The following is a 72,089-nucleotide window of genomic DNA, read 5'->3' as shown; positions in this document are numbered from 1 at the left end:
GAAATGGCTGCCCTGTGACTCTGGGCTGGAGGTGGGGGGTAGTGCTGGGGGTTGGGGAAGTGACCAAGCCTAAAGGGCCACATGGAACCACTTCTTCATGGTCTAATCTGGGAACCAGAATGCTCTGAGCTTGGAATAAAGTCATGGTTCTGGTTAGAGGATTGATTCTCTGGGGCGAGCATGGCTTCTGGCAGAGCCTGGGCCCCATTTGTCCTTCTCCTGGCCTGGTCTCCTTCTGGCGGCCTCATCCCCAGGTCTGGCAGAACCCCCAGAACAGATCATTCTCCTGGCCCCCAGCAAAGCTGTTCACTGACTTTCAAACATGTGTGACTAGTTTGGCCATCTGGGCCTGAGGCCTCTCTGCAAGGTGGGCCTTGTGGAGATGGGTCTTCCTTTCCCCTACATACTTGTCATGGCCTCCAGCTGAGTGTACTTACCTGGTTCCCCTCCAAAACCTCCACCTCCAGGGCTCTTTCTAGCACTAAGGGGACACAGCAAAGAGAGCTTATTTAAGAATGGATGCTGTGACTGTTTTCAACGTTGCTATGGATCTGCTGCCTTCTATAGGTCCTCCTGCTGGCAGACCCATAATGGCCCTCAGAGCTAGAATGACCAGGTTTGAATCTTGGCGTGGCCACTTGTGAGCCACGTAACCTTGGACAGATACTCTAATCTATTTGGACCTCAGTTTCTTCTTCTGTATATTGGGGATAATTAACTTCAAACCATCACACATTCATTGAGGATGTTTTTCTACATGCCTGGCGTTGGTGACACAAAGATAAACTGTAACTTGTCCCTGTCTCAAGGAGATGATATTCTGAATGTGAAATTGCCAAGCCCATGGCTAGGGACCCAGAACCCAGCGAGGTGTAAATAACTGAGGCTTTAAAATCAGACCCTCTGCCTGAATATTCCAGCTCTGATACTGAACTGCTGTGTGATCTCGGGCAAGATCTTTGTGCTTTCTGGTCCTCAGCTCCCTCATCTACTTAGGAGGCTGAGACATGAGAATTGCCTGAACCCGGGAGGTGGAGGTTGCAGTGAGCTGAGATCACACCACTGCACTCCAGCTTGGGTGATAGTGCAAGACTCTGTCTCAAAAAAAAAAAAAAAAATCAAAAGGGAAAATAAGTTAGTTGAATTGGTCACTTGAAATCATGTAATGAAGCCAAATGGGTGCCGTGGCACTTACAGTTCTATCCTGGGTATACTATATTGAAGATATTTCGAAGAGTTGTGTGTTTTCCTGGGGAAAGGGTCCGAGCTTGACATCTAACAGACTTGTAATCTAATCCCAGCTGTGTCATTTACTGGCTGATTGACTTTGAGCCAGACGCTCAGTGTCTCTGAGCTTCCTTGGCCCATCATAAAATTTAGAGAAAAACATGCACTTTGCAGTGTGGTGAGAATGAGAGAGTGCTTAGGTGAAGTCCTGGCTTAGTCATCCGTCACCACTTGGTTCTGTGACCCAGCCGACTGTGAGTCCGTTGGGAGCAGGCTCTGCATCTGGCTTCTTGTTTTCTGTGAAGCCCAGCACAGGATCCGGCAGAGAGCAGATTCTCAGTGAGCATTTATTGAATGAATGAATGAATGAATGAGCAGGTTTCAGCATGATGCGCTGTAACCTGGGCCCCAAAAGGGGCAGTATAATTTCCTTTGTTGTAGGTGGTGTTTAGTGGGGAAATGCAAAGAACTTTGGACCCAGATATAGGCTGGACATATGACTTGTATAGCATAGACCCTGCTCGTTAATAACTGTAAGTCTCTGGGCAAGTTGTGGCACATCTTGGAGCCTTGACACCTCAACTTTGTCATATGCAAATTGTCTTGCCTAATTTGCTGGGTTCCAAGGAAGTCTAAAGAATTTCCAGCTGCGAAACTACTCTGTAAACTCTAAAGTGCCATCCTCACGTGAAGGGTTGTTGTTGCTGACAGCATTTGTGAAAGGCCACAAAGCTGTTGACATCTGCTGCTTGGCACTGGCTGGGAAAAAGGTCAGAGGGTCCCATACTCATGCATGTGAACTTCTGGGATTTCTCATTCTGGGAACATTATCAAGAGGCACCAGTTGACTCCCTTTGTCCCCAAGGGAGCAAATATGCTTGGCTCACTGTCCCTGCGGACATTAATGAAGCATTTGTGACAGCACAGCAAAGTTTCCAGAATATCCTAAAGCATCTTTGTCCAGTGTTTCATAGTTGGCACATCATCAGTACACCTGTTATTTCATTTATTTGATCTTCCTAGTGACTTTGGAGGTCACTGTGGATCGAGGCATTATTTTTATTTTATAGGTAAGAAAGAAAAAGCTTGGAAAAGCTAGAAATGTGCAAAAGGACACAGAGGTAGTTAGGGGCAAAGCAACCCATGCTTGCTGACTCTAGTTCTGACACCCTTTCCATTCCTTTCTGTGAGATAAAGCATCTTGATATTACCCAGAAAATAGAACTTCCATGTCTGATTTGTCTTGCTATTCCCCATGGCACTTTGTCTTTGCTGGGAACATAGTAGGTATTCAATAAATATTAGAATCATAGACTCAATGAGTGTAGGTTTTGGACACTCAATCAATGAGTGTAGGTTTTGGATACAGACGGATCTGTATTCAAATCCTGATCAGCTAGAGACTAACTGTGTGACCTCAGACAAAGCATGGTACTTCAATGCTTTGATCTTCCAATTCTTCCTTTGTCTAGGGGTGAAGGGTGTACATCCTGCCTGGGGCTGCAGTGAGCATCAGTGGAGAGAGCATCCCTAAGGCATCAAGTGCTCAACCTGGAACATATTAGGCACCTAATAAACATTGGGATTTCTAGCTCACAAAAGCTCTAAAAACTGGCCTTTAAACCCTTTCATTTGAGTGAAATGAATGGAGGGTGATGGTGAGAATTCAATTCTCTTTTACTGCTTTCTGCCTCTCTCATTAATCTTTAAAATCATATGTACAAAAAAGGTGATGGGACCACATGCCTCTGGTTCACTCATGCTTAGGTTAGCAGGTGTTGTGTGGTCAGAGGCCTTAGGCAGGCTTCCTCCTCCATGGCCTTGACTTCCTTGGCCCTGCAGAGGTAGAAGTTCCCTTTGCCCTAATCCAGATGCACTCCTACACTGAATCAAAAACAGGGCACTTACCCAAACTCACCAGGAAAAAAAGAAGATGAAACCTCTACCTCTTATCTGTGGAAAATACACTATACCTCAGGTTGCTGGCAGCTGGGTCGTGACTGTGTAAACAGTATGGTCCTGTGTCTCATTTGAGTTTCACAAAGAAATGATTAATATACACATTTTACAGATGAGAAAACCAAGGCCCAGATAACCATTTAACGAGCTTTTATGACGTGTCAAGTACTGTGTTAGGTGCTCTGTTTGCCTTCTTTTTATGGAGAATTTAGAGATGGGGCTGTTGAGGCTTAGGGATGTCAAGTAATTTGTTCAAGGTCACACCATTAGTTAGGGTAAAAGTTAAGATGCTCCAAAAGAAACCTCAAAATCCCATTTCTTTTCTTTTCTTTTTTATTTTTTTTTTGAGACAGAGTCTTGCTGTGTCACCCAAGCTGGAGTGCAATGGTATGATCTTGGCTCACTGCAACCTCTGACTCCTGGGTTTGAGAGATTCTCCTGCCTCAGCCTCCTGAGTAGCTGGGATTACAGGTGCGCGCCACTATGCCTGGCTAATTTTTGTATTTTTTAGTAGAGACAGGGTTTCACCATGTTGGTAATGCTGGTCTTGAACTCCTGACCTTGTGATCCGCCCACCTTGGCCTCCCAAAGTGCTGGGATTACAGGCATGAGCCACCACGCCCGGCGCCTCAAAATCCCATTTCTAAAACAAGATCAATGTGGACAGCACTGTCATGTAATAGTCTACTCTAGAACCATGTGGATGAAGTAGATTGGATGTGTAACTCTGCCCTATGAGTTACTCAGGTATCCAAGTTCCTTCTAGTTTTGCTCTTTCCTTAGACTATTACCTCCTCCGTCTGGTTGAAGGTGTTTCATTAGCACTACATGAGAATTCCAGTCCATAGGAAGGTGGAAGGAGAGGAAGTGGAGGGGAAGCAATTTCCATGTATAGTTTATTGATAAGAACATAGCCACACCTAGCTGCAAAGGAGTGGGGGATATGTAGCTGCAAGCTGGCAGCCATTTGCCTATCCCAACCTCAGAGAGTGGAAGTGCTCTGTTAAGACATATGTGTGTTAATACACAGTGAGTAGTAGAGCTGGGTCTTGAACACAGGTCTGTCTTATTCTTTCCATCACTCCACAGACCTTGGAGAGGAAGGCAGATTCTTTCTTTTGCTACTCTCTAGTATTCCAACTGTCTTGGTCCACACAGTAAGATACCTGCTGATATTAGCATAATAACTGAGCATTTATGATGTGCCAAGTACACAGTACTTAACCTTAATTGTTTAACTTAGTCTTCAATCAGACTGAAAGTTTTGTGTAAAGATCTCATAGAGGACCAGTTGATCAGAAGAGCTTAGTGACCCTGGGCTTGAGGACAGGGCATTCCTGCTTCTTAGTACTTCCCTGTAAATCCCAGTGCTTAAAAGCTTGGGGCTCATATGTGTTCTTTAAAATAAACCGTGACACTTTCAGATGGTGGACTATTATCTACCCACGCAAAGAATGAGGCAGATATTTATGCACTGATATGGAATGATTGCCTAGTGATATTGGTAACTAGAAAAATAAAGGTGCAGAACATTGTCTATAGTGTGCGGCCGATGGGTAAACATGACCACTGGTTTCTCTTAGTGAAGAAGACCTCTTGAAAGATAAGCAAATGATTGGTAATACTGATCCTTTCCCATAAAGAGAGCAGATGCTGGGAGACCAGGCATAGGAGAAACATATCGCACACGTCCTTGTACCTTTCAGATTTTGTACCATGTAAATGTATTTCATATTAAAAGAAAGTAAAAATAAAAACTAGACTTTGAAGTATAGAGATACCTAGATAATCTTAGAAATGTCCCTCAATCTTTGGTTCCCCAGTTTCTTGATTTGTAAAATGGGGAATAAAATATGCATAATAATAACAATTTATATTTCTACATATAAATTACAATTCAGATCTGCCTCACATGAGAGTCAACTTTGGTAATGCCCATGAAGGGCTTACACAATGCAGGACAAATAATTTGTGCACAATAAGTGCTAACTATCATCATTATGGTTTATTCTTGGAAGGGATAGAGAGTAGAAATTGTGTTTGTTTCAAGGAATGGACCCTTGATCAAGGTTCTGGCATTCTTTTTGGCCCCAGGAAGGCTTGTATACAACGAACCTCCTGCTGAAAGATCTTGGTTCTTCATTTCAGCTGTCTTTGGGAAGTTCTTGCCTGGAACTTGCAAGAGGCCATTTGCAAGGTACCCACATGCTAAAACTGGAAACTGGGAGAGGATTCTTCAACTTTGGACAGCATGATCCCTATTGGCATCTGGATGCCTTGTAGCCCATGACCCCTTCTGACCTTTGGAGACACCAAGACCTAGATTGATGGATTAGAATAGCTCTCAAAATCATTAGTTCAAGCCCCTCATTTGATGAACAGGACAAGAGAGGTCCAAGAGTAGCCTAAGTTTGCATAACAAATTTGTTAACAGCGCAAGTCTGGAGCCTGTTTCTTAGTCCCAGCTCAGGTTTTTTTGTACATTTCCTGGGGATGCTGTCAGGTTAAACCTATCTCCTTAACCAATACTGAGCTATGTGTTTTATTGGAGTTTTTGCTTATTCATGCTTTGCAAACAGATATTGGGCATCTAGTGTGTATCAGGCCAGTGAAGGAGGCTGGGGTGAAATGGGATGAAAGATGAGTTAGACCTCATCCGTTCTCTGAGGAATGAGCTAAGGGGTGAGGGTAGAGGGTGGGGAGGGGAGTAAGTCCCATTTAAGTGGAAACAACAAAGTACTGGGAATTCAGAGAAGGAAGAGTTTACATGAGGACAGGAGAATCAGAGGGTGCTGTATGTTCTTCCATTGTCACTCATTCATTCATTCCAGAACATTCTCTGCAAGAGGGAAGGATATATATGTATTTCAACTACTCCCTGCCAGGTAAACTGGTTCAAGTTTTCACATAACGTGATCTAATATAAGATAATAAAGAGGCAACTTAGCAGAGTGGAAAGATGATAAACTTGATTGTAAGACAAACCTGGGTTTAACTCCTCGTACCACCATCTTTTTAGCTTTGGGACTTGGGGAAAATTCAGTTAACTTCTCTGAGCCCGCTTCCTTATCTGTCAAATGCGGGTTAATTATCAGAGAATTGTCCCAAGGGTTGAAAGGGATGATGTTTGTAAAACCATTCCACATGTGGCTTGGCACAGAGGAGCCTCTAAATAAAAATGCTGGCTTCCTTCCCTTCCTGTATCCTTGAGAACTACTTTTTTTTAAGAGACAAATTATTGCCTATCATAACTTTTAGAATTGGACTGTATTTTCTGAAAAGGGAACATTAATCTAGTACAACATTCTTGAAACTCTGCTTACCTAATCTCTCAGGATCAAAGGGTAGGATGGCCTCTTTCCCCTCCATTTTATCAAAGATATCCCATCGCTAGCTGGACTTAATCAGTAAGACTGCATCAAAGAAAACTCTGCTTTGGGAAATATCATGGCCCTTCTCTTGGGACTTGGGCTTCCGTTTTCTGTGGAGCCAGAAGGCCAAAGCTCCAGGGATGCCACAGAAGATCATGCCAGGTTGACCTTGGGCCCTGAAGGCCTGTCCTATGCAGGGTTCCCATCTAGGATGTTGTTTGGGGCTGAATTCTGTTCCTCAAAAAATATATTGAAGTTCCAATCTCAGGTACCTCAGGATGTGACCTTATTTAGAAATAGTGTCATTGTGGATGTATTAGTTAAGATGAGGTCATACTGGAGTAGGGTGGGCCCTTATTCCAGTGTGATTGGGGTTTTTATAAAAAGACCCATGGAGACACAGCCACAGAGGCAGAAGGCCATGAGACACAGAGGCAGAGACTGGAGCACTGCAGCTAGAAGCCAAGGAAGACCAGGGATTGCTGGCTACCACCAAAAGCTAGGAAGGGGCAAAGATGTATTCTCTCCTACAGGTTTCAGAGGGAACATGGTGCTGTAGACACCCTGATTTTAGACTTCTAGCCTCTAGGACTGTGAGACAATACATTTCTCTTGTTTCTTTTTTTTTTTTTTTTTTTTTTTATTATACTTTAGGGTTTTAGGGTACATGTGCACAATGTGCAGGTTTGTTACATATGTATCCGTGTGCCATGTTGATTTCCTGCACCCATTAACTCGTCATTTAGCATTAGGTGTATCTCCTAATGCTGTCCCTCCCCCCTCCCCCCACCCCACAACAGTCCCCGGAGCGTGATGTTCCCCTTCCTGTGTCCATGAGTTCTCATTGTTCAATTCCCACCTATGAGTGAGAACATGCGGTGTTTGGTTTTTTGTCCTTGCGATAGTTTACTGAGAATGATGTTTTCCAGTTTCATCCATGTCCCTACAAAGGACACGAACTCATCATTTTTTATGGCTGCATAGTATTCCATGGTGTATATGTGCCACATTTTCTTAATCCAGTCTATCGTTGTTGGACATTTGGGTTGGTTCCAACTCTTTGCTATTGTGAATAGTGCCGCAATAAACATACGTGTGCATGTGTCTTTATAGCAGCATGATTTATAGTCCTTTGGGTATATACCCAGTAATGGGATGGCTGGGTCAAATGGTATTTCTAGTTCTAGATCCCTGAGGAATCGCCACACTGACTTCCACAATGGTTGAACTAGTTTACAGTCCCACCAACAGTGTAAAAGTGTTCCTATTTCTCCACATCCTCTCCAGCACCTGTTGTTTCCTGATTTTTTAATGATGGCCATTCTAACTGGTGTGAGATGGTATCTCACTGTGGTTTTGATTTGCATTTCTCTGATGGCCAGTGATGAGGAGCATTTCTTCATGTGTTTTTTGGCTGCATAAATGTCTTCTTTTGAGAAGTGTCTGTTCATGTCCTCTGCCCACTTTTTGATGGGGTTGTTTGTTTTTTTCTTGTAAATTTGTTTGAGTTCATTGTAGATTCTGGATATTAGCCCTTTGTCAGATGAGTAGGCTGCAAAAATTTTCTCCCATTGTGTAGGTTGCCTGTTCACTCTGATGATAGTTTCTTTTGCTGTGCAGAAGCTCTTTAGTTTAATGAGATCCCATTTGTCGATTTTGGCTTTTGTTGCCATTGCTTTTGGTGTTTTAGACATGAAGTCCTTGTCCACGCCTATGTCCTGAATGGTATTGCCTAGGTTTTCTTGTAGGATTTTAATGGTTTTAGGTCTAACATATAAGTCTTTAATCCATCTTGAATTAATTTTTGTATAAGGTGTAAGGAAGGGATCCAGTTGCAGCTTTCTACATATGGCTAGCCAGTTTTCCCAGCACCATTTATTAAATAGGGAATCCTTTCCCCATTTCTTGTTTTTGTCCCAAGACTAAACCAGGAAGAAGTTGAATCTCTGAATAGACCAATAACAGGTTCTGAAATTGTGGCAATAATCAATAGCTTACCAACCAAAAAGAGTCCAGGACCTGATGGATTCACAGCTGAATTCTACCAGAGGTACAAGGAGGAACTGGTACCATTCCTTCTGAAACTATTCCAATCGATAGAAAAAGAGGGAATCCTCCCTAACACATTTTATGAAGCCAGCATCGTCCTGATACCAAAACCTGGCAGAGACATAACCAAAAAAGAGAATTTCAGACCAATATCCTTGATGAACATTGATGCAAAAATCCTCAATAAAATACTGGCAAACCGAATCCAGCAGCACATCAAAAAGCTTATCCACCATGATCAAGTGGGCTTCATCCCTGGGATGCAAGGCTGGTTCAACATATGCAAAGAATCAATAAATGTAATCCAGCATATAAACAGAACCAAAGACAAAAACCACATGATTATCTCAATAGATGCAGAAAAGGCCTTTGACAAAATTCAACAACCCTTCATGCTAAAAACTCTCAATAAATTAGGTATCGATGGGACGTATCTCAAAATAATAAGAGCTATCTACAACAAACCCACAGCCAATATCATACTGAATGGGCAAAAACTGGAAGCATTCCCTCTGAAAACTGGCACAAGACAGGGATGCCCTCTCTCACCACTCCTATTCAACATAGTGCTGGAAGTTCTGGCCAGAGCAATCAGGCAGGAGAAGGAAATAAAGGGTATTCAATTAGGAAAAGAGGAAGTCAAATTGTCCCTGTTTGCAGATGACATGATTGTATATCTAGAAAACCCCATTGTCTCAGCCCAAAATCTCCTTAAGCTGATTAGCAACTTCAGCAAAGTCTCAGGATACAAAATTAATGTACAAAAATCACAAGCATTCTTGTACACCAATAACAGACAAACAGAGAGCCAAATCATGAGTGAACTCCCATTCACAATTGCTTCAAAGAGAATAAAATACCTAGGAATCCAACTTACAAGGGATGTGAAGGACCTCTTCAAGGAGAACTACAAACCACTGCTCAATGAAATAAAAGAGGATACAAATAAATGGAAGAACATTCCATGCTCATGGGTTGGAAGAATCAATATCGTGAAAATGGCCATACTGCCCAAGGTAATTTATAGATTCAATGCCATCCCCATCAAGCTACCAATGACTTTCTTCACAGAATTGGAAAAAACTACTTTAAAGTTCATATGGAACCAAAAAAGAGCCCGCATCGCCAAGTCAATCCTAAGCCAAAAGAACAAAGCTGGAGGCATCACGCTACCTGACTTCAAACTATACTACAAGGCTACAGTAACCAAAACAGCATGGTACTGGTACCACAACAGAGACATAGATCAATGGAACAGAACAGAGCCCTCAGAAATGATGCCGCATAGCTACAACTATCTGATCTTCTCTTGTTTCAAGTCCCCCAGTTTGTGGTGCTTTGTGATAGCAGCCCTAGAACTGAGTAGATATTTAATCTCCATTGTAAAAGTGAAGAAATTGAAGCTCCCAAATGTCCTCATTTCTACAGCACCAACAATTTAGTATAAGACCGTAGAGGCAGAGAGTTTATTAAAGGAATGTGTAAATGAATGTCTATGGCTCAGGGAAGTGGTGTGAATTGCACAAGGTCACATGGGTAGTTGGAGGCAGAGTCAGCTATAGGAACTGTGTCTGGATGCCCAGCTAGCTGTTTGCTCCATTAGGACAATAATAATAGCGACCATTTATTTTCCTGGTTAAGAGCCTGGGCTTTGGAGTGTAAGCCAAGGCTTACAGTCTTCATTTGTGGCTTTTTGTCTAGTCCAATAAAGAAGGCTTCAATAAATGTCAGCTGTTATTGTTGGTATTTTATTATTACCAAATTCTTATATATGAAGTGGCTTACATACAATATTTCATTTAATTCCCATGATAGCCATTGGGGCAACTATTATTATTATAGTTTTGCAAATGAGGAGTCTGAGGCTCAGAGAGGCTCAAAAATTGCCCGAATCATCCAAATGGCAATAATGGTAGGGGTAGCCTACAGACCCGCCATGCAGCTTTGAGTGGCCTTCAGGCCCTCTTTCCAGCTCTTTTTTGTTTGCTTGTTTTTTTGAGATGCGGGTCTTGCTCTGTTGCTCAGGCAGGAGTGCAGTGGCACGATATTGACTCACTGCAAACTCCACCGTCTGGGTTCAAGCAATTTTTGTGCCTCAGCTTCCTGAGTAGCTGGGATTACAAGCACGTGCCACCACGCCCAGCTAATGTTTTTGTATTTTTAGTAGAGATGGGGTTTTGCCATGTTGGCCAGGCTGGTCTCAAACTCCTGGCCTCAAGTAACCCACCTGGCTCGGCCTCGCACAGTGCTGAGATTACAGGTGTGGCCTTTCCAGCTCTTTTTAATATGTGCAATGCAAAAGGATTTTTAGCCATGAGATATATAGAACTCCTATAAATCACTAAGAAAGACACAACCAGCCCCATGGAAAACTCAGCCAAGGGTGTTAAACATACAGTTCACAGATATCCAATGAAAGTGAAAAGATGGCCAAGCTCGGTGGCTCATGCCTGTAATCTCAGCACTTTGGGAGGCCAGGGCAGGAGGACAGCTTGAGCCTAGGAATCTGAGACCAGCCTGGGCAATATACTGAGAACTTTTCTTTACAAAAAATTTAAAAAAATCAAAAATTATCTGAGTGTGGTGTCATGTGCCTATAGTCCCAGCCACTCAGGAGGCTTAGGTAGGAGGAGTGTTTGAGCCTGGGAAGCAGAGGCTGCAGTGAGCTGAGATTATGCCACTGCACTCCAGCCTGGGCAACAGAGAGAGATTCTGTCTGAAAAAAGAAAAGAAGAGAAAAAAAGGAAAGAAAAGAAAAGAAAAAAAGAAAGAAAAGATGCTCAGCCTCATTAGTAATTGAAGAAATGCAAATTAAAACTATGATGAGATGCCATTTCATATCCCCAGGATAAAATTGGTAAACATTTAAAAATCTCACAATAAGTAGTAACAAGAATATGGAGTCATAGGAATTCTCATACACTGCTACAGGAGTTTAAATTGGTAAAATCACTTTGGAGAGAACTTTGGCAATAGCTAGTGCAATGGACTGAATGTTTGTGTCCCCTTCCAAATTCATGTGTTGAAATCTAATCCCCAATATGGTGGTATTTGGAGCCTTTGGGAGGTGATTAGGTCATGAGGGTAGAGCCTTCATGATTGGGATTAGCGTCCTTAAAAAAGAAGCCAGAGACCTAGCTGGCTGTCTTTCCATCATGTGAGGATACAAGGAGAAGCTGGCAATCTGTAACCTATAAGACAGCTCTCGCTAGAACCTGATCTTGCTGGCACCCTGACCTGGGGCTTCCAGCCTCCAGAATGTGAGGAATAAATATTTGTTGTTTAAGCTACCCAGCAGTAAGTTGTTATAGCAGCCCTAACAAAGACAGCTAGTAAAGTTGAAGATGTATAGATCTTATCACCAGGGACTCCACTCTTAGGTACATTTCTCAGAGAAACCTTGCATACATGCATAGAGAAATAGAGAAAAATAGCAGCCTTGTTTTTAATAGAAAAACATTGGAAATAAGCTATTTTTTATTTTTAGAGACAGGAGTCTCACTATGTTGTCCAGGCTCGACTTGAACTCCTGGGGTAAAGTGATCCTCCTGCCTTGGCCTCCTAAGTAACTGGGACTCCATGTGCACACCACCATGTCTGGTTTGAAAATAACCTAAATGTTCATCCCTATGAGAATGGCTAAAATAAATTGTGGTGTATTTCTGTATTCATATAATACTATACATCATGAGAATGAATGAAATTCGATTGCATATATCAATTGAGTAAGTCTCAAAAACTATGTTGAGTGAAGGAAGCAAGTCATTAGGAGAATCAATGCAATTTGCTAAAGTTTAAAAACCCACAAAAGTAGTATTACTGTTTTATAAATATATATGTGATAGAAATATAAAAATATGAAAGAGAATGACATAAACGTCAGGACAGTGGTTTCCTCTGGGATACAGGGAAGGGAATGAGATTAGGGAGGACGACATCAGGTATATCTGTAATATTTTAATCCTTAATACAAGTGAGAGATATGCAGATGCTTATTATACTGTTGCTGATACTTTTTATATGCCTGAAATAATAATGTACTTGCATATAATTTCCATATACTTTAAAAATAGAGGAGATAAAGCTTCTCTACAGTCAGAAAAATGTGTACTTCTCTAAAGAACCTCTGAGACACCTGACGAAAGAAATGCAGGCAGCAGTCCAATGTTTTCAGTATTAATTGGAATTTGGATCTTAATTTGGGTGCAAAGGAAGCCACTAAAAGGTTGTGGCTGAGTAATGGTCTCATTTTTGGCTTGCAAGGCCTTTGAAACGCGCCTCTGTTTCTCTTAGTCATCCTCATCTGACTGTCCCAGCCTCCCAAGTTTTTCTTCTAGTAACTTCGCACTCTGGTAAGTTCCTAGTTATGCCACTCGCACCTCTGTGCAGTTGCTCACAGCTCCCTGTGCTTAGCACTTATTTCTTTCTAGCTGATCCACACTCTCCTTTCCAGAGCCAGCTAAGACAATGCTGTCTCTTACCAAGTTTATCTTGTTTCCCTCAGCATGGGTTAGGTTCCCCTCTGAACTCCCAGAGCTCCCTTTAGTATTGATGGCGCAATCTTATTTCTTCTTTGTCTTTCTGGCCCCCTGCAAAGTGCTGGAGTCAGCATAAGTGCTCAGGAAATGAAAGTGTTGTTACAGCAAGAAAGTGTAAATGGAGCATTTGCTCAAGTCCTTTCTAGAACTACTGACTTCTAATAATGGCTCACATGGTCATAAAATAACATCCCAGTGGGAATTAGATCCTATAATCCTTTATAAAGCTTGGGTAAAAACCTCGGAAGAGAAAACTCTGAAAAAGGGGTAGGATTGGGTGAAGGAGTGGGTGTGAGATTTGGAGGGAGAACATAGTGATGAGTCCAGACTTAAGAAGCTTCCAGATAGCCACTTAGCAAGGTGGAGTCTGCATAGACAAGAACCCAAGTCTCTTCATTCCTGGCCAGGGCTCTTTCTTTTGTTCTACTTTCTGTGGCTTGAGAAAACAGCTGCTCTGTATCATCTTAAAATCCCTTCCAGTACTTAAAACAGGAAATGATTCTCCAGTTCTTGGGTAGTGAAACTGGGTCAACTATAACAGGTGGCTTGGAAGAACCTATGATAAGAGGCACTAGAGAACAGACAAGCCTCAGGAAAGCAATATTAAACTTGAGCGGGGTCTCAGAAAGGTCTTTGTAGTTGAATCAAGTTAAAACAAGTTTGGTTCCAAGGGTCTGGTGACTCTTCTAAACATACACATCTGGATATTGAACTGAATTCCAATAGAAATCCATCATTGAGGATCATCTAGGGACAAACTTTTGTGCAAAAAAAAATAAATGATTGAATGATGAATTATCATATAGATGATGTTGACCAGCTGTTCATCATTAAAATACAGAATAAGACAGAGGCCATAAACAAGATGAGGCTTCTATGGCATTAGAAGAAGTGTGGATGGATGTGCTAATTATCTTTGAATCTCAGGGCCAACCTAGGGCCTGGAACATGGTAGGTTTGCATCAAGATTTTCTGACTGAATGGATGAGCTCTGGAGAAATCGCATGACTGGAAACAGCTTCACCAGTCACCTCTCATATTAATACATCTGGTTTGGAAAAGAGTTGGTGGCAAAATAAAAAACCAGACTTCCTACAAGAGCTTTTACCATCAGGCTAACCAGAAACACCAAATCCATGTCATCAGCGAGATTAAAACCAAGGGAAGGCTAGGCTGGGCAGAGTTCTTAATGGTTGAGAATGAGGAGTTTCTGGGTTATGATGGTGGCTTTCCAGCAGTGCTTGATTTAACCACCCCCTCTCTCATCAAAATACTCCCAAATGCAGAATAAGACATAAAGTTGCAACAGCCTGGAAGGAATGACTTTTCATGAATAATTTGGAGGTCTCTGGAAGGGATTTTGTCTTGCCACAGCATCGATGGAATGGGATTGAGAAATAACTGACACTGACCTCAAAAGTAGAACCACAGCATTGGACTGGAACATCTACACACATACCAGAATGCCTTGCCACCCATTGCCTGGGAACAGCACTCTAGAGCAGGCGGGTTCACTTTCGACTGTTCCTACTGTCCATCTGTGCCTCTCTTTCTGCATCCATTTGCTGTTACTCCCAATCATGCACCATCCTGGGATGCCAAATTGGCAGTGAGAGAGGCACAGGGGGGAAAAGCTGAAGAAACAGTATTCTGGGGAAAAATGCTTAATTGGGTTTAGACATTTGAAATTTTACAAATTTTTCTCTTTGCATATTTTCATGTACTATTGCAAATACTAATATTATTTAATGTTCATATCTGACTACAGAACAAAAGGGGATTGATATCTGAGTATAATACTGTTAGCTAATGTCCTTATAGCACTCTAGAATTTAAAAATAATTCCACAGATTATTTCAGTCCCCCACCCCACCACTGCCACCATCATTTCCACTACCAACAAACTCATGTTTATTGAGCACTTATCCCCAAGGCTCCTCTGCAGCAAAGGAGAGATGCGGGCCCCTTTCACATCTTATGATTTGTGGTGATGTATCAAAAAGTGAACAAGTGTCATTAAAACAGGGTGGCAAAATATCATCTACTTTAAATGGTGACAGGTAACAAATTAGCACTTTTAACACCAAAATCACATTTCTGTTAATTTGTGTTTCTCAGCATGCAAAAAGTATAACAATTGAAGTAATTTTGGCTAACGTAAAATCTTAGATTTTTTTTGATGTAAAATAATATGATTTAAAATTTCAAATCAAACAGTACTATAGCAGTCAAACCAAAACGAAATAAATAGATTATGAGTGAGGCATAGTGATAGTGGTACAACTGTGCTGTTTAAAGGTAATTAGCAGGTTTATAAAAATATTATCTCAAGATGTAATACAGATGATATAGACAGGTAATCTGACACAAATTTAAGAAATATGGTAAATAATTTCTGCTGCCCTGTCGATGTATTTCTTTGGCTATGTGTCACTCCCAGGGCAGAAAGTTCTTCAGATTAGCATTAACTAGCTCTGTGGTTTTCTAACAATATACCAGTCTCTTTGGCCTTCTGCTTTCCATCAGTGAAATGGAAGGCTAAGTGTTGGACATCCACATTCATCATCTCAGTGCTCTCCAGGGTCATTTCCTTAATTTGGCTGGCCAGGCTAGTGACTCTCTACATCTTTATCTGCAAATATGACAGATTGGACTGGCTAAACTGTGGTGCTCTACCAATTCAGAGCCTATGAGCTCATTTCATAGAAAATATATACTTGAATTGAAAAATATGGTCATCTCATGCTGCTGCTGTAACTGCTGCTAATACCACTACTGCCACTACCACACTTATGCATGCCCTAGTGAGACTAAGCTGTTTAGCCCAGGAGGGCACCCCAACCTCATTGAGGGCAGCGTACCTAGCAATAAGTAGCCCTGTGAGGGCTCATCTTACAGCCTCCAAACCCCACTCATAACCTCATGCCTCACCCTATCAAAACCACTAGGAAATAGCTTCTCTGGCATTGGATGCAAAAATTGTGGAATTTCCTCTCCCGAGAATTGTTAGGCAGTTCAATGATTTTGCTAAAGGGGTGCCCACAAAGACTCTGAAAGAGAAGGAAGGTTGTCTTCTGAGGGTTTGACTGTAAATCAAAACGTGTGTCGGACACAAATATGCAAGAACCACCCTCTGAAAAGTCGACTAATTTTAACACCAGAAGGCCATCAACATATCTAAAAAAGAAGGTACTAATTGAAAAAGGGTTGGCAAGTCAAAGGACATAAATGAACATGAATTACTGAGGCAGCACTCCCTCAAGCTTGGCTCAAGATAGAGGCATTCCAGATCTAGAAAACCAAGAGGTCATTTTGCTACCCGACCCTAGGAAAAAACAGCTGCTGTTTACTGAGCATGGATTCTTTGATAGGACAATGTGAAGTGCCTGTCTTACAATATTCCATTTAATATTCAAAACAGCCCTAGGAGGTAGGTATCACTACTGCTATTTTATAGAAAAGTAAACTGAACTGAGGATCAGGAAGGACACAGCTGCTTACTGTCACACAACTGACGATGCTGGAGCCTGAATCAGACTCAGGCTGTGTGACTCCCAAGGCTCTGCTCTGACTGCTGTGTGCACTGCTGGGCAGTCACAGGGTCACTTGTACTGTCCTTCAGGCCAGTCTCTGAAGGAGATAGACCCAGATGCTTCTTGGTAGAGAGGAGGTGCTATGGACCCAAATTTATATATGGAAGCCCTAACTCTCAGTGTGATGGCATTTGTAGATGGGGACTTTGGGAGGTGAATAGGTTTAGATGAGGTCATGACAGTGGGACTTTCATGATGAGATTAATGTCCTTATAAGAAGAACCATCAGAGATTTCCCACTCCTACCTCTCTCTCTCTCTCTCTCTCTCTCTCTGCCTCATGAGGACACAGTGAGAAGGCAGCTGCCTGTGCTAGGAAGAGAACCTTCATTGAGGAACCACATCAGCCAGCACCTGGATCTTTGACTTCTCAGCCTCTAGAACTGTGGGAAATAAATTTCTGTTGTTTAAGCGCCCCGTCTATGGAATTTCATTATGGCAGTGTGAGCAGACTATGACAGTAGGAATCAAACTGATCAAGGGCAGGACTGTCTGGTCTTTGAGGGGCTATTTCTCTAGAGGGAAGACTGATGACAGTGAGCATTTGAATTCTACAACTGCTGCTCTCCGTGGTTCCAATCCTCTGCTCATCAAACATCATCCAGGAGGTCAGCCGGAGTGGGAGCATAGGGGTTTCAGGTTCCCTCAGGAGTTCCATTTCCATTGTCAATATGTTTAAGGGCACCAGGGTTTACACATCATGGGCTTGATTAGCCTAGGTCCTTCCCCACATATTGGTACATTTACCCCAGGAGTGGAAGTCCCTGTGTGTGGCCTTCTGAACTGGTCATCCTGCCTTCCCTGTTAGTGTTCTGACTGCTTTTAAAAAGTGGGAGGGGCCTGCTTGTCCTCCACTCTGTTCTGCAGCTACTCAACTGCCCTCCTCCCGTCCGCCATGGCCCTGCTGCACTCAGGCTACATCCCCTCCTGGATCACCACTGCCTTCCGACTGGGCCTTGCCATGGCAGCCTCCAACAGGACTAGCTTCTGGCGGGCCCATGTGGACATGGGACTTCCAGATCCTATCCTAGGAGTCACCAAAGCCTTTAAGAGAGATACTGATAGCAAAAAGGTGAATCTGGTAATTAGTGCCAACCAGGACAATAACTGAAAGCTTTATCTGCTGTCTAACATCTGCAAGGCAGAGGCCCAGACTGCCACAAAAAATTTGGACAAGGAATACCTGCTCATTGGGGTACCGGCTGAATTTTGCAAGACATCTGCAGGACTAGCCCTGGGTAAGAACAGCGAAGTGTTGGAAAGTGACTGGTTTGTCACTGTGCAGGCTATTTCTCGAACTGGGGCCTTAAGGATCAGAGCCAGTTTTCTGTAAAGAGTTTTAAAGTTCAGCTGAGATGTCTTTCTGCCCAAACCATCCTAGGGAAATCACACACTTCAGGGATGCTGGCACACAGCTACAAGCTTATCAGTACTATGACCCCAAGACTTGTGGTTCTGACTCCACAGGCACCATGGAGGACATTTCAAAAATACCAGCGCAAAGTGTTCTTCTCCTGCATGCCTGGGCCCATAATCCCATGGAAGAGGACCCTTGTCCAGAGCAGTGGAAGGAAATAGCAGTGGGGTGAAGAAAAAGAATCTCTGCATTCTTTGACATGGCCTATCAAGGCTTTGCCAGAGGTGACGGTAACAAGGATGCCGGGGCTTTGTGCCACTTCATCAAACAGGGCATTAACATTTGTCTCTGCCAATCATATGCCAAAACATGGGCTTACGGAGAGCGTGTGGGAGACTTTACTATAATCTGCAAAGATGTGGATGAAGCCAAAAGTGTGGAGTCACAGTTGAAAATCTTGATCCATTCCATGTATTGTGACTGTCCTCTCAAGGAAGCCTGGATTGCCTCTACCATTCTGAACACTCCGGATTTGTAAAAATAGTGGTTGCAAGAAGTGAAAATATAGCCGACTGCATCATTAGCATGTGGACTCAGGTGGTTTTCATTTTTTCTTTTTTTTTTTTTTTTTGAGACGGAGTCTCGCTCTGTCGCCCAGGCTGGAGTGCAGTGGCACAATCTCGGCTCACTGCAAGCTCCGCCTCCCGGGTTCACGCCATTCTCCTGCCTCAGCCTCCCAAGTAGCTGGGACTACAGGCGCCCGCCACCGTGCCTGGCTATTCTTTTTGTATTTTTAGTAGAGACGGGGTTTCACCGTGGTCTCGATCTCCTGACCTCGTGATCCGCCCGCCTCGGCCTCCCAAAGTGCTGGGATTACAAGCGTGAGCCACCGCGCCCGGCCGACTCAGCTGGTTTTCAACCTCAAGAAGAGTGACTCCTGCCACAATCCTCCTCTGAAGAAGGAGGATTCCTCCCACAACTGGTGAGACATCACTGACCAAGTTGGCAGGTTTCATTTCACAGGGCTAAAGCCTGAACAGACGGACTGGCTGACCAAGGAGTTCTCCATCTAGATGACAAAGGATGGCCACATCTCTGTGGCAGGGGTCACTTCTGGCAACGTGGGCTACCTTGCCCATGCTATTTACTGGGTCACCAAGTAATGTCCCTGGTGTGAGGGAACAGAGAAAACCTTTCTGTTTTCAGTCTCTGCTCTTTTGAGCTTTGTACAGATGATGAGGGAGGGTGGATGGTGGTAAATGGATCATTTCTTTGAACCATAATGTATGACTCTCAGTGACTGTGATTCTCAGAAAAGAACATGTAGTGACACAGGGCAGAGGCACCCATGACTGGCATCTGGAACTCTGTGGCTGTAAGCCAAACTTTTCTTTATCTTTTTATGGCCAACTTTTCTGAAAGAGTTTACATGTGCAAGAAAGTCATAGCGCCAAAAAAACAAAAAAAACCTGTCTATCATGCCCTTGCAATATTTCAGAAGATTTAACTGAAGTGTCATATGGTGTCAGGGATTCCTCACGAGAAACGGCACTTATTAGAGGCTTTGAGAGAAGACCTAGTTCTGGCATTAATAGTCAGCCTCATGTTTGTCCTCCCGTGATGGAGCAACCTTATCAATACACCGTATTGCAGAAACTGTGTTTTATGAAAATTAATGATCCGCTGCAGCAAGGAAAATAAAAGATGCTGTTTCCTGTCTTATTTAAGTAAAAGAGAAGGCTCTCTCTTCACTCTTATCATTGCTGTTCTTTTCCTTATGCACAAATATTTTTATCTAACCTAGATGTTCATCTTATTCTACTGCTCGTTTGATCATAACCCCATTTCTATTGGGATGTATTTAAGAACAAAGAACATAAGTCTCTGCTCATGCCATACTCTCAACTTTCTTGGCAAATAATAGTGGAGGGTAGGCAACTGCACTTTGTCTCCGCATCTTCTTCATCAATTGTGTAATTGTCTCCTGTTGGGTTGTTGCCTCTACCCAGTGAGACCTCTTATCTTCATTGAATGTGGTTGTACAGGCACTAATCTCACACCATGAGTCAGGTGGTGCAGGATAGTGCCAGGAAAGAGGATATTCTGGGCTTTGTGTGCTGCTGGCTGGACTCAGGCTTCACCCTTTGGAAAGACAGCCACCGTCTGCTCTAATCATATAGACTTATTGCAGCTTAGTTTCTCTGTTACAATAAAATTACTGTAGAATCCCCACCCATCCAAAAGTGGGAGAACCCTGCTGTACTCACTCTTTAGTTACCATTCCAGTGCTCTCTAGACTTCTGTAGCTATGCCTCCAAGGCAGATGACACTCCAGCCCGTGATGATGGGGCTGGCAATGATGATGAAAGGTAGTTTTTATTGAGTCTTTTGTATGTGGCAATTCAATTCATTTTAAACAAAGCCAAGACTAACAAGCCTGGAGACCACAGGAAAGGTCTGAAGAAGATGATGTGCAATCATCCAAATTTTGAAGAATGGATAAGATGTTTACCTTATAGAAGAAGAGAGGGAAAGAATCCAGGCATAGAGAAGAGTCTAGACAAAGATTTGGAGGTTGGATCTGGCAAAGTATATTCTGGGAACTCAGTTTGGCATGCACGGCTGAGGCAAATGGAGCATCAGCTTTGGTGACAGGAGGGAACAGACAATTGCTTTTGCTGGGAAGGTAATGGATGAGGTGCTCATGGAGACAGCCAGTAAGGTGCAGGGTGTGGCAGAAGCATTATTTTCCCATATTCTTCAGTACTGCCAGATGCTTTCTGAGCACCTACTCTCCTGCTGATGTTGTTGTGGCTTGATTCTCTTGTGGGACCAGGCAATGGATGAGCCAAGTGTAACTGTCCTTCGATTAAAGCAAGAAAACCCTACTCTGGACACTGGGTTAAAGTGAATCCTTTGCTGTTCAAATTACAGGAAAAGAAGAGATGATGTGGTGTGAAAAGGGGAAAGCTGAGGGAAGTAAGATTGATTGAGTGTCAGTATGAGCTGAGCCCCATGATAGACACATCACCCACAGAGTGTCATTTGATTTTAAGAGCCCCAGCAGGTTTGCACCAGGATTTGTAGATGGGAAGGTTCAGAGAATTTCCGCCCAAGGGAGGAAGTGGTGGCAAGTGGATTTGAACCTAAGTCTGTGTCACCCAATTGTCTCCAGCTATTTGACTCTTTAGGAGGTCTTAGTTGACATTCCTCTTCGGTAAAAAATGTGCTGTGTGGATGCAAGTGAGTCATTTACACTCTCAAAGCCTCAGTTTCTAGACCTATACATCTGTCTCCTTAGAGGTTCACTCTTATTCTTCTCCTTGGATTCTTACAGAAATCAAATTTTCCTGTCCCATGACAATCCTTCAAAAATATGAAAATAGTATGCTTTCTCTGAATTTTCTCTTTTTCAGGCTAAAAATTCTTGCTTCTTTCAGTTGCTCTTCCTCCTTGCTTTTTGATTCTTTGCAGTTAATAATATGGTTGCCCCCAAAGCTAGTGCTATCTTAGGTTGTACGAAAAGAAGTATAGTGCCTGAATTAGAGGAGAGGAACATTCTCCTCAGGTCAGAGCACCTCTGAATCAAGGATTCAGCTCTGAGGCCATGAAGCATGAGGGAGCCACATGAATGAGTATGCATTAGAGAAGAATCTTCCATGGAACTGGTCTTGTTGACAAGGAAAGTGGAAGTAAAATGGACCTTTATTCCTTTAATGCCAACACAGGAAGCTTTCTTCAGAGTCCCCCTCAAGACGATGTTCTGAGGGCGCAGTGGCTCACACCTGTAATCCCAGCACTTTGGGAGGCTGAGGCAGATGGATCCCTTGAGCTCAGGAGTTTGAGACCAGCCTGGGCAACATGGCAAAACCCCCTCTCTACAAAAAATACAAAAATTAGTCAGGTGTGGTGGCATGCATCTGTAATCCCAGCTACTTGGGAGGCTGAGATGAGAGGATAGCTTGAGCCCAGGAGGTAGAGGTTGCAGTGAGCAAAATTACACCACTGCACTCTAGCCTGGGTGACAGAGCCAGACCCTGTCTCAAAACAAAACAAAACAAAACAAAAGAAAAACTGTGTTCTGACAGGGCACATGAAATCTCACACTGAGATTCTGAGCAGCATCAAGGCTATACAGGAATACAGCTAAGGGGCTGGGGTACTAAGTGGAGAGGGTCTGAATCCTGACTCATGATGCAGAGCTTTGCATGAGCTGTTGTTCCATTTTTGGCAGCAGGTCTTTTAGCTGGACAATAGGTTGATCAAGGCATACATAGCAAATGACAAGTAGGGGTGTGAACCCGTTTCTATCATTTGCTGGCCATGACCTTGTGCAAATTCTTTTCCTTCTCTGTGCCTCTGTCTCCTCATTTGCCAAATGAAGGCATTGGATTAGAATCTGCAAAGGCCAATTAGTTTCATCATATCAACATGTCAATGACTTGGAATATTATATTGAGAAGCATGAGACTATATCTGGGCTCTACAGTAAAGAGCTTTGTGAGGGATTAACAATATTAGTAATGACAGCAAGTGATATAGTTTGGAATATTTGTCTCTGCCCAAATCCCATAGTGAATTGTAATCGCCAGTGCTAGAGGTGGGGCCTGGTGGGAGGTTTTTGGATCATGGGGGTGGATCCCTTGTGGCTTGGTGCTGTCTTTTGTGATAGTGAGTTCTCATGAGATCTTGTCATATAAAAGTGTTGGGGCACACCCCTCCCCTGATCCCATCCTCTCTGTCTTGCTCCTGTTTTCACCATGTGACAGGCCTGCTCCCCCTTTACCTTCCACCATGATTGTAAGTTTCCTAAGGCCTCCCTAGAAACTGAGCAGATGCCAGCAACACGTTTCCTGTAAAGCCTGCAGAACTGTGAGACAATTAAACTTCTAAGCGTTTCATGTTTCTGTGTTCCAAACGTTTTTGGTGTTGGATAGGTGAATTTTGAAATTTTTAGTTGAAGTAAAATGAAAAGTCATAGGATTATGGATATAATAGTAATAGATCATGTGGATGTGTCTAGTTGGGGCATTTCAGTGGAAGAATCATAACTTTCAGTCTTTAACTTAAAAGATTAATGCTAGTTAGCTCTACAGTGATATTATAATATAGATGTTGCTCAATTTTCAAAGCATTTTAGGGGTACCAGTTCAAGAACAATGGGCATGAAGCTGTGATTAGATGTGCAGATTTCTGGGGATTGACAGTGGTAAAGACCTGGCCATGTAGATGTCAATGTTGCTTGGTTTAAAAGTCCTGGGATTGCATCTGGCTTTAGGCCTAATGATGGTACACAGCTCATGAATATAGAACATCTTCTGATGCAATTGATGCGAATTGATATTTCTATGGGGAGGATTACTTGATTATCAACTTCAAGTAGCCACAGTTCTCCTGGTTTTAAGTCTGTTGTAGAAATTACATAGGAATCAAACTTTAGGTCTTCATAATCTGTGTATTCATAGCTTCGGTATCATTGGTGTCCTATAGTTTTGATGGTAAGGGAGGGGTTATAATTTCATCTATTATATATAATATACATAATGATGAAAGAGTAATTAAAATTAAGATAATAGCAGGTAAAATAGTTCATACCATTGTGTTTGTGTGAGTTTTAGTTGTTACTATCAGGGAGATAATGTAAAGTACTAATGAGCTCATTAAAAAAACAATTATTAGGGTGTGGTCACGAAAGTGAAGGAGTTCTGTGATAGGCTACGTAGCATCTTGGAAGCCTAATTGAAATGGATATGCCCTGAAGATAGAAAGGGTTCTAACCTGTAAATTAACTTTGGCAAATTTATGTAATTATTTTACTATAATAACTATTAACTGAGAAAGTCATCGTAGTTACAAAGTTGGCTTGAACCCAGTTTTGGGAGGTTCAATTCCTTCCTTTCTCTTCTAGGCTTTCACATAAACAGGTTCTTCAAATGTGAGATATGGTGGCAGGCAGCTGTGAAGTCATTCTAGGTTTGTAGTTGATAGTTCAACTACTGAAACGTCTTGTTTTGAAGCAAAGGCTTCTCAGATTATGAAGATTATTAAGCTTGGCCTCCCAGATAACTTTAGTAGACAAGTCCTGGCATGGTTTCTGATTGGCTAGGTTTGGCTATGTTTGGCCTTGCCCATATCCAAGCCAATCACTGTGGCCAGGAGAGAATATTTTGATTGGCTAGACTCAGGTCACATGCCCTCAATCTTGTGGTTAAGCGGGTAGAAGACTGACTAACAGCGCCACTTAGATTTCATGGAGTGGAGCAGTGCATTCTTTCTCTTAAAAGAAAACCAAGGAGCTATGCATGCTCAGCAGAAGGAGTTTGGGAAAGCCTTTTGGGAAGAAACAAACCTGTAGATACATACTAACTCCAGCTACATGAGTGGGTAGCAGGCAATTTGGCATCGTACAGCTCACACATTTATCATCACAGAATTAGATTCAGGCCCTGACAACCCTTAAATTCTATTCTTATGAGTAAAGAGCTCAGAACAAATGGCACTGTACTGAAATTCAAGAGGCCTGCAGTTGTCCATTCATTTTGAGTAATATGAATCAAATGAATGGCAAGATTGGCTGTTATTCTTCTCTGCTCTTGGCCTCAGTTTACTTATGAAGGGGTTGATCTTGTCACCAGATGTTCTCTCAAAGTACACTTCCTCTCTGACATTCCCACACACTCCAGTGCCCTAGAATTTCACCCCAACAGGTCCTGAGCCAAGCCTACATAGCGCCAGCAGGACTCAGCACTCTCTGCCTACCTGGGGAGGCTGTCTCTGAGCTGGCTTGTTGCCTTAGAACTAATAACTAGGGTGCCTGGGGTGAGCTCTCTGAACCCCAGTCTGCTCCTATCCTTGCCATGTTGGCCCCATCTCTTGGTTGGATAACAAACTTGTTTCTCTTCATCTTCACCAAAAGAACAATTAATCCCAAAGATTTGAACGGATAGCATGCTTTTATAACTCACTGAATCTGGTGTTAATGAAGCTCTGGCCCTTCTTCATGTAGCTTTAAGGGGAACCACTTGGAACGCCCACCCCAAAGAAGAAGCGCATCTGCAAATAGTACAGAGAAAAGGAATCTTCTGGGTTTTAGTCCCGTCCAGGCTGATTTCTTTGTTACAAGCCCTGCTGTCTCCTTCATCCCATGTAAAGCATTGTTTGATCAGATTTTTTTCACCATTGCAACCATTCCCCAGTTGCCACTGGGTGATTTACTGAGCGACATCTGTGCCCTGGCCTCCTCATTCCTCTGAAGAATGCGCTTTTGATGAGTAAACAACAATTGTAGCTTGTTTTCTCTAGTCCCACGGGACTTGGGGTTATTCGAGTTTAGAGATACACAAAGACTTTATAAACACCGGGGATTTATAGCAACGATTGGCTGTGATTGCTTTGTTAGCTCATAGCACGTGCTGGGTGTGAGGGCCGATTCGGGGTTGGGCCGAGGAGCCTGAGCTGCGTCTGCCTCAGACACCTGTAGAAGATGAAGTTCAGCAGGAGACAGGCAGTTACTCATCCTCCTGGCTCCACATCCAGTGACTTCACCGCTAGAAAATCAGCCCTAAGGCCCTGCATTGCCAAGGAGCAGGGCAGGAGAGCAATCAATATTTCAGTCATTGCCGACATTGCCAGCAAAAACAGAAAGGGAAGCGAGGGACGTGGACATTTTCTGAGTGCCTAACTTAGAGTCTTGTTTCAGTTTCACAATGTGCTAGTGAAGCCACTATTATCCCGCTTCTAAGAGAAGGAAACAGGCCCTATTGTGCAGGAGTGAAGCCCTTTTGTGAAGACACACATGTGGATTAGTGCTGAGCTCTGCCTATCTCTGGTCCTCTCCCAGTGCTGCACCTAGAACTCAGAGGGCAGGTGACAAGGCACTGGGCTGAAATGAAGAGGCCACGCAGCGTGTCCAGTGAGTCTGGGCCTGCTGGCCCTGAAACCCACGGCTCCAGTTCTTGGATTCTGGGTATTAGCCCCTAAACTGGAGCAATTAGGGATCCTGAGGATCTGGTGGGGTGGGAGGGCAGGGAGACAAAAGGCAAGGGGAGCTGGCAGGGGAGTTGTGCCAGGAGGCCTAGTGCCCCTGGCCCACTATGGGAAAACAGGGCTCGTTTCTGGAGCAGACCCAGAGAGGCTTGCTCTTTCTTCTCCAAACCAATAGGAGGCAGCAGAGAGCAGTAAGCATCTAGTCTTAATTACCCAGAAAAGCCCACTTTTGTTCCGTTTCTTCAGTTTGTCATTTGGGCAAAATCATTCTCTTTTCTGGGCCTAAGTTTCTTCATCTAATTGGGGATAATAAACTCTTCACAAGGCTTTTGCGGCAATAATTAATCCCAAAGATTTGAACTGATAGCATGCTTTTATACCCTGCACCTGGTGTTAATGAAGCCCTGGTCCCTTCCCCATGTAGTGTTGAGGTGAACTACTCAGAAGGCCTACCCAAAAGAAGAAGCACATTTGCAAATAGTATGGGGAAAAGGAATCTTCTGGGCTTTAGCCCTGCCCAGGCAGTCTAGGCAGAGATCATAGATTTAAATCACTTTATACATCAAATATAGGTCCTCTTAAATTTTAAAGCTTCTCAGGTCTGTTGTCTTGTACATAAATTTCCTTTAAATTCTTTCTAGAAGTAAGGAGACTATGAAAAATCAAATACAAATAAAAATAAAGGGATGATTGTTGTAAAAATTTACCTGATAGTCGTTCTGAGAAAACACAATTAAAAAAAAAAATCTTGGAATTATCAAAAGCTTCTTGGAACTATAATTGGAAAGGGACTGACATTCATTCGCTTGCGAAATGCCTAATGATTGTCTCTACATGCAAAAACACTTCAGACACAAAAAGCTCCTGCCCTCATTGAGCTTCCATTTAAGTAGGAGATGTAGGCCTTGACTGCTTGAATTTAAACACGTGTGCATGAATGTACCATTAAGTCTGGAGAGTCCAGCAGGGGAGCGCAGCTACTCGTATATCCTTGACCAAAGGCCGGTCCTCCTCTACCAGAGATGGTCGTTCTCTTTGACTGAGCGTGCAGCTTTGGGAGGGACTCACATGGAGTGGTGAGGGAGGAAGGGGACACCCGCCTAGCCAGCCAGGTCAACCAAATCAACCCTGGTAATCAATGGAGTGACAGATGTCACAGCCAGCTCACCCTCATATCTGAGTGTACCCTTAAATTATTTAATTTTAATAGGTGTTAATAAGAAAGACTGACCACCCCAAGAATGTAGATAGGGAGACCTAACCCAGAATTGGAGAGTCAAAGAAAGTGATGTTCAAGCTGAAACATGAAAGATGAATAGGGGTTGGTGCAGTGGAAGAGGAAAAAGGAATAGCAGGTGCAGAGGCCCCAAGGCGGGACAGTAATAAGGAAGGGCGTGTGCTGAAACGCCAAGAGTACACCTCACCTAGACATAGACATTGAATAGTCCTGACTTTTCTATCTAAATGAGGAAAAATGACCACAGAAATATTGGGTAGATTGAAAGTATAGAATTTTATTTTTAAATATTCATTGTAGATCAAAATCAATATCATCAACTTTAGGATCATAAAAATGTATTTAGTGTAATTTTCTATGCTTATATGATAATATTTGGCATCAGGATAATGAGTTAGTGGAAACTGATCTTCCAGAACAATTATTTAAGGACTATACTCTTAAAACTGAGTTTTCCTCTTGAATTTTCCATTCTGCCTATCCTGACCATGATCTCATCAGTGGCCCTGATTTGCTTTGTGACCTGGTCCAAGTGTATTTTTCTATATTTGTTTCTTGCCACTGTCTCCTTTCACTCTCTCTGTTCTACACAATTAGGCCCCTGGGTGTTTTCCTCAGGCCCTCACCTCCCAGTTCCCATACCCACACCCTGACCCTTCTCCTGGCTCACTTGTCTGTCTCTCTCCTACCTCCTGAATATGATCCCAGCCATCCTGCAGGCCTATGAAAAATGCTGCCTCCTCCTTCCTGGAACCCAGCATCGTATTCCCCAAGCACACTCCCTGTGGCCACTTATGACAAGGAGCACATGCCCTGTCTCACGTCAAGGTCATCTCTCTCTGTGCCTGTCTCTCATTAGATTGTGAGTCCCTTCAGGGCACAGACCACATTAACCTGAATCTTTGTGCCCCCTTTCAAGACTTAGTACAGTGTGGCTCATACTGTGATGCATGTCACATGTAGTAGGTGCTTAATCCTAATTTATACCTCCCAGGCCAGCTGGGAGGGGCAAATGGGGGCAGCAAAAAGGGCAACTTGCAGATGAGCAGGAACAGAGGCCCGGGCAAGGCATGGACTGGCATTGGAGAGTGCGTGGAGTCCCCTAAAGATGTCCAGAGATATGGGGGAGGGCCCCTGACAAGTGGTTGGGAACCTGATAACAGGCAGGTAGAAGCCATCAAGTCAGCTGTGTAACCATTAATCGTACCTCGGGTGAGCCCTCAATCAGTGAGACCCAGAGGATATTTGGGTTACATTTGTGTAATAAACTATGTACGCACAAAGAAAAGCTTGGAAAGTAAACATCAAGGCATTAACGATGACTATCTCTGGGTGGATGGATGAGTGTTTTTTATTTTCTTCCTTTTGGTTTCTCTGTATTTTCTGATTTTCCTGAAAGGAACATGTGTTGCTCTTATAATAAGAAAAAAAACAATAAAAGCTGTTTTTAAAAAATCAAATTACAGCACACATTTTGCCTGGGGACACGCTTAGGAGAACAGGCATTTTAAACTAAGTGGTCGCCAAAGTACAAAATGTTACAGTTGATCCACACGGATGATTCTCTTCTCTCCATCCCCATGGCCAGGAATTGGGCAAGCAGATCATATGGGAATTTACCTGTGAACGTGGATAAGTCCCCTGTAGCATGCTTGCACAGATGGCCATACCGCAGATGCAGCAGTTATTAGCCATGTAAACTCGCTTTCTGCACAGTTTTACCAGCATCTACCTCTCCAGCTCCTTCCCGGAGGAGTCGCTGTTGCTCTCCTCTCCCTGGATTGGCCCCACGGATTTCCTGAGTCTTGCCTGAGCAGGATAGGGCATACATGGTGGGCAGGAGGCCAGTATATGTGGCACAGTCCCAGGACTTGATGTGGAGCGGTAAGGCCAGGGTAGCCAAACGCTCAGGAAGTCTCTGTTTTTAACCATCACCTCCATCATATCATCTGTCATTCGTGGTTTGTCATATTTATGTCTCCATTTCCTGTTGGAGCTCAAGCCCTACCTTGAATCCCAGTTTGTTTGGCAAGAGTCCTGACAGGCTGCCAAGCTCCTGAAACCCTGTTCATCCTGGAGCATCTTCCTGGTACCCTCTGACCACTGGGGACGGTCCTAAGGTAAATGACCACGTCATCTGGGAGTTGGTGCTACCACCTGTTTGACTCAAGTGTCTCTTGCGCCCAGATTCTGATGACTGTCCTTGAACCACTAGACTGTGATACTGACGTACTGACACCCCAGCCAGACTGACATCCACTAGATTCTCATTTGATTTTGCCACACCACAGGGCAGGGCCTAGTGGGAAGGACGCTCCTCGTCTTGGCCCAGAAAGTCTTATGTCACCTGCTTCTTGCTTGCCCCTGAGCTCAGCTGGCAGCACTTTCCCTCTTATTTCCTGCACTCAAGGGACATTGGTCTTTTTGTTTCTTGAACATGCTAAGCTTGTTTCTACCTCAAAGCCTTTGTGCATTCATTTGCTGTTCCTTCTACCTGGAATTCTCATTCTCTGGGTCTCTTCAGCTGATGGTTCTTTTCCATCATTAGGTGTCAGTTCAAAATCACCTCCACCTAGAGTCTCTTCCCTGAAAGACTCTGTAACCCTCCCAATCCCCCTTTGCCCTCCTTCCTCACCAAGGCCTGTCAGTGGGCCCGGGAGCCTCCTTTCCTTCCTCTCCACCATCCACTACCAAGGATGCCCCTTCAGTCTCTTGACTACGGGCTGACAACCTTTGTCAGCTCAGATAGTAAATATTTTAGACTTTGTGAGACATATACTGTCTCTGTTGCATATTTTCTTTTGTTTGTTTTACAACCCTTTAAACCTATAAAAACCATTCTTAGCTTTCAGTTTCACGCAAAGACAGACCATGGGCAAGATTTGGAATCTGGGCCGCATTTGAACAACCTGGCTCTAGATTGGCTCACCTTATTTTATATGCTTCACAATTTATCACCACCTGGAGTTATCTTGTTCATTTATTAACTTGATATTGTTTGTTTCTCCCATGAAATGGCTGAGAAATGTGTCTTGGATCTCTGGTCTCTGATACAGTGCCTGGCACATAGTAGGCCCATGAAATGTTTTTGTTGGATGAATAAATAAATAATGAATGCACAGGTTTTGGAGGCTAATGAATTTGGGTCGGAATCCATGCATGCCATTTAATCCCTGTAGAAAGTAGGCAAATCACTTAACATCATTCTAATTTTCAATGTTATCATTGGCAAATGATAATAACAAAAGCTCCCTTTCTGGGTTGTTGATATAATGGATTGAGAGGATATCTACAAAGCACCTACCAGGAGAAGGCCCTCAATAAATACCAGCTCCCTTCTGCTTTCTTCCTTTGGCACACTTTCTCCAGAAGGGACCCCATCTCTTACTTGTTTATCACCCAGTCCTAAGTCTGCTGCCTCGTTCTCCCTCGGTCCAGCCTCATCAAGGTCCCAGCATGCTTTGTGGCAGAGCCTATCCAAGTATGATGAACCTCTTGGAGCAATAAACAGTGTTTACAGCAGAGATTGCTGCACACAGTTGGGATGGAGGCCATGAGTGTGACTGATGGAAGCTGAGAGCATGAAGCTATCTGGTGGGGATGCAGATCCCCTTGGATTTAGAGAATGGCCTCTGCCCCTCCTTGTCCCTGACCAGGCTTGGCTCTAGCTTTGATTGTAATTCCCCTGACTTTTTGGAGACGGGAGGAAACAGCACAGCCAATGAAGAGCCTTCCAAACTTCCCCCCAGGGAAGCTTTTTGCTTCATGAGCTCCAAGGAACTGGAATAAGATCCTCAAAGTGTGCATGCTGCCCAGCTGTGGCCACGTGGAGGGTCTTGGAGGAAATCTACAATCCCAGAATGTCAGAGCTGAAGGGGGCTGAGAGACCCGTGAACTCCTCCTCCCTCCTCACTGAGATCTGTCCGTGGGCCTTGGAGACTCCTCTTCTTCCTTTCTCTTCATTATTGCCCCACCCAGCCTTGTTAGCTCTCTCCTGGTGGGTCTGGTCTAACTGCCACTGTGATGTCCCTTCTAGGCCATTCTTTTTAGTCCCTACTGAAAACCCTTGGACGGATCCCATTGCCTCTGGATGAGGTCTAAATCCTCAGTCCATTTGTGATGTCGTCTACAACCTGGGACCCATCTATCTTTCCCCATGCAATGCCCTCCACTGTCCCACTCTCCTGGGCTTCAAGCACACTTCAGCCTTTGAGCTCTGCTGGATCAAATGCCTCCACTCCTGTAAGATGGGCCTAGACCTTCCCTCCTGCCCCCTTCCAAGGTTGCACAGCACTCTCACTGGCCCTTTCGAGTAGCTCTCTTGACACATGGCTCTAATTCATGTTACCAGTAGCTAACATTTATCAGCTGTTGACCATGTGCCCGGCCTTGATCTTCCCTAAGTACCTTAAGGTTTAAGTCATTTGCTCTCAACCACCCTACAATTAGGCAATTATTGTTACTATTTTACAGACAAAGTGAGGAACTACAGTGTAAAGTCACTTGCCCAAAGTCACATGGCTAGTGATTGGGGGAGCTTGGACTTGAACTCAGAGTATAACTCCAGAGCCCACATCTAGTGCACTGAGGTCATGAAGATACATCAGATGTGGGTCCTGCCCATAGGAAATCCCAGTCCGTGAAAGCCAGGGACAAGAGAGATGGTATGACTTAGTTAACATAAAGCCTGGCACAGAGCAGGGGCGTGACTCCTGCTTATTCTTATAAGGAGCACCTGATCAAATATGACTTATGTCCAGACTGCCTGGTCCATACAGGAGTGAAACAGGTCCCAGAGGGGACATAAGTTGCTGCTTCAGGTCGTGAGCCATGCTCATTCTAGGGGCCAGGTGCATTTCTTTCCTTTTCTCAGGGAAATCTGTTCAGGACTAGATATGGGCCCTGCTTCTGAGAGAGGCGCATGGCATGGGTATTTCCCAAATTTGTATGTGCTCAGACCTTTCAGCCTCCATCGGTTGCACCTGTGGGCCAGCTGCTGCCTGTTCACAGTCCTCACGAGGACGATTCACAATGTCTGCTGATCAGGTTGGTCTCTGGGAGGACCTCTCTGTAAACTAGCAACTATGTGGAATCCAGAGTTGAAAATGATTTTATGTGTTACACATTCTATGTGTGTATCCTTTATAATGGATCATATTTGAATGTCCAACATGCAAACCTGATAAGCCCTCCCTCTCAAGAACCTTCAGTGGCTCCCTAGTGCTTTCTGAATTAAGCTCAAATTCATTATCCTGACTTTCAAAGCCTTTCCCAATCTAAATGCTGCTTATCTTTTCACTGCACCTATAAATATTCTTGACATCACAGTCAACCGGGACTACTTGCTGTAGGGAAGTACTACGGTAAGGATGTAAGGGACAAACACCTTGCAGTCCCACTCTCTGCATCCTGCCTCAGTCCTGCCTGTTTACCTGCATGATCTTGGGTTCAGTACAACGTGCCGCCTCTCTGATCTCCGGTAGGCACCAAAAAGTAGTGGGCGAGTATGCAGAGGGCCCCAGTGCCAGGGTGGTCTGTTGGAGGTAGAGAGAGAAAGAGGGGCACCTTTCACAGTGCTGGGACATATTAGGGTCTTTGAAAATTTATTACTCTTTACCCTTCTTTCCTCCTACCATGTTTTGAATTCTGTCAAATGAGGGTGGCATTCTGTTTAGGTGACTTACAAGTAAGTGCCAGCTAAGGGTGACCTAGAGACTGTTTAGGTGGAGTTCAATTTCCGTTTATGAGAGTCCTGAGCTCCATTTTAGTAGTTCTTAGGGTATCCTGTCAGAGGACACACTCTTTCTTTCCAGCACGGGCTGCCGAGAGCCTGCAGATGCACAGTCTACCCTGCTCGAGCACTGGCTGTGCTTCTGCTGACAGGAAGGCTGGGAAGGGAGAGCTGGGGGCTGCCGGCAGGTATGCTGCTGATCTCTTAGTGAATATAATTTTCACTGGACAGATGTTTTCTGCTGGTGGAAAAAGAAATAATAACTGTGCCGGGACCCCCCACTTTCATGGCTGGAGTGTCGCCAGCACTAAAATAACAGCTCTCTTTCAAGTGTGTACACACATTCTTCCAGCCCAGCCAGTGGCTGTGGGCCACCCTGAGTCCACACAGAAATGTGTGAGAGGGTGTGTGAGTGAGTGTGTGAGAGAGTGGGTGTGAGTGTGCTCATGTGTGAGTGTGTGGATGTGTGTGTGCGTGTTTGTGAGTGCTTGTGTGTGCATGTGTGTGTGTGCGCATGTGTGTGAATGTGTGTGTACGTGTATTTGTGTGTGAGTGTGCACACGTGTGTTTGTGAGTGTGTGTCCACACGTGTGTGCAAATGTGATGGGATCGAATGTCCAAATCCTGACTGGCTTCAGGCCAACTTCAGAAATGCCTTCTCTTCCAGGAAGCCTCCCCAGACCCCTCAGCTGGAGGTAGTGCTGCTCTTTTAGAGCCTCTGGCTTCCCCCAGTATTACAGGACGCCTGGCCAAACGTGAAGCAAGTACAGCCTGGGAAAACGGAACTGAATTTGAATCCAGCATCATCATTTAAGAGCTGTACCATCTCAGGTCCCAGTTTCCCTACTTTAGAGTAGGAACAACAATACACACCTGCTAGGATTATTCCGAGATAGTAGTACAGTAACATATATGTGCCCGGCAGAGAGAATACCTTCAATCGACGTTAGCTACCCTCCCTCCAGAACTGTTGCCAGCATTGTGAGGGCAGCACCGAGGATCTTCTCTCATAATCTCTGTCTGTGCTGGCTTCACCACTTCCTTAGGGAAGGTAACGAACATATACAGTCATGTGTCGCTTAATGGCAGGAACGTGCTCTGAGCCATGTTTCCTTAGGCAACTTCATGGCAGTGCGAACATCATAGACTACTTACACAAAGCTAGATGGTGACGCCTACTACGCACCTAGGCTATGTGCTATAGCTTAGTGCTCCTAGGCTACAAACCTGGACAGCATGGTACTGTGTTGAATGCTGTAGGCAGTTATAACACCATGGTAAGCATTTCTGTATCTAAATATAGAAAAGGCACAGTAAAAATACAGTATTGTAATCTTGCGGGACCATTTGTGCATATGCTGTCCGTCATTGACCAAAACATCAGTATGTGGTGCATGACTGTAAACACCTGAGGAGAATGGTGTTTGCTTGACATACACTAGAGATCAAGAAAGATTTGGTGTCAAAGTGAAAAATCAACTGATAGACTTGAGAAGCTTTTGGCTTATCAAGCTTAGCAATTGGCTTTATATTCGTTCGTTTTTCATTTGCATAGTAAATATGTTACTAGTTTGAGTGACTTGAGTGTATTGGCCAATGCAAAAGCCACAGCATGATGGAACTAGTAAGGATTTCAGTTACAGGTCACCTGGTCACTGTGTAGAGAGGGGCAGTGAGTTGCTTAAAGACACATAGCCGTGTAAGCTGGGTTTTGAATTGAGGACTCCTGACTTTCAGATCATTACAGGACAACACTTATCTCCATCAAATGTATAGTTCTGACGGAGGTCAGCTCTGGGTGTGACAGTCCCAGCCCTTTCAGCAGCTTTCTGCCTTGGAATGACACTTTTTGGGCTCCCACTCAGTGCCCCCATGACTGATGTAGGAGTGGAAAGTGCGGTGTTTACTTTCTTTCCTCAATTTCCCCTGTGACGGAAGAATAAAGAATTCTTTGGTGCCTGGCAGCCCACACCACCCGGCTCCCCTTGAACATGAAAGAGTGCAGGCAGCCGCTTTCACTTCTAATTTGTCTCAAGTGGAATAATCCAAAAGGTGGATTTCAGGGGTTTCCTGGAGACAGAAATGCTACCTACCCTGTGGCCTGCGTCTGAAGGGGAACTTTCATGAAATACAGCTCAGGTATTTGATGTTGCCTGGACAGAATAATGAAACACTTCTTACAGGCAATTTATGAGTCTGAAAAACAGGCAGCTGACTTTCAAAGGCAGACGCCACAGTGCCAGCAGGTTTCTCTTAAGGTCAAGGCAGAGATGAAAACCTGCCTGAGGCTAAGTGGAGGGAGGTTTGCATTTGGGCGGGTGTGATGGATTTCATTCCAAAACTGTTGGCACCTTTTGCCACACCCCTCTTCTGCGTTATGAGGAAAAGACCACTGGACTTGAAATCACAGGTCTGGAGATGAATTCTGACTCCACCACTTACCATCTGTGTGACCTTGGGAGGTCACTTGACCTCTCTGAGCACAGGGTTCTCACGATTACAATTAAAGAAACATTCTCACCTCCAATAACTATTATGCATATTAAATGTGAAAGTGCTGGACACATAATAGGAAGGCAAAGTGTTAAACATGAAATGAACGCAAGTGTTTACCACATGTGTATTTTGCCAAGGAGTAAAATAATAAAAATGGTGACTATTTATTGAGGGCCTGCTATGTGCCACAAGTTAGGGAGCCTGGAGCCTACTGCTGGCCCCATCAACAACTTGCTGTGGGCTTTGATCAAATCATGTTTTCTTCTTTCTAGGCTTTGTTTTCCCTATCTAGTAATACAAGCTGCCATTTACTATGGATTTACTACTTGCCAGGAACTGTGAAAATGACTTATGTCTCTCTCCCTCTTTTGCTTCCTACCTCCCTCCCTCTTTCTTTCCTTCTTCTTCCCCTCCCCTCCCCTCCCCTCCCTTCCCTTCCTTCCTCCCTTCCTCCCCTCCCTCCCTCCCTCCCTTCCTTCCTTCCTTCCTCCCTCCCTTCCTCCCCTCCTCCCTCCCTTCCTCCCCTCCTCCCTCCCTTCCTCCCCTCCTCCCTCACTCCCTCCCTTCCTTCCTTCTCCCCTCCCTCCCTCTCTTCCTCCCTCCCTCCCTCCCTCCCTCTCTTCCTCCCTCCCTCCCTCCCTCTCTTCCTCCCTCTCTTCCTCCCTCTCTTCCTCCCTCTCTTCCTCCCTCCCTTCCTTCCTTCCTTCCCTCCTTCCTTCCTCCTTTCCTCCCCTCTTCCCCCCTCGACCCCTCTCTCCCTCCCTCCCTTCCTCCCCTACCTCTCTTTCTTTCTAACATATTGAGTACCTTCTGCTTGCCAAGCACTGTTCTAGTCACTGGGATACAGCAATGAACAAAATGGACAAAATTTGGTGCCCCTGCATTTATATCTAGCAAGGGGTACAGGAGATAAACAAAATAAGTCATTTTTATAGTACATTAGAAGGTAATGAGTGCTGTAGAAAAAATAAAAGCGTGGAAGGAGATAGGGCCTGTATGTGGGAGGTGTGATTTTACATAGAGTAGTCAGGTAAGGCCTTGAGAGGGGAACATTAAGCAAAGATGTGAAGCGGGTGAGGGCAAGTGTCTGCATTTGGGGCAAGGCTTTGCAGGGAGTCAGAAGGGCAAGTGCAAAGGCCTTGACTGGGAGTGTGCACGAGGTGCTGGCGAACAGCAAGGAGCCCATGGCTGCAGCAGAGGGGAGGGAAGGTGGGCAGAGAGGAAAAGAACTCGGTGGGTGGAATGGGGTTGAAACAGGGAGGCTGAGATGGGAAGGTAGTGAGGGTTTTTTTTTTTTTTTTAATTATTATTTTGTTTTTTTGAGTTAACCAGATTTTTATTTTAGAAAAATCTTCCTACTTTTACCTGTCTCAAGAAGCATTCTTGTTCCTCTCCCAGCAGGAAGCTCTGCCTGTAAAACCTTGGCCTGAATTCTACCCTTCACCTTAATTCCTCTCCTCCTCTCTCGTCTCAGGGCTCTTTTTGCCTTTGAGAGTTTTGAACAGATAAGTGATGAGATTGCTCCTTATATTTTAAAAGAATCACTCGATTATGTCACCCAACTCTCTGAGGTGGGTTTTATTATCCCTGATTAAGTAGTTTTTTCTTTCTGTAGAGGAAAGGATTAAAACCAAAGGCCAGAATAAAGGTGTCAATTTCTTTTTGGCCAGAAGGCCCCGGTATCCTGACAGTGGTGCTCATTTGTTGGAATGAGCCCTCAGGCCACACAGGACACATCACTCATGAGTGTCCATGGTGACCCTTTATAGATGTGCCATATACTGCTCAGTCTGTCTCCAGATTTTCTCACTGTACCCTTTCTATGGTCTAACGTGAAAGTTTCCTCCTCTAGATTTTAATAATTTTAAATAGTAGCCTATATAGGATAACACTTCTCAAACCTTGTCCTCAAAATTCTAACACCTCCCAGCTATGGTTTAGTAATTACCAAGAAATAAAATGAGGCAAATTAAAAAAAAAAAGGTTTCCTCCTCGAAGAAGACTTTGTGATTCCTCCAGTAGCCTGAACTTCTGCGTTATTTAATCATAATATCCATTATGCAGTTTGCTTCTCGAAAGCAGAAAGTGCTATATATTACTGAAAAGTGCCCTGAACTTGGAAATAAGAGACCTAGAGTGTTTTCTATCTTCCTCCTCCTCCTCCTCTTCTTCATCATCAATATTATTATGATGCTTTAAAAAATTATTAAACCCAGGTATCATCTGGAGTTTCCAGCATCCCAAGATAGCAGATTAAACCACTATTTCATGGTCTGTGGGCATTTAATATCCTCTTTGAGGTTCTGCAGATTGTCAAAGGTGCTGAGGTTTTCACGGTCATCTCTGCTTTAGGTCTCTGTGTTAGCATATGCTCTCTGTATTCTGCAATGTCTAGAACTAGGCATGAAACCCAAGCTGTTTCTTGAAAGGAAGCACACTTGCACAAAGCTTTCATGAATGTAGGAGATTTCATTAAAGACTTGTCACTCAATGGGATCACACAGCACAAACAGCAAATATCTTGATATCAGTGTATCAACTCCACCTTTATCATGTTTATTCTGTGTATAATGTCTTAGTCAGCTAGAGCTGCCATAACAAAGTACCATAGACTGGGTGGCTTAAACAACAGAAAGTTACTTTCTTTTTATTTTTTTAGACTGAGTCTCGCTCTGTTGCCCAGGCTGGAGTGCAGTGGCATGATCTTGGCTCACTGCAACCTGCACCTCCTGGGTTCAAGTGATTCTCCTGCCTCAGCCTCCTGAGTAGCTGGGATCATAGGTGTGCACCACCACGCCCAGCTAATTTTTTTTGTATTTTTAGTAGAGACAGGTTTCACCATGTTGGCCAGGCTGGTCTTGAACTCCTGACCTCAGGTGATCTGCCTGCCTCAGCCTCCCGAAGTGCTGGGATTACAGGCGTGAACCACAGGCCCAGCCAGAAAGTTACTTTCTCACAGTTCTGGAGGTCAAGATCAAGGTGCCATCAGGGTTGGTTTCTGGCGAGGTCTCTCTTTCCGTTTGTAGACAGCTGCCCTCTTGCTGGGTCCTCACTTGACCTCGTCTCTGAGAGAATTTTTGACACCTCTTCCTCTTATTGTTAAGGACATCAATCGTATTCCATTAGGGTCCTCCCCTTATGACCTCATTTAACCTGAATTGTCTCCCTAAAGTCTCTATCTTCAAATACAGCCAGTCACATTAGCAATTTGGGGTTCAGCATATGAATTTTGGGGAAACACAATTCAGTCTGTAATGATAGATAACATATCTTTTTCCTGTCCTTTCACTGTTAGCATATTTGTGTTTTGAAATGTAAAGTACATCCCTTTAGACAGAATATTCTTAAATTTTGCTTTTTTATCTAGTTTGTCATTCTCTTTTTTTTTTTTTTTTTAAATTTGGTTAGGGAGGTTTAGTCTCTTTACATTTAATAAGATTATTAATATGTTTGGGTTTAAGTCTGCTACCTTGGTATTTGTTTTCATTCATTTCTTCTGGGTTTTATTCCTTTAATTATCCTTTCCTTTCCTAATTATATGTATTTCTGGAGTTCTATTTTATATCCTCAATTAGCTTCCCATCTGTACTTCTTTTTATTACTTTTTACTGGTTGCTCTATGGCTAACAATATGCATCTTTAACTTAACAAATTAAATATATTTACACTTAATATTATACTACTTTGTTCATCTGACTCTTCACACTTTTCATTTCTTAATTCACACCTGACGCTTATTTCCCACTTCACAGATGGAATAGCAGTATAATTCTGTTAATCAACATCTCATACTTTATGTTTTTGATGTCATACTTTCTATTTCTGCATAAGTTACAGACTTGCCTTACAGTGTTCTTACTTTTGCTTTAAATGTTCAGTTGTCTTTTAAGAAAATTATGAAAAAATCTTGTATGTTTAATCACTTACAAAAAAAATTTTTTTGTGCTGTTTTTTCTTGCCTTTAGACCAGAGTATCCAGGCAATATTAATGCTTTTCAGCTTAAAAACATCCTTTAGCACTTTCTGCAGTGCAGGTTTGCTGACATCAAATTCTCTCAGCTTGAATTGATAAAAAAAAAAAGTCTTTATTTAATCCTGGAGTTTGAGGAATATTGTTGATCAATATAGAATTGTGTGTTTGATAGATTTTTTTTATTTAGTACTTTAAAATGTTGGTCCGTTGTCTTCTTGCCTCCATTGTTTCTGATGAGAAGTCAGCAACAAATCTTTTTTTGAAAATTTAAAAATATTTGTTAATTTGCTAAAAATAACAATATTAAACCCATTACATGTTAACATTCACTTTTTATAGAACACAACTGCATTTTCCAAACCAGAAATCATTTAGTGAGAAGGGAGATGTTGTTTTGCATTTCTGAGAATAAATGTCTGGTTTAAGAGGAGACAGCTAGATTCTCCTATCTGTTTCTGTTTCTCTTTTTTTTTTTTTTTTTTTTTTTGAGATGGAGTCTCGCACTGTCAGCCAGGCTGGAGTGCAGTGGTGCAATCTCGGCTCACTGCAACCTTCACCTCCTGGGTTCAAGTGATTCTCCTACCCCAAACTTCCAAGTAGCTGAGATTACAGGTGCCCACCACCACGCCTGACTATTTTTTTTTTTTTTATTTTTAGTAGAGATAGGGTTTCGCCATGTTGGCCAGGCTGGTCTCGAACTCCTGGGATTACAGGTGTGAGCCACTGCACCTGGCCTCTCCTATCTGTTTCTTCATTCATCCTGCTGCAATGTTTTTGATTGCAGAATTTGAAGAAAATCTGTATAGCAGAAGATATGTAGTTAGAAGGGGAAAGTATTTTAATAGTCTTTGTCACATAATTTTGGATATTATTAGTTACCACACTAAAACTTAAAAAGGGGTAGTGTTTTTAAAGCCTTATTGTTGTTTGAACTTTGCCTGTTATCTCAGTGAACTTTACCTATTCTGTTACATTAATAGGTCTGTGTTGCACGTTTTAGAAATATATGTATTTTTTGTATTTCAATAGCTTTTGGGGTACAAGTGGTTTTTGGTTACATGGATGAATTGTACAGTGGTGAAGTCTGAGATTTTAGTGCACCCATCATCCAAGTAGTGTACATTGTACCCAATATGTAGTTTTTTATGCCTCACCTCGCTTGCGTCTTCCCCTTTCTGAGTCTCTAAAGTCCATTATACCACTCTGTATGCCTTTGCATACCCAGAGTTTAGCTTCCATTTATGAGTGAGAACACATGGTATTTGGTTTTCTATTTCTGAGTTACTTCACTTAGAATAATGGCCTCCAGCTCCATCCAATTTGCTGAAAAAGACATTATTTCATTCTTTTTATGGTCAAGTAGTATTCCATGGTGTGTATATACACCACGTTTTCTTTATCCATTCATTGGTTGATGGGCACTTAGATTGGTTCTGTATCTTTGAAATTCTGAATTGTGCTGCAATAAACCTATGCATGCAAGTATCTTTTTGATATAATGACTTATTTTCCTTTGGGTAGATACCCAGTAGTGAGATTGCTAGATTGAATGGTAGATCTACTTTTAGTTCTTTTAGGAATCTCTATACTGTTTTCCTTAGTTGTTGTACTAATTTACATTCCCACCAGCAGTATAAGCATTCTCTTTTTACCACATTCATGCCAACATATATTTTTTTGACTTTTTAATAATGACCATTCTTGCGAGGATAAGGTCCTACCTCATTGTGGTTTTAATTTGCATTTCCCTCATGATTAGTGATATTGAGCATTTTTTCATTTGTTTATTTTCCATTTGTATATCTTATTTTGAGAAATGTTTATTCATGTTATTTGCCCACTTTTGGTGGGATTTTTTTTTTTCTGATTTGTTTGAGTTCCTTGTAGATTCTGAATATTAGTCCTTTGTGGAATGAATAGTTTGAAAATATTTCCTCCAAATTCTGTGGGTTGTCTGTTTATTCTGATGATTATTTCTTTTGCTGTATGGAAGTTTTTTTAGCTTAATTAGGTCCCATTTATTTATTTTTGATTTTGTTAATTTGCTTTTGGGGTCTTAGTCATGAATTCTTTCCCTAGGCCAATGTCCAGAATAGTTTTTCCTAGGTTATCTTCCAGAATTTTTATGGTTTCAGGTCTTAGATTTAAGTCTTCAATCCATCTTGAATTGTTTTTATGTAAGGTGAGAGATAGGGATCCAGTTTCATTCTTCTACATGTAGCTGTCCAGTTTTCCCAGCACCATTTATTAAATAGGGTGTCCTTTCCTCAGTTTATGTTTTTGTGTGCTGTGTCAAAGATCAATTGATTGTATTTGGCTTTATTTCTGGGTTCTCCATTCAGTTTCATTGGTCTATGTGTCTACATTTATAGCAGGACCATGCTGTTTTGGTAACTCTATAGCCTTGTAGTATAATTTGAAGTTAGGTAATGTGATGCTTCCAGACTTGTGCTCTTTGCTTAGGATTGCTTTGGCTATTGGGGCCCTTTTTTGGTTCCATATGAATTTGAGGATTGTTTTTCCTATTTCTGTGTAAACTGATGTTGGTATTTTGATAAGAATTGCATTGAATCTGTAGGCATTGCTTTTGGCAGGACAGTCATTTTCATGATATTGATTCTTCTAATCCATGAGCATAGGATGTGTTTCCATTTGTTAGTGTCATCTATGATTGCATTCAGCCGTGTTTTGTAGTTTTTTTTTTCTTATAGAGATCTTTCTCCTCGTTGGTTAAGTATATTTGTAAGTATTTTTTGCAACTAGTGTACAAGGGATTGAGTTCTTGATTTGATTCTCAATTTGGTTGTTGTTGGTATATAGCAGTGCTACTAATGTGTACATTGATTTTGTAACTTGAAAATTACTGAATTTGTTTTTCAAATCTAGGAGTCTTTTGGAGGAGTGTTTAGAGTTTTCTAGGTATATGAAAGGGCATCATATCATTGGTGAGCAGCAATAGTTTGGCTCTTCTTTTCCACGTTGGATAACCTTTACTTTTTTCTCTTGGCTAATTGCTCTGGCTGGGACTTCCAGTACTATGTTGAATAGAAGTGGGCATCCTTGTCTTGTTCCAATTCTCAGGAAATGCTTTCATCTTTTCCGCATTCAGTGTGATGTTGACTGTGGGTTTGTAATATGTTGCTTTTATTATTTTGAAGTATGTTCCTTCTATGCCTAGTTTGTTGAAGGTTTTTATCATGAATGGATGCTGGATTTTATTGAATGCTTTCTCTGCATCTATTGAGATGGTCATATGGTTTTTGTTTTTAATTCTGTTTATGTGATGAATCACATATGTTGATTTGTATATGTATGTTAAACCACCTTGCATCTCTGGAATGAAACCCACTTAATCATGGTATACTATCTTTTTGATATGCTGTTGGATTCAGTTAGTTAGTATTTTGTTGAGGATTTTTGCATCTATGTTCATTAGGGATATTGGTCTGTAGTTTTCTTTTTAATGTCTTTCCTGGTTTAGATATCAGGGTGATACTGGCATCATAGAATGAGGTAGAGAGAATTTCCTCTTTCTTAATTTTTTGGAATAGTTTCAGTAAGATTGGTACTCATTCTTTGTCTAGTACAATTCAGCTGTGAATCCATTCGGCCCTGGGCTTTTTGTTTTGTTAGCATTTTTTTTTTTCGTATTATTGATTCAGTCTCACTGATTGTTACTGATCTGTTCAGGATTTCTATTTCTTCCTGATTTAATGTAGGACATTTGTATGTATCTAGGAATTTATCCACTTTCTCTAGATTGTTTAGTTTGTGTGCATAGGGGTATTCATAGCAGTCTTGAACGATCTTTTGTATTTCTGTGATGTTGGTTGTAGTGTCTCCATTTTCATTTCTAACTGAACTGATTTGAATCTTCTCTCTTCTTTTCTTGGTTAATCTAGCTAATCTATCCATTTTCAATTATTTTTTCAAAGAATCAACTTTTTGTTTCATTGATCTTTTGAATATTTTTGGTTTCAATTTCATTTAGTTCTACTCTGATCTTTGTTATTTCTTTTCTTTATTTTTAACTTTTATTTTAAGTTCAGGGGTACAAGTGCAGGTTTGTTACACAGGTAAATTTGTGTCTTAGGGGTTTATTATACAGATTATTTCATCACCTACATATTAAACCTAGTACCCATTAGTTATTTTTCCTGACCCTCTCCCTCCTCTCACCCTTCACCCTCTTTAAGGCCCCATGTATGTTGTTCCCCTCTATGTGTCCATGTGTCCTCATCATTTAGCTCCCATTTATTATTTCTTTTCTGCTGCTAGCTTTGGGTTTGGGTTGTTCTTGTTTCTCTAGTTCCTTGAGGTGTGACATTAGGTTGTCAATTTGTGATCTTTCAGACTTTTTGCTGTGGACATTTAATGCTATAAACTTTCGTCTTAGCACTGCTTTTGCTGTATCTCAGAGATTTTGATAACTTGTGTCACTATTACCATTTATTTCAAAGAATTTTTAAATTTCCATCTCGATTTCATTGTTAACCTAAAAATCATCCAGGAGCAGATTGTTTAATTTCCGTGTATTTGTATAGTTTTGAGGGTTCCTTTTGGAGTTGATTTTTAGTTTTATTACACCGTGGTCTGAGAAGATACTTGATATGATTTCAATTTTTAAAAATTTATTGGGACTTGTTTTGTGGCCTATTACATAGTCTATCCTGGTGAATGTTCCATCTGCTGATGAGAAAAATGTATATCCTGCAGTTCTTGGGTAGAATGTTCTGTAAATACCTGTTAGGTCCATTTGTTCTAGAGTGTAGTTTAGGTCCATTGTTTTTGTGTTGACTTTATGTCTTGATAATCTGTCTTGTACTTTCGATGGAGCGTTGTTGTCCCTCACTATTATTGTGCTGCTGTCTGTCTCACTTCTTAGGTCTAGTAGTAATTTTTTTTTAATTAATCTAGGAGCTCCAGAGTTAGGTACATATAATTCAAGGATTGTAATATATTCTTGTTGGATTGATCCTTTTATCATTATATAATGATCTTCTTTGTCTTTTTTTTTTTAACTGTTGTTGCTTTAAAGTCCATTTTATCTGATATAAGAATACCCACTCCTATTCCCTTTTGGTTTCCATTTACATGGAATATCTTTTTCTATCCCTTTACTTTGAATTTATATGAATCATTATATGTTAACAAGTCTCTTGAAGACAGTAGATACTTGATTTGTAATTTTTTAATCCATTCTGCCAATCTGGATCTTTTAAGTGGAACATTTGGGCCATTTATGATCAAAGTTAATATTCAGATGTGAGGTAATGTTCTAGTCATCCTGTTGATTGTTACCTAGATACTTTGTTTTCTTCATTGTGTTATTGTTTTATAGGACCTGTGAATTTTATGCTTTCAAGAGGTTCTCTTCTGGTGCATGTGAAGCATTTGTTTTAAGATTTAGAACTCCTTTTAGCACCTCTTGTAGGGCTGGTCTGGTGGTGACAAAGTCTCTCAACATTTGTTTGTCTGAAAATGACTTTATTTCTCCTTCATTTATGAAACTTAGTTTTTCTGGATACAAAATTCTTGGTTGAGAGTTATTCTGTTTAAGGAGGCTAAAGATAGAACCCCAATCCTTTCTGGCTGGTAAGGTTTCATTGTTTTCTGTGCAGACAGTCCCTGACTTATGATGGTTTGACTTATGATCTTTTGACTTTATTTATTTATTTATTTATTTATTTTTTGAGATGGAGTCTTGCTCTGTCGCCCAGACTGGAGTGCGGTGGGGCAATCTCGGCTAACTGCAAGCTCTGCCTCCTGGGTTCACACCATTCTCCTACCTCAGCCTCCTGAGTAGCTGAGACTACAGGCGCCCACCACCATGCCTGGCTAATGTTTTGTATTTTTAGTAGAGACAGGGTTTCACCGTGTTAGCCAGGATGGTTTCGATCTCCTGACCTCGTGATCTGCCCGCCTCAGCCTCCCAAAGTGCTGGGATTACAGGCATGAGCCACCGCACCCGGCCCTTTTGACTTTATAATAGTATGAGAGCAATGTATTTGGTAGAAACTGTACTCTAAGTATCCATAGAACCATCTTGTTTTCACTTGCAGTATAGTATTCAATAAATTATATGAGATATTCAACATTTCATTATAAAACAGTTGTTGTGTTGGATGATTTTGCACAACTGCAGGCTAAGGTTAAGTGTTCTGAGCATGTTTAAAGTAGGTTAGGCTAAGCTATGATATTCAGTGGGTTAGGTGTATTAAATGTATTTTCAAATTACAATATTTTCAACTTATGATGGGTTTATTGGGACATAACCTCGTCATAAGTCAAGAAGCATCTGTATAAACATATCTTTGTGTTCTGACTGTTTTCAAGGCTTGTTCTTGTTTTCATAGTTAGACCCTGACATGTCTATGTGTGTTTTTCTTTGTATTTATCTTACTTGGTGTTCACTGAGTATTTTGAATCTATTAATGTATGTCTTTACTAAATATGGAAATGTTTCAGCTATTATTTTTTCCAATGTTTTCTTTCCCATTTTTATTCTCTTCTCCTTCTGGGTCTTCTATTACATGTATTTTGACCATTTGGCATAGTTTTGAAGATCCTGAGATTTTGTTCATTTTTTCTCCAATCTTTTTCTTTCGTTTTCTTTAGATTGGCTACTTTCTATTGGTTTATCTTCAAGTTCATTACACTTTTGCCCACCCCCGCAATTTGTGTTAAGTCAATTGATCCTGTCAATTTAAAAAGATTTCATTATCATGTATTTCAGTCCTAGTTCTTTTTTGCTTTAGTATCTCTGCTTAGATCTCCTATTGGTTCACTTACTAAGAGCATCTTCCCACAATTATTTAAAAATATTTATAACTTTTACTTTAAAGTAATTATCTGCTATATCCAACATCAAGGATATCTTGGGATTGGTTTCTTGACTAGAGGTCATGTTTTTCCATTCTTTGCCTATCTGGTAATTTTTGATTATACTGAACATTGGTAATATGCTATAGAGATTTTTGATTCCGTTATTTTCCTCTGAAAAAATGTTAACTTTTATTCTAGTGGGTAGTAAGGGGTTCAATTAGTGTCTCATCACCTTAAATTTCTGTAGGCTCATATTTATGCTTTGATAGGCAGGCTCTGTGGAAAGCCCATGTCTTTCCCATGCTCCTCTAACTTAGTGGGATCAACCTCAAAGTCTGTGTCCCTTGTGAATTTTGTGAAGGCCTGGTTTTAGGCTTTGTTAGGGTAGATCTAAAGCTGTGCTACACAATATGGCAGCCACATGTAGCAATTTAAATTTATATTAAATAAAATAGTTTAAAATAATTTTCTTAGTTGCACTAGTTATATTTCAAATGCTCAGCAGCCACCTGTTGCTAGTGGTTATCATTTTGGAAAGTACAGATAACATTAATATTATCGCAGAAAGTTATATTGAACAGTGCTTATCAAAAGTATGCCTTACTCTAGTTTGTGGTTCTTATTCTTAAACTGTCACCAGTTTGGTTTCTCAGTTGGAGCATTGAAATGTGAATAAGATGTCTGCTCCGGCTGGACTCTATCTCCTCTGCCTTCTAGAACTGTTTAACTTCTAGCATCTCTGTTCTGTTATCTATCCTGTTGTAATTACATTGTGGTAAGCCTGTGTACTCTGATCCTGAGAAGGCATAGCCTAGTTCTCCGTGAAGGACTCCATAGGGCACCCATATACAGGCTTCTGGGGACCCCTGTCTGTGCAGTTCACTCCTCTCTGGTGCCGTGCCCTGCAGGCTGTAGTCATGTCAGCTGCTCTGAACTCTGGCTTCTGCCTCATCAGCTCATCAGAACTACTATGCTGTGCTCAGACTCTAGCTCTCTGCTCTGCAGTGAGGGAAACCATTGCCAGAGAGCTGGGGCAATTGTGGGGCTCACCTTGCAAGCTTATCTCCTTTCAGGGATCACGTCATGTGTTGCCTGTTGTCCAATGCCAGAAAACTGTTGCCTTCCACATTTTGTTCAGTTTTATGTTTGTTCTGTTTTGTTTCAATCGTGGGAGGGATTTCATACCAGTGATTTCATCATATCATGAAGTAGAGCTCCTATTATTTAGCAAACAACTTAAAATCATAAATACAAACACCTGTTTTTAAAAGTTCCTTTGCTTCTGGATGGTTCTCATTGGAAATTCACCCTGATTAGTGAGTAGCATCACACTGTTTTGCTGGCTCCTCTTTCCTTCTCCTCTTTCCGTTGCTTCTCTTTTTTTCCCACTGAGATTCTCTGGGATTTATTTTCTTCTATCGTGCAGAGGACACAGCTCTCCACACCTTCTGCCCTCAAATCTGTATAATCAAAGTCAATGAAATTCCTAGAAGAACAAAAAAGTCCCTCTCCCATTTAATAGGATCTGTCCTCTTTAGAAGACGGTTGTAGTTATAGATAGCAAGTATTTTTTTCTTCTAATTTTTATTGTTGTTATTGTATTATTAGCTACCTTATCTCTATACTTCACACCTAGACCTCTCTCAAATCTATTCACTGCCCATTGGTCAGAATGAACTTTGTAAAACTGACCATGTTACTCTTCTTTAATGACTTCCTATAGCAGATAAGATCTAATATCCCCAACTGACATAGAAGTTCTTCCATGATCTCTTCCTTTTCGTGTCTCCAGCTTCATCTCTTGTTTTTCTGCACTAACCCCCAACACCCTCACATACACATAGCCCCAGCAAAACAAAAATGTTTGTGGTTTTCAAAACACACCAAAATTTTTCTTTCCTTTATGCTTTTTCTCATGTCTCCTCTATCTAGAATCCCCTCTCCTTCCCCTTAATTTTCCCATCTTTACCTGGCTACTCTGACTCATTCTTCAAGACATGGTTTAAAAATATTTTCCTTTTGAAATGATTCCCTGGGTCTGAACTTCTGCAGCTGGAGCAGGTACCTCTTCGGGGTTGCTACTGAGCTTCCTTCTATCAAATCCCTCGTTGACTAGGAGGGAAGAACTCTGTCCAGTTGGTCTCACCAGTGCTTAGTATAGAGCTTGGCACATAGTGTGTGTTAATTTCTGCATTAATTTAGTCACCCAGTAAATGTTTACTGAGTACATGGCACATAGTGTGTGTTAATTTCTGCATTAATTCAGTCACCCAGTAAATGTTTACTGAGTACATAGCACATGCAAGGCAGTGATCCAAAATCTCTGTTTTTGGACATTTATTTTCTGGTGAGAGAGGCTGAACACAGGCAAACAGGTGGATAATATAATTTAGAAAGTGATGAGTCTTTCTCTAAAGCAATGTAAGGGCATAGTAAGCAATGGGGATGCTATTTTGGATAGTGTCCCTCTTTGATGAGGTGGCATTTGAGCAGAGACGTGAATAAAGTAAGGGAAGGAGCTGTGCAGATACCTCGGGAAGCATCATTTTAGGAGAGACAACAAAGAATCTGAAGTGGGAACTCTCTAGGTGTGCTCAAGGAAGAGCAAGCAGACTGGTGAGGCTGGAGCAGAATGAGTGAGGAGGGCAGTGAGACAGACAAGTCCCAGATCATCAGACCTTCTAGACTAAGGTAAGGAATTTAGTCTTTTTCCCCTAAGTTGAATGGGAAGCCATTGGGAGGTTTTGAGCAGGGGCATGATATGATCAGACTGGTGTTTTGAAAGGATCATGCTGGCTTCTCTGCTGAGAACAGACTGGAGGAGCAAGAGAGGGAACTTGGAGACCAGTTAGAAGATAATTGCAGTGCTCACTTTGGGCACATATAGTAAAACTGGAATGATACAGAGAAGATTACCATGGCCCTTGTGCAAATATTACGTGCAAATTTGTGAAGTGTTCCATTTATATATATATATGTATTTTAAAAGAAGGTAATTGCAGTCGTCAAGGTGAGACAACATGGTGGCTTGAACCAGGGTGTTAACTTTGGACTTGGGGAGAACAGCTTACAGTGTATTTGTGGAATAATAAAGGAATTAAGTTTCTTTATATTGAGCTCCCCTGTGAGCCTGTAAGCCTTTGGAAGGCAAGGCCTGTGTCTGATTTATCATTATATTCTGAGTACATTATATTCAAATCCTGTTAATTATCAAGAGTACAATATTATCATTTAACCCTCTTTATCTTTCTTGTTTTTTAATAGATGAATTGCCAAGCATGGCATAAATGAAAGGAAGAATGATAAAATATTTCATTGTTACCCCCGTTTTCCAGATGAGGAAACTGAGGTACAGAGAGGTTAAATCTCTTCATCAAGTTATCAAAAGCCACAACATGGTGGAGTCAGTCTTTTATCTCAGGTCTGTTTGACTCCACAGCCCTGACATTTTCCATTCCATGAGCCTAGGCTGGCAGAGAGAGCCCTTGGGTGCCATGGTAGGAAAGGTTGGATGTGTAAGCCCTGGTCAGGAGGAGCAAACTCCAGCCATGATGTCAGATGGAGCCTCCTTCAAGAACAAAGTCGTGAGATACTTGCTGGGCAATGACATGCTTTTGGTCAAGCCTCTTCTTCCAGGCAGAGTCTGCAAGCACCTGTGTGTCTGGGAATCTTGGTCTTTCTGATTCATACATAGGAGTTGCATTTTATTTTTCTATTTTTGGAAAATAAAAAGAAAATGTAAGGGAAGAAAAAGCTAAGTCCCAGTTGCCAAGTCTGTTAATGACACACATAATGGTGTGTTAACACAAATGATTATCGAGCTGGACAACACCCAGCTTTCTGCCAAAACAAACCTTCCTGCTCAGCAGACCTGGGAATGCTTCAGCCAGGGCGGGATGGAGTGAGGAGGGTGGACTGCAGTCTTCCCTGGTCTGGAAGCAATTAAATGCCCTAGCTGTTGGCATTGCTGACTTCCCCATGGGCTCCAGTGGGGAGGACTGGGCCCCAGGTCTCCTGTATTCTCCACAAGACCTCAGGCAAATCTCCACCTGTTTCTGAATGTTTGTCTCCTCAGGTGGGTTGGATCAGATGATCTCTAAGGTCCGTCCATTTTAACTGGCTGTGTTTCTGGGAGGCTTTTGAGGAGCCAGTGGAATAACCAGGTTTTGGGCTCCTCATGCATGTAAGAAGGAAGGTTTTTTCTTCAGAGCAGAGCTGGCTGGTAACACCTTTGTGTGAAGAGGCCAGGCAAGGAGCTCTGTGGCCTGTGCACCTCCAGACTGTGCTACCAGCTGAGACCTTGGGTATTACCTAAGCCTCTGTTTTCTCACCTGTAAAATGGTAAATGGCTTCCTTTAAAGGGAAGTTATGAGGACTAAATAAAATACAAGATGTAAGGTTCTTAGCATAGTGCCTGGCACATAGGAATTGATGAATACGTGTTAGCTTCTTTCCGTCCCTTCTCTTTCATATCCCTTCTTACTTTCTTCACTTCCTCCCATCTTTTCTTCCCTCCTTTTATTCTTTCTTCACTTTTTTCTTTCTTTTTTCCTAACCTTTATCTTTTCCCTGCTTTCTTCTCTTCCCTTCCAGAAGAGAAATCTGTCTTGTATTATGTGCTATGAGTCAGCTTATCTGCTTATTGCGGATTACTTGACTGCAGGGACCATGTGTTAGTCATTGGTTTATCCTGTCTCTCTGCATGCACAGAGTAGGTGCTCAATAAATGCTTGGGGAATCAATGATTGACTCTAAATGCTTGGGTAATCAACTCCCAGGCAGTTCTGCCATCCCTGGTTTCTTGGCTCTCTCTTTCCCTCTTTCTTCTGATGGAAAAATAAAAATCATATCAGCTCACGCGCTCAGTTGCTTGCTTACTTTCTCTCTCCCTTCCCCAGGCTATAAAAAACATTATATTCTAAAATGAAACAAAGGTAATGGAAACCAGAAGTCTATGTTTTGTGTGAGATCGAAAACATATGTGAAGAATGAGCATTGAAAATGATGAATCTGCACAAAGGCGTTGGCAGTATTCCCTCTTTGCCTTTCTGTTCCAGTCAGAAGCAGGAGTGTGCACATCTGCCCCAGCCCCCAAGCCAGGACGTCCACAGTTGTCAAGGCAGCATGCCTGGCATAGCCATGGCCAGAGTGTTCCATATAGGTGTCTTTTTGAAGGCACTAGGTGATGTGGGAGTGAGGATCACACAATATTTTCCTGACCTTTGGAAACGTGGGAAAAGGATCTCTGTGGTTCAGAAACAGAGGTTCTAATTCTGCTTTGCCCTTAAGATGAGAATAGTCACTATCACTTGTTGGGCCTCTCCTGTGAGAAGTATTTTATCTGCATTAAGTCCACACCTATATTGCAGGGTCATTTTGAGTATTCATTCTTCCCATTTTACAGATGAGGCAACAAAGTCATGTAGCTAGTAAGCGGTAGACTGAGAATATAGTATTGATAATACCTATTAAACATTGAGTTCTCATTTATTTGCTTTATGCATTCATTCGATAGATGTTTACCAAGCATCTGCTGTGTGCCAGCCACTGTGGGTTAGTTGGAGATACGACATTGAATAAGATAAGTCTCTGTCCTTATAATGGGCTGGCAAAGATGTAATGACCTGTTCAATGTTCAAATTCATTGAGTACAATGTAAAAAATTTCTGGGTACCATGAGCCTCTGTGATGCAAGGTACTTGGGTTTGAGGTGTCAGGGAAGCTCTCCCGAGGAGTGATTTCAGGGGGAGACCTGAAACATGAGTAGGTGCTATCTAAACAAATTGGGATAGGACTTTCAAGCCAAGAGAAGACATATGAGAAGGGAGGAGAAAGCTTGGTGTGATTAAGGTTAGCAAAAGAAGCTTGAAAGATGAGGTTTACATACTTTATCTCATTTTATCCTTAAAAACCCATAAGGGAAATACTATTAGCATCCTTCTTCTACAAATCAGGACACTGGGGCTAGGTTAAGTGGCTTGCCCAAGGTCCCCAGTAGATCGATTCTTCTGCCTATCTTGATTCTGAAACATAGGGCTACATCTGACAAGGACTCTGTGGTCTGGCCTTTTGAAGTGGCTAAAAATAGGAAATATGACCAATAACTAGAGATCTTTGAATCCAGAAGCTCTGAGCTGTGGGGCCTGAATTACACCAGCATCGGGGCAGCAGAAACCCAGGTAGCCATTGAAGAATCTTCTGCCATGGGCCTCTCCTGCCTATAGAAACTGCAAGTTCTTGGGGGTCTTTTATGACAGCATCTTATCATCATTCTTGATATTGTCCTGGTTGTCCCCAGATAACTCAGGGGTCTGGATCTAAAATGGTCTAAGATCCTATGTTATCATGTGCTTAAGACTGCAGCTTAGGCATTGCCTCTGCTAGGGAGCCTTTCTTGAACACTCCAAGCCTGGTTCTGTGTCCTTTCTTTGGTTGGTCTTCCCACGTGCACCCACCCTTCCTTACTCCTTGCCCTGTAAGTTCTTCTTTTTCACCCTGAACCATATTGTATTTTGAGTATTCATTCACTTATCTGCCATCCCCATTTGAATCTGGGCTCCTCGTGGCCAGAGCTTGGGTCTGATTCATCACTGTGTTCCATCCCAGCCCAGTGTTCTCTAATGCTGGCCGAGTGAATGATGCATGAGCATTCCACTTTCCATCTCCCTTGGAGGGAGAGCAGCTTCCAAAAATTCATGAGCTACATGGCTGTCATTAGCTCTAAGGGGGTCAAAACTGGAAATGAAATCAACGATGGGAAACATAAAAGAGAGCTGGTTTCTAGGAGAGAGGCCACCACACCTACTTTAAAGTGGGCATCACTGCCCATGTAGGCTGTTTCAGCCTCAAGAGAGACAGTGGGAAGGTGGAGCTTAGGCTAGAGAGCATGAGGCTGGAGAGGAAGAGCTGAATTTCCCAAATGGTTTCCATCTGCTCTGATGGTGTTCATACTCTTGAAATGAAATAACATTTAACTGCCTCCTGCCCATGGCATCCATCCCATAAGCATTGCTGAGCACCTACTGTGTGCCTTTTATTCTGCTTTATGCTGGGGAAATAGAAAGGAAGCAATGAGTCTCTGGGAGAGACAGGAATGAAAACAGATGCTATACCCAAGGTGCTTCATTCTACTTAAGAAGAAAGAGCTTTGGAAACACACTCAAGAGTGAGTCATTTTGGGAGAGTTGGGGAAGAATTTGTAAAAGAGTGAAGAGTTTAGCTGGTTCTTAAAGGATAAGTAGGGGTGAGAAGGTGAAGCAATGCATTCCTGGCAGAGGAAGGAGTGTGAGCAAAAGCCCAGGGGAATGCAAGGGTGTGGCCTGTGTAGGGAACAGGCCAAGTTGGTTCATTGGGGCAAGAAGATATTCTTGGGAATGGGAGGAGGAGAAAAGAAGGCCAGAGAGACAGGTGTCCCAGCACCTAGACTGAACTGCTATAGAGTCACAGCCACAGTGTCTGCTGTGTGCCAGACAATGAGTTAGCTGGAGATACAGCAGACAGGAGATGCTGACCACTGAGGACCTGAGTCAGCGCTTTCATTTTCTTCCCCTGCTCAGTTTCACCAATTAAACAGGAAGGGACTTAGTGGCCATCAGAGAATCTGGATAGACATAAGTATGGAAGCCAAGGCCAGCGGACTGTGCTGGGCTTCATTTCTATTTCCCAAGATCTGCACAGAGCCACTGGGCTGCCATACTGGGAGTGAGGCCAACCACCAAATGGGAACAAAAGCCAAGAGCCACAGCAGCAATGTCTTCCCTTGGTGCTTGCTGCTCCTGTTTCCTCCAAGTGAGAAGTGATAACGTGTTCTCTAAGGAGAGTAGGATAAAGAAAGAGGAAAGGAAAGGCAGGGAGAAGGGCATCATGGGGAAGGGGCTCTGTGTGAGTGCGGTCCATTGTCCTAGCATGGAGAATAAGTGGGGCTGACGTCCACACAGCCCTCACTGTTCTTGGCTCCCTGAGAAAGGCCTGTGGGCAGCACCTGGGCTGTAGGAACTGAATCACCAGTTGTGTTCAGGTGCCTGTCTCAGCTCAATGGTCCCCTTACCTTGCCAAATCCTCTCCCCAAGTTGTGTGCTGGGGAGCAGAAGGTCACATTGGATTTGGACTCAGGCCATATTTTTATTAATTGCCCCATTCGTATTTGGCCCCAAGTTTGGAAGCTGAGGTCGCTGGTTCCCCACTCTGCCCTCAGAGCCACCCAAGGTCCATTTCATTTCTTTGTACTCTATGCTTTGTGTCTGATGCCTCCTCAATAATGTGAGCTAGTTAGGGACCAATGCTATGTCTTATTTATATCTGCACATCCGGCTTCCAGCATGGAGTCCTGGAGCTGAGAAACAGACAAACAAATATTGATGTAATCATTACTGAAAACCTGAAGAAGCTGATGACAGTATACCTCAGTGTCCAATGGGGAGAAGCAAGGAGGAACAGCAATCTCATCTTTTCCTGATGGCTTTTCAGTTCTTTCATTTCTTAGCAGGTGTTTTCCCCCTTCAACTTTCTCAATACTCCCCTAGGCTGGCTCCTGGCGGGCTCCTTATTTATTTATTTATTTATGTATTTATTTATTTATAACAAATAGACTTTGTTAGAATAGTTTTAAGTTTACAGAAAACTTGAGCAGAAAGTACGGAGTTCCCATATATACCCCCTCACGACTCACACAATTTATCCTGTTATTAGCATCTTGCACTGGTGCATTATACATTTGTTATGAAACATCAGTATTAACTAAAGTCCACAGTTTACATTAAGGTTCACTTTTTGTGTACAGCTCTATGTGTTTTTACAAATGTATAAGGACATGTATCCACTATTACACTGCTCTAAAAAATTATCTGTGCTCCACCTATTTATCTCTCCCTCCCCCAGAACCCCTGGCAACTACTGAATTTTTTTTTAATGTCTCTGTGCTTTTGCCTTTTCCAGAATATCATTTGGTTGGAACCATACACTACGTAGCCTTTTCAGACTGTCTTCTTTTACTTAGCGGTATGCATTGATGGTTTCTTTATGTCTTTTCATGGCTTGGTAACTTATTTCTTTTTATCCTTGCATAATATTCCATTATGCAGATGTACCACAGCTTGTCTATTCATTCATCTATTGAAGGATATCTTCCTTGCTTGCATGTTTTAGCAGTTATGAATAGAGTTGCTGTAAACATTTATGTGCAGGTTTTTGTGTCATTATAAATTTTTATCTCATTTGAGTAAATACCTAGGAGCGTAATTCATAGATCATGTAGTAAGACTATATTTAGCTTTGTAAGAAGCTGCCAAATTGTCTAAAAACAGGGTTTTGGACTCTGTCTGATCTGTGTTCAAACCCTGCTTTTCTACTTTCTGGCTTCATGAACTTTGGCAAGCTGCTTACCTCTTTGAGTTTTTTTCCTTATCTGTAAAATGGGGCTGTTTATTAGTCTGTTCTCACGCTGCTGTAAGGACCTACCCCAAGACTGGATAATTTATAAAGGAAAAGGTTTAATTGACTCAGTTCCACAGGGCTAAGGAGGCCTCAATCCTGGTGGAAGGGGAAGCAAACACATCCTTCTTCACATAGTGACAGCAAGAAGAAGTGCCAAGCCAAAAAGGGGAAAAATCCCTTATAAAACCATCAGATCTCTTGAGAACTCATTCACTATCATGAGAACAGCATGAGGGTAGCTGCCCCCATGATTTAATTACCTCCCACCAGGTCCCTCCCACAACACATGGGGATTATGAGAACTACAATTCAAGATGAGATTTGGATGAGGACACAGCCAAACTGTATCACGGGCTGATGATAGTACCTGCCTCATAGGATTTGTATTAGTCAGTTCTCACACTGCTAATAAAGGCATACCCGAGACTGGGTAATTTATAAGGGAAAGAGGCTTAATTGGGTCATAGTTCCACATAACTGGGGGGGCCTCACAATCATAGAGGAAGGTGAAGGAGAAGCAAAGTCACATCTTACATGGTGGCAGGCAAGACAGTGTGTTCAGGGGAACTCCCTTTCATAAAACCATCAGATCTCATGAGACTTAGTCCCTATCACAAGAACAATATGGGGGAAACTGCCCCCATGATTCAGTTATTTTTACCTGGCCCTGCCATTGACATGTGGGGATTATTACAATTCAAGGTGAGATTTGGGTGGGGACACAGCCAAATCATATCAGGGTTGTTATGAGAATCAGATCATATAATGTACAAAATTAAAGGGCTGAAATGTGGTGTACTGTGTTGAACTGTGTCCTCTAAAAGGTATGGTCAAGGCCTAGCCCCCATACTTGTGAACGTAAACTTGTTTGGGAAAAAGATCTCACATAAAATCATACTGGATTTATGGTGTTCCCTAAACCCAATGACTGATATCTTTATGTGCATATGAAAGGAGGATACACACAGATACAAAAGTGATGGCTATGTGATGAAGAAGGCAGAGACTGGGGTGATGCAGCTACAAGCCAAGCAATGCCGAGGATTGCCAGGATCCAGCAAAAGTTAGGAGAAAGGCATGGAGCAAGTTCTCCCTTAGAGCCTCCAGGAGGAATCAGCCTTGCTGACACCTAGATTTCTGGCCTTCTGAACTGTGAAAGAATAAAATGTTGTTGCTTTAAGCCACCCAGTTTGTGGTGATTTGTTAAGGTGGCCCTACAAAACTAATACACATGACAAGTACTCAGTACATGGCGTGCGTCCACATTATTATCTATGAAGGTTCTCCTTACACTCCAGGCAGAATAGACTCCTTCCTCTTTGAGGTCTCACTGTAGCCCACACAGCTTCTATCCCAGCCCTGACACTCTTTTTGGGAGTTATCTGCCTATATATTCATCTGAGACCTTGCACATTGAATCCTGGAGGGCAGGGCACTTGTCTGACCTGTCTCTGTGCCTGTAGTGCCCAGGGTCTAGCAAAGAGAAGGTGCATAGTAAAGACTGAAGGAGGATCTGGTTGTTCTGTCTGTCTGTTGGCACTCAGGTCTCTGTCAAGCTCCTGCTTTGATGGAATACTCCATGATCATAACTGAATGCCGAGCATCTGGTACCCTTCCCCCACATCTGGCTAAATTAGGTGTGAATGAATAAAAAACATGGATCCCATTTGCTTTCCCTCTGCTTCTTTTTAAGCCGTATGCATTTAGAATTAATCAGCCAAGCATGACTGAGAGTTTTGACATACCCAAAATATTGGGGAAAGAATTCAAGATGTTTTGATGATCCTCAGTGCAAAGGTGTTTAAGCTGTTGACCCAACCATTTGTTCTATCTGAAGTCAAGGAAAGTTTGGATCAACACAGTCTGCCTCAGTTTTCTCAGTGAGGGTGGGACATGATGGGGACTCTGATGGTTTGACTCTCCTAGAGGTACTTGGTCCTAGGACTCACACTGCCCAGGCAGCTGCCAGTGCCAAATGTGCCAGAATGCTGAGGGTCTCTGTGGTGTCAGAGCTCCTGTTCTTGGCTCAGGACTGGGTCCTAAATGCTGCAGTCCTGGGCAAGTCTGAGACTGCTCACTGCTCCCAGGGCTTTAGATTGCAGTTCTGGAAGTCTGTAACTACAGATGTGGTGCAGAGACTGTTGCACAGCTAGGTTCCTGCTGGAAGTGAGAGTTAAGAGGTCAAACAGCTTGAAAAATTGATGCAGGTCCTTCTGTCTCTTTAAGAAAACAAATAAGTCACTTTGTTCTCACTTTAAAAATGCCTGCTTTTATGTGTGTTTAGAAAATAATTATTTAGAGCACTAGTTGTAAGGAAAATAAGCCCTGCTTATAACCTACTTTGCAGAGATACCCATGAATTGACTCTATTATGGGCCCTTTTGGGCATTTTTCTATGTATGTGTATGTGCATATTGCATATAAACAATCGTATTGTACTCTGATCAGTTCCCAGAATGTAAATGATGTGCTCCAAACTGAGTAGAGGGACTCTTCAATTACACACATAAACATCTAATTTAAAAAATAAACTTGGGTGTATAATGCCATGCTTTTTGTACTCTGATTCGTCAGCTATTTATTCTTTAGATTGTATGGAAGCTTTCTTGAATGAAGGGGATTCCCCTATTATATGCTCTCATAGTACTCTGTATTCATTGCATGATGCCTCATAATGCCATTAGACATTAAAGATTTCCACGTATAATTTTTATCTTTATTCCTAGGTTGTAACTTAGGTAAGGGTGGAGCAGTGACTGACTTGAGCCAACACACCACCCATCACCTTTCTCCAATCTTTTATTTGACTCAGACCATGGTCCCCGAGCCCCTGGAGTGCAGGGGAGGCCTGGAACCCTTGACAAAATGTATCTGGCTACATATACACCTATATATCCTTGTGAATATATGCTCAGTCCTCTCCAAAGGAACCTGGTACTATTTAAAACCCAGAAATTGTACCCTAAGAAAAGAGATGGCTAACCTTTTGGAATTCTATTGGATTCTGGCTCCAAGCTAAAACCAAGGATTCAGAACTGCCCTGTAGTTCACCATTTAAGATGGGGAGTGAAGAGGACTTCTGCAGGCCAGGAGATAAATGATCTTACTTGAGTTTCTATCACAGAAAGGCAACAGAGCAATAAATCTCCTTATCATTAGTATCCCAGTCTGGATGTATAGCTGGAATGGATATCTTTGGCAACTAATAGAACTCCCATACAGCTTCTGATCCATGGTAAGGTCTACTATGGGGAAAGACTCCAATGAAGGCATTAACATTCACCATTTATGCAAAAAGTAAAAAAATCAAAAGCAATATTGCATTTCCAAGGACAGCTGAAGACACTGTCATGACCATCAAAGACTTGAAAGGCACAGGAGGGGGTTCATCACTCCTCTCCATGTAATTTATTTGTCAGCGTAAAAGGATCCTTGAGATGATAATGGCTTATCATAAATTTAATTAGGTGGAGACTGTAATTGCAGCTGCCATTTCAGATGTGTTCCCCTTCTGGATATAAGCTATACAGCCCCTGACATTAGATATGCCGCTATTGAGCAGGCAATGAGTGCTTTCTTCTCCATCCTGATCACAGCAAATAGCAGAGGCAAATTGCTTTCATTTGGTAGGGAGAGTAGTAATATATTTACTGTCCTAATTCAAGGATTTGTAAATTCTCCAGATCTGTGCTATAATCTATTCTACAGGATTTTGATGGCCTCACCATCTTACAGGACATCATGCTTATTGTCCACTAGGGTTGGTGACATTATGTAGGTAAGACCTGGAAAGAGCACATTCCCTAGTTGTTTGGCTAGATACATGTGTGCAGAGAGTGAGCTATACCTACTTTGAAATCAAGTTCTATATAGCTTCAGTGATCTAGAGCAGGGTTGGCAAACTTTTTCTGTAAAAGGCCAAATAGGAAATAATTTTAGCTTTGGATACATGGTCTCTCCTGCAACTACTGAACTCTGCCATTATAGTACAAAAGCAGTCATGGACAATATGCAAACCAATGAGCATGGCTGTGTTTTAACAAACTTTTATTTATAAAAACAGGCTGTGGGTTTGATTTGGCTTGAAGGCTTTTGTTTGCCAACCCCTGATTTAAAACATGTCAGGGATCTCTTCCAAAAATGACAAAATGGTCTCTCCTGTTATTCCTTCCACCAAGAAGAAAGTATGATATTAAGTGTTGTCTTAGTCAGTTTGGGCTATTGTAACAAGTTAACATAGACTGAGTGGCTTAAACAACAAACATTTATTTCTCACAGTTCTGGAGGGTAGAAGGTTGAATCAGGATGCTACTATGATCAGATTTTGGTGAGGGTTCTTTTCTAGGAAGTGGACACCCAACTTCTTGAGTTCTCACATGGTAGAAAGAGGGCTAGATAGCTCTCTTAGGCTTTGTTTACAAGGTCACTTTTCCCATTTATGAGGGCCTCACCCTCATAAACTAAATCACCTCCCAAGACCCCACCTGCTAATACCATGACATTGGGGGATAGGTCTTCATGAATTTATGAATTTTGGGGGAGTGCAAACATTTGGTCCATAACAGTGAGTCTCCTAGAAATTTGAAATCAGCTGATACCACATTTGAGTGTATTGCACTCACCCATTTTCCAGGTGACCTGAAAATTTGGCAGCTTTAAGAGAGGCCCAGATTAAAAGAATCTATAACTGTTCCAAAAAGCAGTCCAGTTGGCTCCTCACTCAATTTGTTTGAACTACATATACAATAGGGCTTGACATATTTGTAGTAAGTTAAGATGCTATATGGTTTAATATAAAAACACCCCCCAAATATTCCTATCTTCTTGAGCCTTCTGAATCCTCCATATTCTGCTCAGCAGTTTTGGTACCTCTTTCTCATTTACCATAGGCCAAATTTGTATCTAAGCTTCAAAGAGCCATCCCAGTTGTTATGGAGGCTTCTCAACTTTTACAGCAAATTTCGAGTTGGTAGTTGGCTAACTGATCTGTCTTTTTTTTTTCTCTTATCAAGGCTTCTAAAACCATTAACCACAGCTAGCCACATCCGCAATCCTTATAATTACCACTACCCTCATCTCATTCAGTGTCCCCAGCCTTCTGCATCTCCTTCCAGTCCACCTCAGCCTTAGGACAAGTGATGCGATTGCTTGACAGGAAAATTGCCACCCAACTCCCCAACAACAATGGCCTCCTGATGACCATCTGGCCCATTCTAGAATTCCACCTGGAAAGTCTGATTTCCAGGATCCCTTCCTAGAGCAACTCTCTTAGATTAGCTTCTCCCAGAAAGTAGATCCACAAATAAGAGGAGTTTGTGGGCTGGTTGTTGATTTTAGGTTGTGATTCCAGGGAAAATGGGTGGAGGTCTGGGAAGAAGAAAACGGGGAAGGGAAAGCCACTATAAGTTTGCATTATTGAGTGGGTCACTACTGTGGGGAATTAGAATTTTATCCCACTGTGACCCTCTGAGAACTTCAGAATTACCCACCCAAGTGTTGGAAAAGGAAAACATTAGCCTATTGCCTCTATGGGTTGCCCCATGGGTGCTGTTTTCCTCTTATTTCTAGGTTTGCTTATGCCTGACTAAATGGACACCACAATGTCAGAGAAGTCCCAGGGCAAGCCCAAGATAGATGGTTCAACTAAGGTGTCAAATAGCCGTCAGGCTAAACCCACAGGCCATTGTCCCAGTATTAAGTAGAACTGAAGATTCCCTGAGAGGATGTGAGGCAATTACAAGTGATATAAATTCTGTGCATGGACTCTATGGACTTCTTCACTCAATGGCTCCTTTCCCTGCTAATACCCAATTTTCCAGCCTTACTGTACAACTCTAAGTCCCTGGTATGTACAGTATAATAAAAAAGGCAGTGGACGTATTATCATGATAATAATATATTCTCCAGCTGACCTTAAGGGAGAGTGGAGTGCCGTATTGAAGATTTAGATATGACAACAGGTGGGAGGTAACTGATTGTAAGTACTGGGCATTGTTTTTTAGAGTGTAGTATATGACCATAGATTTTGGAACTAAGTGGCAGAGGTTGTGTGGTGCCTCCTGTGACTGAACCTAATGATCCATGCTCAAAATGTTGCTTCTTGACTTGTGGTTCTATGGTCTGGTGAACCCTAGGAAGTACCCAAGGAAGGAATAATCCCACAAGGGAAACAGTAAGTCTACTGAATTGGAAGTCTTGGTGACTCCAAGACTTCAGGCTCATGGAGCCACGAGGTAACCAAAGGGAAAAAAAAGGTTGGTTGGTGTGGTTGAGCTTGACCATTGAGTGAAGATAGTGTTTGGGCTACATGATGGGGTAGAGGAGAATGTGAATGGAACTCTGATTATTCCCCAGTCTTGTCTTGTTACCATGCATTGTTGTAAACATTTACAGGAGACTATTATATCCTTCCAGGAGCAGGACCACCAATGACTGAGATCCTTTGAGAATGAAGTATTCATTCATTTCATTAGACAAGATCCCCAGTAAGTTGTGGTACTAGCAAAAGACCAGGGGAATACATATTGCATAGTGGATAAGTGACCTCATACGTGTTATTTCTGGCTTTGTGTCCATTTGTGGAAGAGTAAACTATTCTCTACCTGTATTTTCTTTTTTAAAAACTTTTATTTTAGGTCCGGAGTTACATGTGACAGTTTATTATATAGGTAAATTCCTGTTGTGGGGGTTTGTTGTACAGATTGTTTCATCACCCAGGTATTAAGCTTGGTACCCAATAGTTATGTTTTCTGCCTCTCTCTACTTTCTTACTTGTTGGAGAAGAAGGCTCTGAGGTTTTGTTGGGTGGAGCTAGAAGTGAAAGCCTCAAGTCTTCTTCTGACTAAAACTTTGATTGGGTCTTCATCTTGAACATGCTCTGCTCCTCAAGGTGGGGATTATATACTCCCAAAACTACATGGTCATATGTTGGAGGACATATGGCTATCTTCTATTCTTCAAAGCTTAGTCTCATACCACTGTTACAATAATTATTTGAGAATCCATCAGGCTGAAACACCTCAGTTCCTATGTCATCACATTAAAATCCATCTCCATGTAAGCAGTAAAACAAAACTTAAGCTTAATCAATCAGTAACTGCCAACTAACTTTTAACTAGAGATTTTGCACTTTAAACAATCAAAAAATTTTTTTGGTCATGCTTCTGTGAATATCTTCACTTTTAGTGGAGTGCTGAACCACTTGTGATCTGGTGCTGCCCAATTCATGAATTCCTGAATGCTCAAATAAACTCTTTAACATTTTAATGTGCCCAAGTATATCTTTTAACACCATTGTTTAAAAAAAACTAGAGCTGAACATAAGTTAAAGTAGTAAAAACTTTTTTATTCACTATGGCAAGAAGGGAAAGGAGATCTCAGTATAGAACTGAGCTCAATTCAGAATACAATATGGAGGAGAAGGATTTATAGCCCAGGAGCAGAGTCAGGGTCAGTGGATGGAAAATTACTAAGACAAAACATCAGGGGTGAGGGGAATTCTGGCTAATCCAACTTGGCAGGATTCTTGCTGATGGCAGGCCAGGTGATCAGATAAAAAGGGTGGGGGATGGTGGAGGTTGAGGAATTTGATCAGATGTTGAAGATGATCAAATATTAAGGGAGGAGGGGATTCTCTCTAAACTGACTTAGCATTCTTGCTGCAAATGGACTATACAAGGACAGTCACTGAAGGCCAAGTTGGAGACCTAATTCAGAAGAGGACTTAGAGGAACTTAACTAAAGTTTGGTCAAGGAGATAGTCTTTCTCACCACCACCTCCCTTAAAGTCAAGTTAACAGTTTTTAAAAATACTTACTTTATAGTATTTACCACCCTATCTGTCCTTGTTTCAGATGATTGCTTTGTTACTGATGGTCTGTATATTATTTCTTATGTGACTATTTTCCTCACGCAGTTGTTAGAGATGAAGGTGAATCCAAGCCCATGGCTATTTCCATAGCACCAAACATACCACCTGGAAGAGAATCTTAAGTATATCTTATTATATTCCTGCTGAATAACTGAATGGATGAATAGGTGAACAGACTGTGGAGACCCTGGACTGTTGAAGATACCAAGCCTCCAGAACTGCTTTCTCTGCTGACTGATGTTGGTGATGGGGATTCTGGTCCCATAAACAGCCACCCCAGTTAGATTATTTGCCCTTTATTTCTTCTAAGCCCCAAAGACCTCCAGGCACTATAACCTCTTCACCTGCATGAGATTTGCAAGTCATCAATTCCTGCCTGTGGACCATTTCCTTTGTCAAGGGGAGAAAGTGATTCCCTGTAGTCTTCTGAATTTACAAAGAAAAGCTGTCCAGATGTGTCTGGCCTACCTCTCTCTGCTCTCTTTCCCTCACAGCCCCCTCATTTTGCCTCCAAATGAAATTCAGTTCTGGCTGAGGGGAGACAAAAAGGATTACGGAGTCTATATGCAGCTTCTTTCAAGCTACAGGGGAGGGCAGATGGTTCCAGTCAGTGTTTTCTTTACAGGCAGATTTTGTTCCTTAAGGCAAAATGCAGGCTAGGATACATAGACTGGCTTACCATTAACCCTTCTGGAGCCGAGTGGCCCTCGCAGGCTGGGTCAGTACAGGCTTCAGAGTCACGATGTGCTCGGGGGTCCAGGATAGAGGTTGTACCAGATCACAGGTTTGGGCTGGCTTAATGTTCCTTATAGGGAAGCATATTCCAAAATGCTATAATTATAGGGGCTCAGTGAGTTTGGCAAATAGCCAGGTAGGGCATTTAAAAGGAGTTAGGCTTTAGTTTTACCTTGAAAAATGGGGCTCATTAGTTTGGAAGGAGAGGGCAGAGTGGGCATTCTAAGCAAGCAAAATAATGTTAGATTATGACAACAATTTGGTAAATTAGCTTAAATCCAGTAAGTATTAGTTGAATACCTAGTGTGTGCCAGACATGTGTATTTATGGATCTGTACCCCATCAGTAGATAAGTTACTTGCAGACAGAAACTGTCTGCATACTGACTAGATTAATAGGGCCTGGCGATTCAATTATTGATCTCTTACTCCATGCCAGGTCCTTGGCTAGATGGCGGGGATTAGAGACAAAGATGGTTTCTGAAGTTAAGCTCATAGTCTAGCAGTGCTATGGTTTGAATGTCCCCTCCAAAACTCATGTTGAAATTTGATTGCCCTATAAAAATATTAGGAGGTAGGACCTTTATTTTAAAAAAATGTCAACAGATTTTTTGGGAGTAGGTGATGTTTGGTTACATGAATAAGTTCTTTAGTGATGATTTCTGGTATTTTGGGACACCCATCCCCTGAGCAGTACACACTGTACTCAATGTGTAGTCTTTTATTCCTCACCCCCACTCCCACCCTTTCTCCTGAGTCCCCAAAGTCCACTGTGTCATTTTTGTGCCTTTGCCTCCTCATAGCTTAGTTCCCACTTATGAGTGAGAACATACAATGTTTGGTTTTCCTGAGTTACTTCACTTAGAATAATGATCTCCAATTCCATCCAGGTTGCTGCGAATGCCATTATTTCATTCCTTTTCATGGCTGAGTAGAATTGTGGTATAGATACTACAATTTCTTAATCCACTCATTGATTGATGGGCATTTGGACTGGTTCCATATTTTTACAATTGTGAATTGTGCTGCTATAAACGTGCATGTACAAATGTCCTTTTCGTATAATGACTTCTTTTCCTCTGAGTAGATATCCAGAGTGGGACTGCTGGATCAAATGGTAGTTCTACTTTTAGTACTTTAAGGAATCTCCACACTGTTTTCCATAGAGGTTGTACTAGTTTTCATTCCCACCAGCAGTGTAGAAATGTTCCCTGTTCACTGCATCCACTCCAACATCTATTATTATTATTTTTTTTGATCATGGACATTCTTGCAGGAGTAAGGTGGTATTACATTGTGGTTTTGCTTTGCATCTCCCTAATCATTAGTGATGTTGAGCATTTTTTCATATGTTTGTTGGCCATTTGTATATCTTCTTTTGAGAATTGTCTATTCATGTCCTTAGCACAATTTTTGATGGGATTTTTTTTTCTTGCTGATTTGTTTGAGTTCCTTGTAGACTATGGATATTAGTCCTTTGTTTGATCTACAGATGGTGAAGATTTTCTCCCATTCGGTGGGTTGTCTGTTTATGCTGCTGATTGTTTCTTTTGCTGTGCAGAAGCTTTTTAGTTTAATTATGTCTCATCTATTTATCTTTGTTTTGTTTCATTTGCTTTTGGGTTCTTGGTCATGAAGTTTTGTCTCAGCCAATGTCTTCAAGGGTTTTTCTGGTGTTATCTTCCAGGATTTTTATAATTTCAGGTCTTAGGTTTAACTCCTTGATCCATCTCGAGTTGATTTTTGTATAAAGTGAGAGATGAGGATCCAGTTTTATTCTTCTTCACGTGGCTTGCCACTTATCCTAGCACAAATCTGTTGAATAGGGTATCCTTTCCCCACTTTATGTTTTTGTGTGCTTTGTCGAAGATCAGTTGGCTGTAAGTATTTGGGTTTATTTCTGGGTTCTCTATTCTGTTCTGTTGGTTTGTATGTACCTATTTTTATACCAGTACCATGCTGTTTTAGTGACGATGGCCTCATAGTATAGTTTGAAGTCAGGTAATGTGATGTCTCCAGATTTGTTCTTTATGCTTAGTCTTTCTTTGGCTATGTGGGCTCTTTTTCGGTTCCATATGAATTTTAGAATTGTTTTTTCTAGTTCTGTGAAGAATGATGGTGGTATTTTGATGGGAATTGCATTGAATTTGTAGATTGCTTTTGGCAGTACGGTCATTTTCACAATATTGATTTTACCCATCCATGAGGATGAGATGACTTTCAATTTGTTTGTGTTGTCTATGATTTCTTTCAGCAGTGTTTTGTAGTTTGACTTGTAGAGGTCTTTCGGGAGGCAGGACCTTTAAGAACTAATTGGGTCATGGGGGCTTTGCCCTGTATGAATGGATTAATTCCATTTTAGTCAGAGTGGTTTTGTTATAAAAGTGAGATCTCTCTCTCTCTCATGCTCTCTCACCATGCAATGCCCTGTGCTGTCTTATGTTGTAGCAAAAAGGCCCTCACCAGATGCCAGCACCTTAATATGAAAATTTCAACCTCCAGAACTGTAAAAAATAAATTTTTTTTCTTTATAACTTACTCAGTCTGTGGTATTCTGTTACAGCAGCAGAAAACAAACTAAGATAAGAAGTTACAATTAGTGCGTACAAAGTTCAGAACTGTACAGAGAATAGAGTGACCAATTTTGTCCTGTGGAGTCAAGGACATCTCACAGAGAATACAAGTCTGAGGTGAGGTTTTCTTTTGGTTGTTTTTTTTTTTTTTTTTTTTTTTTGAGGCAGGGTCTCACTTTGTCACTCAGGCTGGAATGCAGTGGCACAGTCATGGTTCACTGCAGCCTTGATCTCCTGCGGTCAAGTGATATTCCTGCCTCAGTCCCCACCAGCAGCTGGGACTACAGGTGCTCGCCATTGTGCCCAGATAATTTTTAAATTTTTACAGGGACAAGGTCTCACAATGTTGCTCAGGCTGGTTTTGAACTCCTGGACTCAAGTGATCCTCCTGCCTTGGCCTCCCAAAGTGCTGTGATTATAGGCCTGGGCCACTGAGCCTGGACTGAACTGAATTTCAAAGGAAAAATAAGATTTCTTTGGCTGGATGCGGGCAGATGATAGGGCATGGGGATGGGTGTTCTGGGCTGAGGAACAGCATATGCAAAGGCTCAGATGTATGAAATTGCATATGCATTTGGGGAAAATAAAAAATTGTATATTAAAAGTGTTCACTTGAAAATGATTTATTAAGAACCTGCTGTGTGGCAGGAACTGTTCAGGGTACTGGGATACATGGTAGCCAAGGTAGACACATTTCTTTCTTGTTGTATTAGTCCGCTAGGGCTGCTGGAACAAAATACCACAGACTGGGTGGCTTGAACAAGAGAAATTTATGTTCTCACAATTCTGAAGGCTGGAAGGTGTTAACAGGGTTGGTTTCTTCTGCGGGCTCTCTCCTTGGCTTGTGGATGGTCGTCTTCTCCCTCTGTCTTCACATGGTCTTTCCTCTATGTATAAAGACGCCAGTCATATTGGATTAAAGCTCACTCTAATGACTTTATCTTTGCTCATTACATTTGCAATGCTCCTACTTTCAAATAAGGTCACATTCTGAGGTACTGGGGGTTAGGACTTCAACATATGAATTTGGGCATGAGGGACACAGTTCAGCCCATGACACTAGCAAAGGGTTTAATTTGTGTGTGTGTAGTTAGGTAGGCACTAAATGACTACACCAATAAGCAATAATCTTAGATAATCGTAAGTGCTGTGAAGAAAATTAAAGCAAGATAATGGCATAGAAATTGACCATTTTGGCCAGGCATGGTGGCGTCCACCTGTAGTCCCAGCTATTTGTGTGGCCGATGCAGGAGAATCGGTTGAGTCCTGGAGTTTGAAGCTCACTAAGCTACGACTGTGTCACTACACTCCAGCCTGGACAACAGAATGAGACCCTGTTTCTAAAAAAATAAAAAAGGGATAAAAAGAAATTGACCATTCATTCAGCAAATATCATTGGAACCTCATTTATGAGCCAAGATTTGGGTTTGTTGCTGGTGACTAAAAGGCCCATGACACATGACCGTTGGCCTTAAAGCATTCACAGGGTGGTAGAGGAAACCTATGTGCATACAAGGAAATATGCGAGGAGACCCCTTGGTCAGAGGTACAGGGTTAATCAGGAACACTGGAGCTGTTTCAGCTGAGAGAGGGGAGTTGGTGGCATCATGCAGGAATGGTCAGGGCATTAGAGTCCTACCTAGTAAGGAAAATCCATCTCCACGTTGTCCTAGAGATGAACTTCCCTTGTTACTGAAGGAAGTAGAACAAAATATTCTTCCATCTTGGCAGCCCGGGCACAATGGCCTGTGTCTTGACCCTTCTTTGCACCCAATCTAGCCAGGCACAGAGGTCCAGATCAGAGGAGACTGGCAAAGTAACAGCCAAAAGAATTCGTCTTGAGCAGTATGCATGTACCCTGGGCCACATGGTGGATAAAGTCGTGCATTTAGAGTGAACCTTTAACAACTTCTGAGGCAGACATTAAAAAACACAGCTCTCCTAGAAAGCGACTGTGTCGGCTTAGACAAGCATAGGACAAGAGCAGCAAGGAGCTCTCAGAAGGGAAATGGTATTAATCAGGTGGAGCGTGGGGAGAAGTCCACCTCAATCCAACTAAGACTGAGAAGAACATTCACTGGTTCCTCAGTGAGAAGGAGCCGAGAGAATGTAACACAGCCAATTGTCAGGGAAGGAGCTCTCAAAGTCTAATGAGCTCAAGAATCACTTGGAGAGATTGTTTAACATGCGGCTTGCAGGCCTCACTCCAGCAGCACTCAGTAGGAGTCTGTGATGGAACCCTGGAATCAGCATTTTGAACAAACCACTTCTTCCAATATGTTTTGGATGTAGGTAGGTGGCTTACTTGATCACGTGTTAAGGAATTTTGCCTCTGCATTGTTAAACACAAATAGAATGTAAATGAACTGTATTGTAAATTGTATATAGTTTTCTATTCTATGAGTAGTTTAGTCATTCTCAACAAGTTCATTAGAGTGACAAGAGTCCTTAGTTACTGCGGCAGTGCAGATATTATTATATACACATACCTGGACCAAGTAGGCCCCAGCTAAATATCTCAGCTACTATTCTGCTGCCTAGGGTGGGCAGAACGAGATTCACACTCCCCTTCAGACTGCTGACTGACTGGGTACTGAGGGTGTGTGTGTGTGTGTGTGTGTGTGTGTATGTGTATGTGTACGTGTATAGCAGACTGGGCTCACATAACCATGACTGGTCAAGTTTCCAAAGCAATGGAAACAAACAGGGAGAAGACTTCCTGTTGCTATGATGTGAATACTTATGACATTTACTGAGAGCATACTATGTGCCAGGCACTAGGGTTCCCCCAGAAGCAGACTCTGAGACAAAGATTGAAAAAGCAAGTCATTTTTAATTGGGTAATGATCCCAGGAAGCACCCATAGGACAGTGAGACAGAAACGGACAGGACCCAGTAAAAACTGTGTTTTCAAGTGTGTTACCCAGTGAACAACTAGACTGAGTAATGCTGGGGTCCTCTGGTGTAGGGCAACCAACTGTTATAGTTTGACTGGAACTGAGGGGTTTGCGGGGACTTTCAGTGCAATATCCAGAAAAGTTTCAGGCAAATTGAGGTACATTGGTCACTTATCTGGGAGCCAGTGTATGCGGCTAATACTATCCCAGCAAATATCTAAATTATCCCAACTTGGGGTGGGGGATGAGGAAAGTGGGTTGTTTATCCACCAACTCACCATCTGTCACTGGTCAGGGATGATGCAGTTTCTAGATCCCCAACCTAGAGGTGCAGTTTCTCCTTGCAGCTCTTGAGAAGGTCTGAGTGCTGAGTAACCTGCTTGCTGGTGGTTGTGCTGTGTCTCTGTGAAATGGGAGCTGGTACAAAATGCTCTTCACTGCTTCCCATCGCTTAGTACCTTTCCTTCGTCAATTCCCTTTGTCTTCACACTCACTGCCTGGGTTTGTACCCTGCCAAGTAAAGCATCAATAGCTTAACCTCTGCCTCAGGCTCTGCTTTCTAGAGGACCTGGGATTTAGGAGACCTGAATTCAAGTCTCATTTCTTTGGCAGACTTGCTGTATCATTTTGGCTAATTAATTACTCTCTTGTGGATCTCAGTATCTCCACCTCCAAATGAGGAGATTGAAACTATATAGTCTCTTAGTGCTTTTTCAGTCCTCATATTCTCTGATTCCATAAGATTCCCCTAAAAGACTTTTTGTAAGTTCCTTGCTAAGCAGTAAGCCACAAACTCCTTTCAACTCAGTCATATATTTTTTCCCCATCACTCTTAATGAATCTTGGTTTCCTGGGCAATTTTTATTTAAAAGAAAAAGAAGAATGGGGGAAAGAAAGTTTGGAAACTCACAGTCTCTATGCCCTGAGGAGATTTTCCTAAAACAATCTTTTTTTTTTTTTTGGTGGGGGTAAGGGAACTTACTTTGCAAGAAAATTCAGTCGTTCTGAAATGGACTTTGAAACCAAAGACTGTGGAAAAGTTTAAGGAAAAGCACAAAGTGATTGCGGATAAATAGTTCCATATGAGTTACTGGATATAATATTTCTCCTTGTACTACTCAATTCTGGGTGAAAGCAGAGACTGCATGCTTGGTGTGTGCTAACAGATGTGTGTTTAGATTTAATGGGATTTTTAGAAGGGTCAAGATTTCCCCCAAAGAGTACTTACCCACTCTGCTGTCTGAAGGTCACAAGAAGCCACTCAAAATCCCACCTGCTTTTGTTCTCAGGCTTTAGAGGTTTTGTTCACTTCTGTCTATGATAAATAATTTGAAGAAGTCAGAAGGTGAATAATAACAATAGTAGTAATAATACTAACAGTAATATAATCAATACGCTCTCAAATGTGGGCTGCATTAACTCATTAGGGTTTCACGAAAGATAAGCTTAGTAACTTGTCTGAAGCTACCCAGTGGTGGAGGTGAAATGTAAACCTGGACCTATCTGGTAGGCCCCCAGATCTGTGCTTTGGTCACTGTGTGAAATAGGAAGGGGATTGTAAATCGGGCAGGGTTCTGGACCAGAAGTCTTTTAGATGACTTCTAATTTGACTATCTTATAATTGTCTGCTTCTTTGGGTGGGAGAGAGTTAAACAGTTATTATGGGCCAGGCCTTGCCATAGTGAAGAGGAATCAACCATGGTTCCTGCCTTCTGGAAACTGAGGCTCTAATAAGGAGGATAAGACACATCATAGATGGGTCACTTTATATTTTAGATACAGATAATTAGCATACAGTAGACAGGGGTAAGTGAAAGGCCAGGGAAAATTACAAGGAGCATGACACCTTGTCACAGATCCCACTCTGGGTAGTTTCTCTTGAACTGGCCATGTGTTGCAAGTCATTTCGCGGGGGCCAAATTGTGGATAGGGTTGATTCATGTCATTTCCTGTAGCTTTGCTGGCAGCCCTAAACCCCCTTGTGAATCTCATTATATCCACTAAGCTTGCATTCAGGAGCAGGTTAGCAGCAGAGGGGAGGGTTTTGAGATATGAGGGCTGAGAGACAGGAGGGCAGGAGAAGGTCAGAGAGAAACTCTGATTCAAGGCTGCTTCTGAGGGCTTCACTTTGGGGGATCAATTTCTGAGCCTGACACTGGCACACAGTAAGTCCTTAAAAGATGCTGCTGCTGAAGAGGTTTTGAACATCTCCCTCACCATTTCAACAGAAACATTCCTGTTT

General features: G+C 42.2%; 1 long non-coding RNA gene, 1 other non-coding gene and 1 pseudogene across 2 annotated transcripts; 2 read left to right on the top strand and 1 right to left on the bottom strand.

Annotated features, from left to right (window-relative positions):
• The first annotated feature begins 17,631 nt into the window (after positions 1-17,631).
• LOC129458578 (aspartate aminotransferase, mitochondrial-like) lies at positions 17,632-19,384 on the top strand (annotated as a pseudogene).
• Positions 19,385-49,205: 29,821 nt separating this feature from the next.
• LOC129459033 (U6 spliceosomal RNA) lies at positions 49,206-49,310 on the top strand. Its single transcript, XR_008649849.1, has one exon. It is a non-coding gene; the product is annotated as a U6 spliceosomal RNA (small nuclear RNA).
• Positions 49,311-67,613: 18,303 nt separating this feature from the next.
• Positions 67,614-71,164, bottom strand: LOC129458028 (uncharacterized). The gene is made up of 3 exons (XR_008649509.2): positions 71,076-71,164; positions 70,126-70,357; positions 67,614-67,837 (listed from the first exon to the last, which is right to left on the bottom strand). It is a non-coding gene; the product is annotated as an uncharacterized lncRNA (long non-coding RNA).
• Positions 71,165-72,089: the final 925 nt, after the last annotated feature.

The sequence above is a fragment of the Symphalangus syndactylus genome, chromosome 19 (genome assembly GCF_028878055.3).
Source record: "Symphalangus syndactylus isolate Jambi chromosome 19, NHGRI_mSymSyn1-v2.1_pri, whole genome shotgun sequence".
NCBI classification, from domain to species: Eukaryota; Metazoa; Chordata; class Mammalia; order Primates; family Hylobatidae; genus Symphalangus; species Symphalangus syndactylus.
This window is presented reverse-complemented; position numbering and strand designations above follow the sequence as displayed.